This window comes from Opisthocomus hoazin, chromosome 5, assembly GCF_030867145.1.
Source record: "Opisthocomus hoazin isolate bOpiHoa1 chromosome 5, bOpiHoa1.hap1, whole genome shotgun sequence".
Classification (NCBI taxonomy): Eukaryota; Metazoa; Chordata; class Aves; order Opisthocomiformes; family Opisthocomidae; genus Opisthocomus; species Opisthocomus hoazin.
In genome coordinates this window covers 78398963-78469807 of record NC_134418.1, presented here as the reverse complement: position 1 = coordinate 78469807, position 70845 = coordinate 78398963, and the positions used below count along the sequence as shown (strand labels likewise).

The window sequence follows — 70845 nt, the reverse complement described above, 5'->3', positions numbered from 1 at the left end:
CAGCAGGAGCCCAGCTCAGACCTACAAAAACTAGTTTTATGGGGTCACTGGGGCACCCAATGGGGACAGAGCGCTGCAGGGGAGCGGTGTTTGTCGGGGGTGCTCCCAGTGCTCGGCGGAGTGGGTGTGCAGAGGCCCCACAGCACTGCAGCGATGGCTTCCCGGGGCACCAGCCTTTGTTTGAGCGTCCCGTGGCACAGGCTAGAGCAGCGTAACCATGCCGAGGGACTAAAAATAGCAGCTAGCTATTCGGTGCCATGCTAAGCACCTGGTGGGTCGTACAAACAAAACAAGAAGAGGCAGCGCATGCAAATGTCTTGCACATCCTGGGGTGCATTAAGAGTGTGGCCAGCAGGTCGAGAGAGGTTCTCCTCCCCCTCTACTCTGCCCTGGTGAGGCCCCATCTGGAGTACTGTGTCCAGTTCTGGGCTCCCCAGTTCAAGAAAGATGAGGACCTACTGGAGAGAGTCCAGCAGAGGGCTACGAGGATGATGAGGGGACTGGAGCATCTCTCCTATGAGGAGAGGCTGAGGGAGCTGGGCTTGTTCAGCCTGAAGAAGAGAAGGCTGCGAGGGGACCTTATAAATGCTTATAAATATCTGAAGGGTGGGTGTCAGGAGGATGGGGCCAGACTCTTTTCAGTGGTGCCCAGTGACAGGACAAGGGGTAGCGGGCACAAACTGAAGCAGGGGAAGTTCCGTCTGAACATGAGGAAGAACTTCTTCCCTCTGAGGGTGACAGAGCCCTGGCACAGGCTGCCCAGAGAGGTTGTGGAGTCTCCTTCTCTGGAGATATTCAAGACCCGCCTGGACAAGGTCCTGTGCAGCCTGCTGTAGGTGACCCTGCTTCGGCAGGGGGGTTGGACTAGATGACCCACAGAGGTCCCTTCCAAACCCTACTATTCTGCGATTCTGTGATTCTGTGATCTGTACTTCCAACTGCGCGAAGAAAAAAGCCCATTGTGTGCAATGAACAAACCAGGTTTTGAGAGGTTTTTTTTTAAAAGCTCTTCCTTCACGCCGTCGTCTGGTTTTCACTGAAGAGCTTTTTCTTTCAAAGAGGAAGCAGGTGCCTCGAAAGGATTTGTTTTTGCAGCTGGGGGGGGGAAACTGGAGGGCGTGTTGCCTTAGCTCGGCCCTGCTTTGCCTGGTTCAGAAAGCCCCGCTGCCAGCCGAGCCGCTTGCCCCGAGCATCCCTCCAAAGCCCAGCCCGCGGGGACGTGGGATCCCTCACCTTCCCGGAGCGAGCTGGGGTGCAGGCACGCTCACGCGTGAGCACGCCCCTGCCTGCTGTCCACCCTGAGCTGGCGAGCAGCGACCTGGAGGGCAGCCAACTGCCTTTGCTTTCCCTATCTGATAAAAAGCAGAGGCAAAAGGCAAGCTGCCGAGGTGACGAAAGGGAGCTGAATGCAAGCATCGCTGTCAGTCAGGGGCTGTGCGCAGTGCTCGGTCGCTTTGGGAGTCTTGCAACCTTTAGCTACAAAGCCTAGAGATGAAAGGGAAGGGAAAGGGGGAGGAGAGAAAGGTGATGCCGACAGTTTCTCTTTCCTTCTCTCTGTCTGCAGACTTCTACCCTCCCTTTCCAACGTGCGTGACAGTGGCCACGGAGCTGAGAAGTTTCTGAGCAGCTCTAACTAGCCGGAGAGGCAGCTGGCATGGCTGCTTCTCCAGAAACCAAGCTGAAACCAAGATTTCTTTTTGTCTTCAAATTCACAGGCTTTTAGAAGAAATAAACACAGGTAATTGGTTTTAATGGGAGATTTAATTTATCTAATTACTTCACCAATACTTTGACCATTTTGTAGCAGCTGTGGGTGAAATGCTGTGTGGCTGTGCAAGGCTTACAAGCCAGGGGAGAGCCGAGCTCCGTGTGGCGCTGGGGATGGAGTCTCCATGCCCTGAGCGCGTCACTGATTTCTGCTTTGCCGTGCCGTGAATCCACAGTCTGTGAGCGTACGCTGAGACCTGAACTGATCGTTGGTTGTTTTTCTAGCAGCAGCGAGGCAATTTCCAAACTCAACAGAATCTGGTATAGGATACACACATCAGATGTCATCCCTGTTTTACCGGGACAGTGCTGAGAGAGCAGTCCAGCGCACAGCAGTCTCTGCTTCGCATTAAGCACTCAATCACCTGTTTTAAGCCTGGCTTACTTATCTAAGGGAGAAGCATGCGTTTTCTTTGTGCTTTAGGAGTGGGCAGCTGCACCCCACGAGGGTTGATCACTTCCCTTAAGCCCTGTGCAATGTAGAGTCATGCGAGTTCTGGAGCATCTTGCTTGCCCGTGCCGGTACAGCTCGCTGTGCGCGGAGAGGAGAAGCTCAAGCACACCAAAACGAGCGTCTGTTTTGGTCTGCAAAACCTGTGCGTTGCCCGCGCGCCCAGCAGAAAGCAATCAGCCCGCGATATTTCGGTGTCTAACCCGTGAAGCCTTTCCTCTTTGGCATCGCCTCCGCGGTGTGTTGGCTGCGGGTGGCAGCGGGTCCCGCTCCCCCCCAGATGCGTGGGGTTGCTCAAGGCAGGGGCTGCCGGGCACCGGCAGGGGAGGGGGCCACGTGCTCGGCCCCGCTAGACAGAAGGGAGAGAAGAAAAGAAACGGGAACTTCTCTTTGGAATCGTATCATCCCAAAACTGAGAGGAGAAGCGAAGTTTAAATAAAGGTGACTGTTTTTAGTAAAAGTTGTTAACCTTGCAGTGAGCAGTTCCCATGCTGCGGTCTGTGGACGAATGGCTGGATTTAGTGCAACAGTTTCAACTCCGTATCTCCAGTCACTAGTCATAGAACCACAGACTCATAGAATGGTTTGGGTTGGAAGGGACCTTAAAGACCATGTGGTTCCAACCCCCCTGCCATAAGCAAGGACACCTTCCACCAGACAAGGTTGCTCAAAGCCCCATCCAGCCTGGCCTTGAACACTGCCAGGGAGGGGCAGCCACAGCTTCTCTGGGCAACCTGTGCCAGGGCCTCACCACCCTCAGAGTAAAGAATTTCTTCCTTATATCTAATCTAAATAGACCCTTTTTCAGTTTAAAGCCATTACTCCTTGTCCTATCGCTACAGGCCCTTGTAAAAAGTCCCTCTCCAGCTTTCTTGTAGGCTCCTTCAGGTACTGGAAGGCTGCTGTAAGGTCTCCCTGGAGCCTTCTCTTCTCCAGGCTGAACAGCCCCAACTCTCTCAGCCTTTCCTCACAGCAGAGGGGTTCCAGCCCTCGGATCATTTCTGTGGCCTCCTCTGGCCCCGCTTCAACAGGTCCATGTCTGCCCCATGCTGAGGGCTCCAGAGCTGGATGCAGGACTCCCGAGGGGGTCTCACCAGAGCGGAGCAGAGGGGCAGAATCCCCTCCCTCGCCCTGCTGGCCACGCTGCTGGGGATGCAGCCCAGGGTACGGTTGGCCTGCTGGGCTGCGAGCACACATTGCTGGGTCATGTTGAGCTTCTCATCAACCAGTACTCGCATGTGCTTCTCCTCAAGGCTGTTCTCAATCTATTCCCTTCCCAGCCTGTATTTGTGCCTGGGGTTGCCCCGACCCATGTGTGGCACCTTACACTTGGCCTTGTGGAACCTCATGAGGTTTGCACAGGCCCACCTCTCAGGCCTGTCCAGGTCCCTCTGAATGGCATCCCTTCCTTCCAGCTTGTCACCACACAGCTTGGTGTCATCGGCAAACTTGCTGAGGGGGCACTCAATCCCACTGTCCACGTCGCCAACAAAGATGTTAAAACAGAGCCGGTCCCAATACCAATCCCTGAGGAAAGCCACTCGTCACTGGTCTCCACTTGGACATGGAGCCGTTGACCACAGCTCTTGGAGTGTGACCAGCCAGCCAATTCCTTATCTGCTGAGTGGTCCACCCATCAAACCCATGTCTCTCCAATTTAGAGACAAGGATGTCGTACAGGACGGTGTCAAATGCTTTGCTCAAGTCCAGGTAGAAGATGTCAGTTGCTCTTGTCTTATCCACCAACACTGCAACGCCATCGTAGAAGGCCACAAAATTTATCAGGCACAATTTGCCCTTAGTGAAGCCGTGTTGGCTGTCACCAATCACCTCCTTATTTTCCACATGCCTTAGCATAGTTTCCAGGAGGATCTGCTCCATGATCTTGCCAGGCACAGAGGTGAGACCGACTGGCCTGTAGTTCCCCAGGTCTTGCTTTTTACCCTTTTTAAAAATGGAGGTTTAAACATTTAAAAATATTTCCCAATTTCCAGTCAGCGGGAACTTCACTGGCCTGCTTAATCTGTATTAAATAGCAGCCGGCATTACATGAAACATTGCTTTGGTATCTCCCATGTGCAGGGAAATCTCAGACTACCTCTGGAGTGAAATTTAGCCAAAGAAAACTGCTTCAGCCTCAGTTTCTGAGTTATTAGTAAAGTGTTACGTGAGAGAAGGTGCAGCTTCATACATCCACTGTGGGTAGCATGATAAGTTACATACTTCTCTTAGCCTGAAAAGAAATAGCACTTTGACTATTTTTCTACATCTGCATTAGAGGTCAGAAAAAGAACTGATACCAAAAGAGAAAGAAAGAAAAGAGGGAAAAGAATAAATGCCGAAGTCATGGTTGTGAAATCACGCTTTGCAACTGAAATTTCCCAGGTAAACACCTGATGCAATAGCAGTGTGGGCCTGATTTTCGTATGAATACTTCATATGGTTTTCATTCATGAAGGCTGATAGCAGCACGGTGGGAACTGGCACCCAGCAAGGCTTTCAGAAGTGGGTGGGTGGTAGAGACCAAGTGGCAAGCCAAGGAAGTTTTTACCGTCAACTGTAGTGCAAATCTGGCCTGAAATCCTTATTAAATCTCTAGGAAGAGAATCTGCTAGCAGGTACCTGTGGCCTTGCAGGTATTACCTGGTACTCGACGACTCTGCTCTGATGGGAAAAGGGCCCGGAGGTTTCCTCTGGTTTCATCACTGCGTCTCCCAGGTATGGTCAAAGGCAGCTTTGACCAAAAGAGGAAACCCTGTTTGCATACTGCACAAGGGGAAAAATGAGATAAACCCAAGTGTTGTTCTGTAATGCACATGACTAATCCATAAAAGCATGCACTGAGTTACAATTTCTTTAGGAAAATAAATGAAAACTATGACAAGCTCCCCCGCAGCTTCCATAAGGTAAAACATCAGTGTGATCCAGAGGTCAGAAAGCAGCGTCTCCTCTCGAAACACAGGACACAGCGTTTCTTGAAATATCAGTGAAAAGTATTGCGCTGGGAATTTGATAAGCTTCCCATCCTCAGGATGATGGCTGCAGCTGTCGCTCTGGGAATACGACAACATTTCATATTCCTTGGACAAAACTGGGCTAAGATGGAATTAACAGCTGGGAGCAGATTAATAAACTCCGAGTAAAACATATTATGGGACCGTAGCAATTGTCTATCAAAACCAAGCATGCTAAAACTTGGGAAAAATCAGACTCGCAGGTAAATTTAAATGGAGCTGTAAACACCTGAGCAGAGAGAGACGCGGGCAGCCAGGCGTGGTGGGGTGATGGTGCCTCTGCCAGCACGACGGCAGTCCTGCCCCCCTTCCTCTGCTCTGTGTTCGGGTGATGGCCCTGGGGCCTTGTTCTTCCACAGTTTTCCCTTTGTTTAAATGAAAGTGTATCTGAAAAAATAGTGCTGATTTATTTTCATCAGGAACAGCTATTAACCTGGAGCTCTTCCTTCTTAGCTGGTATGGACACTAGAGCATGTCCATCCAAATCCTCTAATTTATGGTTTGTTCTATATTAAGCACAGTCAGCTACAGCATCTTTACAGAGGAACTAAAACCACTGAAATCTTCTCTTCATTTATGTGGTCCAATGTAAAAAAAGAAACTGAAAAACAGCTCAAAGCTTTAAAATTAGCTACCCACTACCAAAAGAGGTATCAAGCCATAATATATAATTGCCAAGCTGCCTATTAAAAAAGAGTATCTATTAAACTAAAGCATTATATATGCCTTTCACCAAATTTCATCCCAGTCCACCAAATCACTTCAGCACATCCTCAGACTGATGGAAATTCTCATGCGTAGAGTATTAAATACATACTTCTGTGCTCGGTAGGATACTGGCTTATCAGAATAAGCACCACTACGGCGAGCGGACCGGTGCTGGTGGCACTGGTGTTAATGAGCGAACACTGCAGGACGCAGAGGCTGCTGGTTCAGACAAAGACATCACACGCTGTTCTTCCCCGGGGAAGGTTATAAGTTGAATTCCCTTACCAGACGCTGTATTTTGTCATACACCATTAAAGGTTCCTGTATGGCTTGTTCTAAAATTGGTGAGTTACCCGCTATGTACTGACAGAAGGATTGGAATAGATCCAAATCATACTAAACGAACTCATTAGCTGTATTTGCGTTATACTGAGTGTGTATGAGGTTCAATAAGGGCAAGTGCAGAGTTCTGCACCTGGGGAGGAACAACCCCGTGCACCAATACAGGCTGGGGAGGACCTGCTGGAGAGCAGCTCTGTGGAGAGGGACCTGGGTGTGTTGGTGGACGACAGGTTGACCGTGAGCCAGCAGTGTGCCCTGGCTGCCAAGAAGGCCAATGGCATCCTGGGGTGCATTAGGAGGAGTGTGGCCAGCAGGTCCAGGGAGGTTCTCCTTCCCCTCTACTCAGCCCTGGTGAGGCCTCATCTGGAGTACTGTGTCCAGTTCTGGGCTCCCCACTTCAAGAAAGATGAGGAGCTGCTGGAGAGAGGACAGCGGAGAGCTACGAGGATGATGAGGGGACTGGAGCATCTCTCCCACGAGGAGAGGCTGAGGGAGCTGGGCTTGTTCAGCCTGAAGAAGAGAAGGCTGCGAGGGGACCTTAGAAATGCCTCTAAATATCTCAAGGGTGGGTGTCAGGAGGACGGGGCCAAACTCTTTTCAGTGGTGCCCAGCGACAGGACAAGGGGCAACGGGCACAAACTGAAGCACAGGAAGTTCCGTCTGAACATGAGGAAGAACTTCTTCCCTCTGAGGGTGACGGAGCCCTGGAACAGGCTGCCCAGGGAGGCTGTGGAGTCTCCTTCTCTGGAGATATTCAAGACCCGCCTGGACAAGGTCCTGTGCAGCCTGCTGTAGGTGATGCTGCTTCAGCGGGGGGGTTGGACCAGATGACCCGCAGAGGTCCCTTCCAACCCCGAACATTCTGTGATTATGTGATTCTGTGATTCTGTGTGGTAAATGGGTGGAAAAAAATACAGGATTTGCCACATCATACACCTCTGGAAACTTCATCGTTAGGAGGACTAATTGACCTTGTTGAAGATGAAATTCTTTCCAGGACCCTAACTGGAATCGCACTTGCTCCTGGTCAGATGTTTCTGTCCGACTGGACAACCGGTCCATTTGCAACACAAACGCGGCTTGGGTGGCCGGTGATACCGGCATGGGGCTGTCACTGACCGCTGCAGCCCCGGCTTTACCTCCCCGTATGGTATATAACGCTATATGCAGCTACTTTGCAGAGTGAGATGCGAGATTGCAGAGCGTGCTTGCCTTTTCAATGAATTCTCTGATCACTATGACAATTATTTCTTTAAATCGGACAAGGTCGGGGACCCCACGTCCTGCTGTGTTTCAGAGCACGGCACGACCTGGCGCTGAGTTGCCAAACTCTTTCTGTAACGAAAGCAGTGGTGGAGGGGAAATACCGTGCGGGAGGGGGAAATCTGACTTTGGAGGCTGCTGTTAGGGATGAGTGCGACTGCTTGCCCGGGGGTGATGGGTTTTACAAGAAGCATTTAAGAAAACCCCAAATCAATAGGTTGTACTGTGGTACTCCAGCCTCCGTCATCAATGTCTTCCCGCAGAAATAATTTGTGATGCCTTGAACTCAGAGCCGTGGTTCAGTTTTCAGAGGGTAAGGCTGATAGTCAGGCGTTGGAACAGGCTGCCCAGGGAGGTGGTGGAGTCCCCATACTTGGAGGTGTTCAAAAAACGTGTAGATATGGCACTTCAGGATATAGTTTAGTAGGAATGGTGGTGTTGGGTGGATGGATGGACTCGATGATCTTAGAGGTCTTTTCCAACCTATGATTCTATGATACCCCTTGCAGAGTGCAGCTTTCTGAGCATGAGCAGGTAGCCGCAGATGGCCGTGTCTCCTTAAGTGTCACCACGGTGCCATGGCACAGCAAAGCACATGGCAGAAATCAAAATAAAGTTCTTCACCCAGCTGTAGAAATGACAGGCTGAGGCTAGGCAAGAGTAACTCGCAATCTTTCTTTCATCCCTTCCTGGCGAGGAGCAGCTTCCTTTCTCACACAGTCCAACCCTCATTCACCCCATCTGCTTAAAGAGAAACTAAAACAAAAAAAAACCCAACAAAACAGGCAAACCCTAAACGTAAACAAAAAAAAAAAGGGAAGATACTGATGCAACACAGCTGAAGACACTGGTTTAGCCACCGTTGCTAGATTGCTCAGGAAATCTTGCTGGCCAAAACACAGCTCCGTGTGCTGTTAGAGCTCTTCGCTCTGTGGCGTCAGGCCATGAAGACATCAAGGCTCTTCTGCTTCATGTAGCTGAAGCCACCTTGGAAAGAGGGTGGCTCCTGGTGGAAACAGGCTGCAGAAGCCACCAAGGCCACTAAGTTAGACCTGTCGCTCCCAACCCCTGCTCCCTAGGCAAAGGCCAGGGCGGAGAGGAGGGCTGCTGCTGGCTGCTCCATGGCCAGCCATAGCTCCCTTTCCTCGCTCAAAGTTTCTGGCTGTCCACTGTCATTTCTCCATAGCCTTTCTCTCCATTTCTCTCCAAAAAATGTAGCCAGGACCAGAGTAGATGTATGTTCCTGGTGATCGGTCCCCTACGTCCTCCTGTGTTTTTCTAGTGGTCTTCACACCCGTTGTAAGCTTGGAGAAGACCTTGCCTGACCCCCTCTCTTAACTTTCCAAGCATGCTGCCACTTCATCTTTTTATAAATTTATCAAGCTTCATATTAAAAGCTGCTGTATCACCTCTTCATATTACAAAGCAGCTATATCCCTTCGGCATTCATGGGAAGAGAGACCCCAGATCTCTTGTGTTTGGCATTTTCTGATGTCCAGACCCCTCTTACGGTGGGTTAGCTGACATGCCTTGTTCTTTGACATAAATGGCTCTCTCCTCCCAGTATTTACTCTCGGCTGCAGTTACCAACAGCAATCCCACCTTCCTCACACCTAAGAAGCCGGGACCACCATCCATCCCCCCAGCTCCAGTTCTGCCTGATGACTGAGGAACCACCTCTCCCCTGCACCGCAGGGATTCCTTGAGACCCAAGACTGTAAATAGACCTATTTTGAGGTTGGAGCTTCATGTCGTTTTTAGGTCAGACTGAAAAATGCTTCTAGCAGCAATAAAAAAACCCCCACCCTCCTTTCACTTCAGCTGAGGTTTAAAAGAGACCTCATCCAAGTTGTTCTTGTAAAAAACAGCTTCTCGCTCCCTCTCTCGAGTGGTTTCACGGGGTTTTTACATCTCCTTCTGACCTGCAGGGTTTTTTCCCCTGCGTATACGCAGCGCCCGCAGTCCCCGGAGCAGGTAAGCAGCGTGGGTGAATGGCTGTCGGGCTTCGCTTCAGCTCACTTCTTAGAAAGTACAAACCACACTGAAAAGCTTGCTGAAAAGTCAATAAGAAAGCAAAAAGCCTGCTCCTGGGCAGGCCCTGAGAGCCTGGGTGTTATCGCTGTGCCATGAAGGCTCAGAGGCGATGGAGCTGCCTCCCTCCAGCCTCCTGTGACTTCTCCGTGAGCAATCAGCAAGCAACCACCATGCGGTTTAATTGCGTATTCTGTTATGCAGCAGACCTGGTTTAAAAATAAGATGCAAGAGCATTGCCCAGCAGGATGCGAACCAAGAAACTGTTTCTAACGAGGTGCTGCAGATATCTCGGAGGGTGCCAGTGAAGGCGCTGCCATGGGTTGGTTTCATCTATATGCTGGAACTGAAATTTATCTCTGACAAAAGGGTATAGAGAAGAAGAAATGCTGGGACCTGAGCTGCTGCGAGCTCCTTGACAAAGTGGATTTGGATGCAAAGCAGACGCACCACGGTCTGGACCAGAGGATGCAGAGATGGGTGGTGTGAGTGACGAGCAGAGACAGCCCCAGCAGCGACAGGGCCCCTTCCAGCAGTCCTCACGTAAGGTGTAAGGAAGGAACAGGTCTGGCCATCCTGAGGTCAGGGCATTTCACCCTCCCACCCCGGCCAACAAAATGTTTTTACCACTTCCAAGATTTCAGGCTGTGATGCTCGGCTTTTGCACAAAAGCGAGTTATCAGCCCATAGTCCAAGGACGCCTTGTGGTAAGCTGGTGGGCTGTGCTGTTCGCAGGCAGCTGGGAGTGTTAAGGTCACTCTCACAATGCCTGTCCTCAAGGGAAACTAATCTTCAAATACTTGTTTTCACCATAGGAGTGTGAGACTATGCAATGACCTGTTGATGCACACCCAAATGGGTATACAGCTGGAAAACCTGCCGTTCGAATCGGCCGTTGGCTTTCGGGTGGTTTAACGAGCTCAGCTCGCAGACACAGCCTGTTCTGTGTACCTACTGCATCCACCTGCACAGAAAGGTTTGCAGATGGTTTACGAGATGCTACGGTCCGCGCCCTGGCAGCTGCAAGATGTTCAGGTCGTTTATAGAGACAAGGAGAGAACGCGTTCAGCTCTGGCCCCCCCCCCACCTACATGCGAAGCTATATCTGGAACCAAGCGTCTGATGTTTGCACTGAACCTCATCGACCTCACTTCCACTTGCAGAGCTGAGGACAGGAGGAAACAAAAGCAGAAGACTGCAGGCCCCGAACACAACTGCAGGCATTCACTCCAGGCTTCTGCCAACGCCCTGCTCTGCAATATCGCGTTAACCTTTTCACTGCTATCCCGATCAATACTACTTTTTCATATGATCTTACCGGGGTGAAAAGGCACTTCATGGCAAGATCTACAGCTGTGCATCCAGAACAGACACACCAAAGTCTTTGTAATCTCCAAAGAGGTCAGCAGAAAAAAAGACAGAAAACCCCTTTGCCCTGCTGACGCATCCCACCAGCCCTTCTCGGGCTTGTCATCACTCGGCAATTTTTGGTGTTCAGGCACGCTGCTGACAGCACTGTGTGAGCTGCTTAAACAGGAGAATCTGCGCTCTGGATCGTGCCAGTGAATCATGACGAAACTTTTCTGGGGAAAGGTTTTCACCAAGGTTAGCCAACAGAGCTGTAAAAAGTGACCCACCTCCGAGAAAAATGCCACGTATCACACAGCAAAGGGTGGTCAGTCTTGGCTGAGCGAGGGAAAGGCGTAAGAATCAACACTGCCTTCTGAGGGAACGGGTAGCTGTAATTTGAGCTTTCATTTGCTAAAGGTAATGATGCAATGGTAAAACATAACGGTAAAAATCATTTACATGGACGTAACGGTAAAAAACATTTACTGCCCGGCCCTACAACACCAATGAAACCCAAGACGATCAGAAAAGCAAACTCTGGGGCGTCTGCTTGGCATGTGTTGGAGGGACTGCTCCAAGCTGCCGTCTGACGGGTCAGCCTCGCCCTGCCGCAAGGCGCAATGAAAGCTGACTCCGCGTTGTGAAGGTCGGCGTGGCCGAGGAGCTTCGTTTGCAGCTGAGAAGACTACCTGGCTGACTGAGGTAAGAGCAGAGATGTCTGCAGGGAGGCTTGTGTTTCAGCCTCGCAGAAAAGGTGCTGCAGGGATCAGGAGCCTGGTGACAGGCTGTGTCGCGCTGGGCGTGAAGAAGGTCCCTCGCCGCACAGTGGGAGATGTGACTAGGCAGAGGGCCTGGGGAGAATTATCTCTCTTGGATGAAAGGAAAACGTTATTTTCCCAGTTTCCAGGAAATAATGGTGAGTGGTGAGATCAGCTGGCTTGAGTTTTGTGAACATTGTATTATTAACAGCTGGGAAAAGAGCAAAATGTGATTGAAGACCCATCATAAGTGCAGCTTGCTCAGGATTTCATAAGGGGCACAGTCGCTCTTGGGACTCTGAAAACAAAATAAAGATCAGATGCAACAAACCAGGACCCCAGCTGAGTCCAGAGCAGCTGAAAGGTCCACTGGGATTTTCTGAGCCACAGAGGGTCTAAAGTTTTGCCACAGTGGGTTCTGAAAAGATGTGCAAGGCCTGGATTCTGGTAAGAAGAGAGGAGAGGAGAGGAGAGGAGAGGAGAGGAGAGGAGAGGAGAGGAGAGGAGAGGAGAGGAGAGGAGAGGAGAGGAGAGGAGAGGAGAGGAGAGGAGAGGAGAGGAGAGGAGAGGAGAGGAGAGGAGAGGAGAGGAGAGGAGAGGAGAGGAGAGGAGAGGAGAGGAGAGGAGAGGCCTAAAAGCTCACCCATGGACATCCTATGCACTTATTGTAAGTTAAAAGCAGAAGAAGAAAGGTGCAATGGCTAGAGGCACAAAGATCAATGCATTAATCTTGATGTTATTTGACTGCGGAGGCCTGAAACTTCAGATGCACAAGGCTCCTGTTTCTGTGTCATAGTGGATATTGCTATGAGCCATGAACATTTTGTTCACTTTGGCACTGAACAGATGGCAAGAAACGGGAAGGGATTCAAACAACAGCAGACATGATTTAAGAGACATTGGGAGAACTGGCTTGAGCAACAAGCAAGCAAATGTAGAACTAGGGATGAGAAATGTGCTAGAGCTATTTAGAGAGTACAAAGCCACCAAGAGAGGGGAACTATTTAGTTTTACAGAACAGAATATAAACAAAATGAATGTACCATGAGTAACCAAGGGCTCTTGAAAAGTAATACTAGCTGGTCTCGCTGCACTGATTGAAGTTACCAGTCCTTTTTTCTTGCACCCCTGGTACATCTGGGGCAGCAGCAAGGCAGGCAGTGCAGGCTCCCCTCCCCTGGCAGCCCACTGCAGGGTGGATCTCGGTCCTCACTGCTTCCAGGCTAAAAGTGCACATCAAACCGTGAGCTTGGGTGGCCGGTGCGGGTCTGCTGCTATTGCTGCTGCCCCAACATCCCCAGCAGTGTGTGGCAATGTCTGCAGTTATCCCAGCACAAATTTCTTGTTCATACGAGTAACCCCCAGCAGCAGCTTCTCTGCTGGGGACCTCAATAAATCCATATGGAGGTGATGTAACAGGAACAAGCACCTTGTTTGGGTGGCTGTCCCACACCAGAAACCCCCTTTTTGCTACAGCTGGCTCCAGTATGTACTATACACAACTTCAACTGCTCCTTAGGGCTGCCTGGCCAGCAGCTGGTGGGCATCGCTTCCCTCTTTGGCTGTTACCTGCAGCGTGCCGACAGACCGTGTGAGCCCCAACGACATCAGCTGGTCTCTCCCATGCCTTCACAAGCCCTGCGCACAGCAGGAGAGAGGCCCAGCAGGAAGGGTGGGCTGCCTCTGCACAGAAGCCCACTCCTCCTTGAGTTGCTGGGTGCTGGCTTTTGCTCATCACCTTCATGACTTCATAGAATCATAGAATCACAGGTTGGAAAAGACCTGTAAGATCATTTGAGTCCCACCATCCACCCAACACCATCGTTCCTACTAAACCATATCCTGAAGTGCCACATCTACACGTTGTTTGAACACCTCCAGGGACAGTGACTCCACCACCTCCTTGGGCAGCCTGTTCCAGTGCCTGACTTGCACGTGAGCAGAGAGCTGGCAGCGTGCCACGCATCCTTGCAGCCCCACTCCCTCCCTTCCTAACGCTCATCCCCATTTCCCAAGCAGACAGAAAGTTGCAGATTCCCAACTCTGAGCCCATGCGAAATATTTCGCCGCGTTCACACGGAGGCTTTTCTGTGGTGCATGGCTTGCTCATGCCCGGTGGCAGTTTGTGGGATGCTCAGACCTTCAAGGGAGTGGAGAGATGCCTGGCCCCCGGTGGGATGCCTGCCCACGCACCCATGCGCTCCCACACCCAGGCACTCCCGCACCAGTGCACCCACTCACCTGCACAGCCGTGCACCCCGGTACCCACGCACCCCTGCATCCCTGCACCCGGGAAGCGGAGCGGCCTCCCCTTTAGTGGCCATGGCAACTGTCGCTGTGTAATGAAGTGTTGCAGGATCCGGGCCAGGAGCAGAGCTTCGTAAATGAAAGAAACAAACAAAAAAAACCCACCCAAACCAGGGAAAGGCATGATGTCAAGCCACCGAAATCCAAGAACCCCTCCCGCCCGGCATCGCACGCAGTTCTCAACGCTGGTCCCCTGCAATCCCGCCTCGTCACGGCTGACCCTGCTCCCAGCAGCCGAAGAGTCGCCGCTCGCTCGGAGCAGCGCATGTGCTTGTCTGTGCTGCTTTTTTCTTTCTTCCTCGTGGTAAAGAACAAACTGTATCCGCTGCTCATCTAGTTGTGCTTGAAGGAAGCATCTTGGACAGTGAAACCCATATCATTAAGCAGCTAAGCTGACAGAACAGGCTACATACTGTGGGATGCCAGGGTGGAGTGGCTTAATCAGTTGTTATTTGGAGGCAGAATTGTTTGACTGAAAACCCCATCAATAAGAGACAGAGGTATTTTTAAAAGTGCCAGACCTCGAAGGTGTCCCTAGGTTTGCCTCCATGGGGGGCAAATTCCCCTCAGAAGCAGGAGGGCTGGGTGCAGGGGAGCCTGAGCCCTTTCCATGCCAGGTGCTCAGACCCAGGAACCGCATCCCCCCGCCACGCTGAGCCCTTGCCGGGCCGGGGATGTCCCAGGCAAGGGCTCTGGATGTACCCAGTGCCCTGCAGAGCTGCAGCTCGGCTGCGTTTTGGCTGGGAGATCTGCGCCTGCTTCTCGCTGCGCAGCAAGGCGCAAGGAAAGGCAGGGTCCGGACAGGGAAACGAAAACATTCATTTTTTAAAAATCGGAAGGTGGGAATGCAGGAACAGAGGTGTGGGAGCAAGCGCCCACTGCCAACCTTTAGTCTTTAATTCTCGGTTTCCAAGAGGGTATCTCGCCTCTGCAGCCATAAGTCCTTGCCAGGCTGGCTTGCTACACAGTGGGAGTTGGGGAGAAAGAGAGGGAAATGGAGAAGGAAGGCTCTTTTCTAAACACGGGAAGGGGAAATTGCCTCTGTCCCCAGCCAGAGTGGAAATAAGAGGAAACGCTATTTGTTCCCCAGGCAGTTTCTGTTGGCTTTGCAGAGTTTTCAGTCAACACAAGCCTTGGTTACCAGTGTTTGTGAGCTAAATGCTCTCGGGCAACAAGGCCACAAGCAGAAAACACGCTCACGGAGCTTTTAACGGTTTGCCAAAAGTACTCTGGTCAGCCCTGTTTTCCTGCCACTGGTTTCACTCCACCGTAAAATCGAAAGCGCCTGCTGTGCCACATCGCCTGAGCTCAGGACAGCCCACAGCTCGTAGCTGCTTCGAGGTAACGGTCATCACTGCTTGCTCTTTTAATAGCGGTAAAACCCTCAGAGCCATCGATCTTCCTCAGCAGGGTCTGCCAGGACAGCCTCAGCCTGCAAGAGGAGGGAGCGGGGACGCTGCTGGGAATGGTCCCCATGAGAGGCTAACCCCCTTCCAGCACATTCTGGGACAAGGGCAGGAACTTCAAGTGGGAGCTTTCACCCCGTAAAACGAGACTCCTTTCAGCTCATGTAAAAACATGTTTATTGTAAAAAGGACTTTGTGCAAAGACGGGAGAGCTTGCCCTCCCTTGTTCCCCTCGCTGTGGCAGTGCAAGAAGTCCCCTTCTTTCAGGGGTGAAGACCACCAGCGTAGCCGAAGGGTTTGCATGAAGCCAGCTCCTCCGTGGGTTTGCACGAACCCGTTTCCAGTTCAGATCAGAAGCACTCACGGGTTTGGGCTGACATCTAGTGTCGGCGTGGACGAGGCCGGAGAAACCAGCTGACTCATTTCTCCCAGCATGTCAGCGGTGACCTGCAACGAAGATGACATTTTGTTGGCTCAGTGCTTCTAATTTGGCTAGAGACCTGACCCATAAGCCCACGAGTATCTTTGTTCCATTAGCTACCAAAGAAAATAACAATGAGACACTCAAAAATATAAGTGAACAAGTTGTTTTAGGCCTGGAAATCACAAAACTAGCTCAAATTGCTTAGGTATGCTGTTATCTCCTCGTTTTGAAGCATCATGACAACTAGCGACTGGTCCTGAGTGGTAGTGGTTGTTTATGGGGAGGAAGACACTTGGTGGCATAGTCTTGAGCTGTAGGATGTGATTTCAAGGGACTTTTGCTGTCAAAAGCATTTGGTATGATGAGCTTCAGGAAACCGCACTGCTGCTGCCTTGATGTGTCATTATTTGCTTACCAGCCACATCTCATGTGGGCAAATCCTTTTCATCCTCCCTTAACTGTTGAAAGATCTTTTCACGAAAGCCAGTGCGCAACTTCAAGGCAGTTCACTGTCAAACTGTCTCACTCTTGAGACGCCTTCCTTGGAGACCTTCAGTGATGTTCAGAAGCCATTTGTGGACTCAGCCTCTCCACGGATGTGTGGAGCGTGATAGGGATGGGCAATGTTCATCTGGCACAAGGAGAAAGAGAAAAGCTGCTCATCTGGCTACTCAATACCTCTCAAAATTGTATATTCAAGGACAAACTGCAAAAAAAGGCAGCTCAACTGTGAAAATATTGCCTGAAAGATGCGTTGTGTGCTCGAGTTCACCCAAAAGCTCAAGTTTGCAAGGGCTGGAGGGGTGAGGGAACTCGTTCAAGGAAGAGACATTAACCAAGGATAATGAAATGCAGAAAGGGGCTCAGACAGTCCCTGAATTGTTGCAGGCTAGGGAAGGGTCTGGGAAAGGTATCATGAAGTGCTTGCTCTGTTTTGATGCTGCCCTGTAGGCATCTGGGTTTGGCTTCTGTCTGAGGGAGGATGCTGGGCTACAGATGACCCTGTGGTTTGGCCCAGAAGGGCTGTACTGATATCGCCCTCTGTTAGCATTAGCCGGTGTTGTTTTGTTTTAACTTAGGTCTGCTCCAACCCTTCCACATGGCACATGCAGAAAAAAGTACTTTTGCAAATTAGAGCATCAGCAGAAGACCCTAGAAAGTCAGTTTTGCCTGGCTTCCCATGTGCCCTTTGGGGGTCACCTTGCCCCCGTGTGCCTCATTTCTCCACGATGGTCCCAACAATGCCACCTTGACTCTCCCTGTTATTTGTCTCGCAGATGGAGGCTGTCAGCTTTCCTTACGGTTACACAACCTGCCTGGCACGGCTGGGTCAAGGTCCCAGTGGCAGCTTCACAGGAATGATGACCAGATCCCACCTTGGATCCCCCAAAACCTCTCTCTGCTCCTCACCCTGACTTTTTCCTGGGCGGGTTTTCTTCCAGTTGAAATGAGTGTTTTATGTGAAGTCGCAGAAGCGGACTTCAGGCTTACAAATAACTGAAGGAACAGGAAAATGTGTTCGTGCTCTACTTTGTCCTCGAAACTGGGAGGGAGTCTTGTGCAAGAGGGCTCCCTGAGTGCTGTTGGTCAGTCGGTGTTGTTTACGCAGGAGTCAGTTTTGCTGAAGGGGCCAGATGGAGTGAGGGAGCAGATCTTATCATCCTGACAGAGCGGCCACCCGGCCATTGAAGTTTAGAGCTCAGGAAGTTCCCTGCTACTCTTTAACCTTAAATACCTGGTCTTTCCTTTCAGATTCCCCATCAAATACGTGTTTCAGACAACAAGTGAATTCATACTTAAGCTCAGATGGTGCAAGGCACCTTGTCCAGCAAGAAACTATTTGCTCTGTACACACTCTTGAACTCCAGAAAGTACATGGACATACTTTATGTAACTTTGAACCATTTCAGGACAAAGTATTCCCTCATATTTTTTTAGCTATAGTATATTTTACTTCATGCAGTGTTCAAATATATACATATCTGCATTTATGGCCACTGTTTATATTTCATACAGTCTCTCCATTTTTCTCCATGACCACATTAATGACAGTATTCTTGCTGCCCTCGTGCCACATGCAATCCCTCTCCCCCTTATAAAACCAAAATTGCAGAGAGTTGATCTTGGCACGTAGGAATGGCCACTGCCACCCAACCGCTGAAGACAAAGCAGCTCTACATCAACCCCTGCAGTCACTGAAAGTGTCCATTAGTGACGGTCCTCTTCCAGGCTCAGCCCCGATGCTGAGGGGTAGGTTCCTACAATGGTGGATCCCCTGGGGAGAAAAAGGTCTGACGTATACATCGAGGGTAATATCAAGAGTTTGAGATTTCATAATCCTCTTCCATTATACCAAGGCCATCTTAGCACTCAAAGAATGAGAGCCAAAAGCCTTCTCCCTGGGGCAGCTGCTGCTGGAGGTGCTCACTGGGGCAAACTCTGCCTCTGCCGTGGCAAACTGTGGCAGAAGGGGCTATTCTGATAGCACACCTGAAGTATAAAATACGGTCTGTTGGCTCAAAAGAAGAAGACAAAAACCACTTCTCTGTTACAATATATGCTTATAGAGTGATTGTGATAAAACACTGCTGTTTTTGTATTTCATAAAACCCTATAATGCTTTTGTTTTGGGGAAAGGGATACTAATAGCTGCACAACACTCAACAGCTTTGGATGAGTAATGACGAGCTTCTGCCTATGGGCTATACAGAATGAAACTTGGTTCAGAAACTGCCGCTTCCCTTCTCATCTTCAGAAGAGCTTTCCCAAGCTCCTCTGTTCGGTATCCCACGGATGAAGCTGCTGAGCCCAGTGCCTGACTGCTGGGAGATGCTGACCTGCTCCCAGGGCGCTTTTGATGCTAGCCCGTTGGCTGGTGGCAGCAATGCTGTTGTAAGAGGGACCCCCTGCCCGGAGAGTTTCTACGGAAACTGTCCCATGCTGGGGTGTCAGCAGTCTTTCCCCTCCCCTTCCCCATCTTTGGCTTCAGATGTCCTCAATACGCTGTCACTAGGAAAGCATTCAATGGCTCGTGGAACATATCTTTAATTACTATTCATCCAGTGTCTTCTTGACAGATCCTCATGTCTTAGGTTTTAAAATAACACACTCATAATTCGTCTTTAAGAAATATTGGACCAATTTTCCACTTAGTGGTTACTCCTGTGGCATACTCCACCGTAGCTGGTGAAGACTGAATGAGTGGGGAGCTGCGCCCGACCCCACGGCACTCCCAAGGGACGTGCCCAGCAATACTGGTTCCCAAGCGAGAACAGAAATTGCAAATCACCTTCCCAGTCTGCCCTGAAGGCAGAGCTGTGAAGGATACTGGAGATGCTGGGCACTAGTGACCAGCTGGGGAAAAGTGCGGTGAGCGGCAAGGGGCAGCGAGAGCCACCGGCATGTCCGATGAGAGGAGATCACACCAGGGAGACCTGAGCCCGTGTCACCCACAGTGACGCTGACCCTTTTCCCCAGGGAAAATGCCGTGCACATAGCGTGGCGAGCGGCTGGGCACAGGTGGTGCTTCCACAGCAGAGCACTCTCTCCTGGGTTTGGGCCTGGGGACCACAGTACATCTCTGGTCCAGCCAGGGCAGAGGCATTAACATCTGGATGCAGTTTGGGATTCCCCATTAAAGCCCCTCATAAACCCCTTCCCGCAGGACTGGAAATATTCCCATTTGCCCTGAGGGTCTGCTGCCTCTGAGCTGGTGCAACTGTTTCCAGCATGTGGAGGAAACTGCAGCTGTGCAGGAGGAGAACAGAATAAGCCAAACTCCAAACAAGCAGAGCAAACAAGCTCTTAACCTTATTTCTTGGAAAAAAAAAATATACCAATTTTGAAATGTTTCTTGCACCTGCTAAATGCATTAGCAGCAGTGTTGTATCTCCAACTGGCAGTCGCAGTGAAGGAAAAATAGCTGCTTTGTGGTGATCTGGTGTGCTTGTGACAGCCATTCAGGAGATGATTTACTGCTCTTTGCTGGAAGCTGGACAGCCACACTCAGTGCTCACATGGCATGAGGTTCCTCTCTGTCATTTCCAAACTTCCTTGAAAGAGCTAAGTACTTTGCCATCTATTTTCTCTTTTATAAAACTATCAGAGCGGGGTTTTGCACGTGTTGGCCATGCCAAGGAAAATAAGTCCTTACTGGGAATTGGAGGCGGCGGGCCATCAGCCCTGGAGGTTATTACAGGGTGTTCCGTTCCAGCAGCTGACAGCGCCGTAGGAAATTTCAGAGGGTTTTTTTCACTGCCACGCAGTGGATTAGCACATCAGTGTAATGTCGGGAGGGAAAAAACAGAAAATGGGATCCACGTGCTTTTAAAACAGATGAAGTGGAGAGCTTTGCTGGCGTCCGCCTGCCCCAGGGGACTGGAGCTGGAGGAACAGCCCACGCTTTCCACTCTGGGGCCACCAGCTGCCTCTGCTCTGCCTATGTGGCCTCAGCCATGCTTTTCCGTGCCTCTTCATGGGGGTAGCCAGGGACGTGCCAAACGGGATGCGGTCCAGAGCCTGGTACCGCGGCCCTGCTCAGCCCTGGTCTGGGGTGAATAAGAAGAAATTTTTTCAAATAGATTTGGGCTCAAAAAAATGTTGGGGACCCACAGCTACTTCTGGCACGGTATCATCAGAGAAGACAGCGGTGGTCTCCAGCACTTGCAGGTGCAATGCGTGCTTCCCTGGAAACAAGGTGAAAATTAATTCAGGGAAGCATGGACTTCTCCATGGAGTGAAGCCTCTGGCTGCGAGGCCTGGGATCAGGTTTTATTTTTGGTCAGTCAGGCAGCAGAGATCTTGTCTCCAGAGCACGATAACCACCACTTTGCCATGCCTTTCAGTGGTGGTTGCTGAGAGAGAATGGCACGTCACCTGGTCAGGACGCATGCGCTGTTTTCATGCACGATTTGTTTTGGTGCCGGGTAGCCTGAGCAGTGGGAAGGGCATGTTTCCACCTGCCTCTCCCTGTGGGTGGTCAGCGTGATGCCTTCCAGCCCACCACCACTCCTCCCTGCCCCATGTCTGCCTCAAGTCCCCAGGTGTACCTATGGGGGACAGTATAGGAAAAGAAGACCCTGAATTGATTTGGGTTCATGACAACCTTCCTCCCCCCGCAATGGTGACTGATCAGGTAGCTGATGTTGGAGGAGACCCAGAAGAAATGCACCTCCTGAGCGTTCTTGAAGCCAGAAAGAAACCAAAGCACTGTGGGACCTGCTGGGAAGATGGTTGCCCGAGAAGGAGCAAGCCTTCCTACTGCTTATTTCCCTTCAGTTCAGGTGGCCAGAGCTTTGTTTAACGTCTTCTCAAAGAAAACCAGAGAGCTACCCAAAACTAACTGCATCCTTAGCTGCTCTGAGTCATCCCATCTGAAGGGAACAACTCAAGAGCAGCACACCGCAGTGGCTGACTGCTCAGGCTAGAGGAGCTGCAGTGTGCGAGGACAGCCATGCCTTACACACGCTCGCCCTTCGCTTGCCTGCAGCATACAGATGGGCTGGGCTGAGCCCAAGGAGAAGCTGTGCCACCAGAAGATCTGCAAACAGCAGCCCAGGCAGCATCCCCTCCGCTGGAAGCAGGAAGGTCTCTCCGCAGGCAGGAGATGGCCCCGGCAGCCCAGAGACATTCACCGAGCAAGGGGAAAAGCAGAGCACAGGCTCTCCAGGTTTCCAGTTTCCTCCGGCAGCACAAAAGGGAGATGAGATCTTTAGGTATTTCTAGGAAATGTGGGGTCAGTTGCAAACACACTGACTCGAGGATGTCCATACGAAGAGAAGAGCATTTTTACTTTGGCTAAAGCTGGAGCATTGAAGAGGAGCCTCCATACTGGGGACAGATTTCAGGGAAAATAAAGGTGTGATTTCAATCAAGCATACGATAAGCAAAGGAGGCAGGAGACCTGCATGGTTAAACAAGGAGCTTCTACCGGAAATCAGGTGGAAGAGAAAGGTCCATGGAATGTGGAAAGAGGGGCAGGCCACTTGGGAAGAGTACAGGAACGTGGTCAGAGCGTGCAGGGATGCGATGAGGAAGGCCAAGGCCCACCTGGAATTGAAGCTGGCAAGGGATGTCAAAAACAACAAGAAGGGCTTCTTCAACTACATCAGCAGCAAAAGGAAGGCTAGGGACAACGTGGGGCCGCTGCTGAATGAGGCGGGTGTCCTGGTGATGGAGGATGTGGAGAAGGCAGAGCTACTAAATGCCTTCTTTGCTTCAGTCTTCAGTGCTAAGGCAGGCCCTCAGGAATCCCAGGCCCCGGAGGTAAGAGAAGAAGCCTACAAAGAGCACGACTTTCCCTTGGTCGAGGAGGACTGTGTGAGGGACCGCTTAAGCGATCTGGACGTCCACAAATCCATGGGCCCCAATGGAATGCACCCGCGAGTGCTGAGGGAGCTGGTGGATGTCATTGCTGAGCCACTGGAGAAAGGCCAGTGTCACTCCAATCTTCAAAAAGGGCAAGAAGGAGGACCCAGGGAACTACAGGCCGGTCAGCCTCACCTCCATCCCGGGAAAGGTGATGGAGCAGCTTATCCTGGAGGCCATCATGAAGCAAGTGGAAGAAAAGAAGGTTATCAGGAGTAGTCAGCATGGATTCACCAAGGGGAAATCATGCCTGACCAATCTAATAGCTTTCTATGATGACATGACTGGCTGGGTAGATGAAGGGAGAGCCGTGGATGTTGTCTACCTCGACTTCAGCAAGGCTTTCGACACAGTCTCCCATGATATCCTCCTAGGGAAGCTGAGGAAGTGTGGGCTGGATGAGTGGTCGGTGAAGTGGATAGAGAACTGGCTGAATGGCAGAACTCAGAGGGTTGTCATCAGCGGCGCTGAGTCTGGTTGGAGGCTGGTAACTAGTGGTGTCCCTCAGGGGTCAGTACTGGGCCCAGTCTTGTTTAACTTACTCATCAACGACCTGGATGAAGAGTTAGAATGTACCCTCAGCAAGTTTGCTGATGACACCAAACTGGGAGGAGTGGTAGACACACCGGAAGGCTGTGCTGCCATTCAGCGTGACCTGGATAGGCTGGAAAGTTGGGCAGAGAGGAACCTGATGAGGTTCAACAAAGGCAAATGCAGGGTCGTGCACATGGGGAGGAACAACCCCATGCATCAGTACAGGCTTGGGGTGGACCTGCTGGAGAGCAGCTCTGTGGAGAGGGACCTGGGTGTCCTGGTGGACGACAGGTTGACCATGAGCCAGCAGTGTGCCCTGGCTGCCAATAAGGCCAATGGGATCCTGGGGTGCATCAAGAAGAGTGTGGGCAGCAGGTCCAGGGAGGTTCTCCTTCCCCTCTACACTGGCCTGGTGAGGCCTCATCTGGAGTACTCTGTCCAGTTCTGGGCTCCCCAGTTCAAGAAAGTTGAGGAGCTACTGGAGAGAGTCCAGTGGAGGGCTACAAGGATGGTGAGGGGACTGGAACATCTCTCCTACGAGGAAAGGCTGAGAGAACTGGGCTTGTTCAGCCTGAAGAAGAGAAGGCTGAGAGGGGACCTTATAAATGCTTATAAATATCTCAAGGGTGGGTGTCAGGAGGATGGGGCCAGACTCTTTTCGGTGGTGCCCAGTGACAGGACAAGGGGCAATGGGCACAAACTGAGGCACAGGAAGTTCCGTCTGAACATGAGGAAGAACTTCTTCCCTCTGAGGGTGATGGAGCCCTGGCACAGGCTGCCCAGGTAGGTTGTGGAGTCTCCTTCTCTGGAGATATTCAAGACCCGCCTGGACAAGGTCCTTTGCAGCCTGCTGTAGGTGACCCTGCTTTGGCAGGGGGGTTGGACTAGATGACCCACAGAGGTCCCTTCCAACCCCTACCATTCTGTGATTCTGTGATTCTGTGAAGCTTCTTGAACAGAGAGGAGCAGGGTGTCAAATGATGGGTTGTCTCCACTACTGGAACTGGAAGATGTGATTAGAAACCTCAGGACTGTGGCGGAGGAGCAGTGATCTAAAGCCACTAAGTTGAGGCAGCTCAGAAAGAGGATACGGACATGGCATGGTGAATTCAGAGCAGACTGAAGTCACTACACCACGTCCGCATCCCACTCAAGTCCTGGTGAAGTCTGCTCTGGGTTGCATTAAGTCAGAAACAGAGGGCAATTTATCTGAGAGACCAGAGAACTACCCAAATAGAAAAGCCAGGTCCCCCCAGGCCTGAGGGCTGTGCTAGCTTCTGTCCTCAGATAGAAGGTTCCTGCAGTCATGGAGACCAGCTCACGTCATAAGCAATATGTTAGGACTTCCTAACCTGAGCACTCAGCTAGTGAGAGAAAGTAATGCTGACTCTGATGGTCAGATACGACCTCACCCTCTTATAGGGAAGGACCTCAGCGATGGTGTCTGGACAGGGATGGGGCCTTACCTGTAAGAAAATCTGATGCAGATCCATCTTTGTCTGAGAAGTCGTATCTTGCTGATGGAGGAACACCCAAAGCTGGGAAACAGATATCATGTAAGTATTACACTGCTGAGAGCACAGGCTGGGTTGTAACACAGCTGTCTCTTCTCTGTGGGAGCAATTCTCCAGAGGTGACTCAGCAGACAGTGAGAGGAGAACCAGACACTCATCCTTGCTGCACAGTGGGCAGAGCCAAGACTTTCATCTGTGTCCTCCAGGTGAGGGCTTCAACCTCCAGCCTAGCCTCACTGATGAATGAGAGACGGTAACTAAAAGCCAGGACCGATGACATCAAAAATATGAAAGCCAAAATGAACAAAGTGCAGTGGCACGTGACAAAAGCAACGGCAGCTTGGAAGCTCTCTGTAACGCAGGACATGCTCGCTGCAGGCAGCCAGGCAGAGGCCAGCCGCTGGGGACTAATTATAAATATTGTCAGGTTAACTTCAATAACTACTGTCAGAATGAAGGCCGCCTTCTTCATGAGGTCATGCTGCGAGCCCAGCTCCCACAGTCCTTAAGCACTGATGTCAGAAGTTAAAGCTGAACTCTGTATAACCTCCGGGCTATAAAGGATGCCAAATACAAAATATTTGGGAGTTTTACAAAGACAGTTTTTGCTCGCCCTGGATAGTTGCTTTGTACCTGTACTAAGTTCAAGCCAATGTTGCAACTCTCTTCTGTACTGAGCGTAGAAGTGTACCAGAAAGCTCAAACACAGAATATTATTTTATTCTTGGAAAGTAGGCACATGGGTGCTCCTTCGCCAGATATTTAGCCTCTCAAATTACCCCTCGTTTAACAGGAAAATCTGAAATCCAAATATTTTGCTGAAATAGGCCTACATTTGGCTAGCACTAGGTGACTGTAAGATTGTGTAAGATTGTTAGACTTCAACCTCATGCTTTTATCTTTTAAGGCTGCTGCTCAAGCGAGACAATAAACTGGAAGAAACTGCTGTGCAAGGCACTGGTGGACATGCAGAATAGCCTCTTGTTCTCTTGGAGGAGCCACTGGCATATGAATGGATGTGTTGAGCTCAACGTCCTGAGGAACATGCTAGTGTCACGCCACAGCAGGATTAGTAACTCCTACTTTATTTAGCTGATTACAGTTTTTGGGTTTCATATGAAATAAATCAACTAATCTTGATCAACTTGCTTAGCTTGCCAAGTTTCCATCCCCACCTGAACCACTGTGTGTTGACCCCAGTTTCTCGCATAGCAGTAAAATCCTTCACCACCGTCCCCCACCATACAGGGATACCACCAGACAGCAGAGAGGAAGCAGAGAATGCAGTATCCAGTTACTTAGGACTATCTGGTTTTGCCATCTAGCAAACTTGACTAGGTGATTTCGACAGAGAAATGCATTGCTCAAGGTTTCCTCAACGAGGTAAAAACTCCTTCATTACAGGACACCGGCGTCCAGGCAAGCACAGTCTTGGACTAATTAAGTAACAAGATTGCAGGGACATGAGTTAGAAACGTTGGGGAGGTGCTGGAGGTGGAGATGGGTTGATGTCCAAGCAAAACTCCAATCTTACAGACGGAGGGAAGACTGGTTTCAGTCTGAGGCAACGATACCCTCTCCCCAAGCTGGACGGTCCTGTGCTCAGGCTGACACACCACGGGGTGAGGGAAGAGTTGGTCTTCTGATGCATGCAGCCATGAGGTGCCATCACCTGGTGCAGGCTTCCCAGTCTTTCCTGAGCTGAGCTCCTACGTATCTTCCAGTGGCAGAGGCTCACTGCGCAGTGAGTTTAAGCCCACTGGTGATCGGCTTGTTTCGCTTAATTGCCTTTCATGACCGCTAGGAAGGAATTCATAGACCTCCATGGGTCTGCAGGGTTCAGGTTAAAATTGTTATTCCAACCCACACTAGCTGTATGAAATGTGCTTTTTCCCTAGGGGCATCTTTGGGGGGTTTATTCCACGCGATGCTTGCAGCCTCCTCCCCACCTCAGCCCCGCAGATGTGCAGCCTCTTCTCCTGGGCAGCAGCAGCTGGTGGATACAGGGCATCGCCGACCGTGTTCAGTCCCGCTGACATGTCACTCACCGCTGCTGTCCCCCCAACCCTTTTCTTCTCTCCTCTGCTATAAATGCCCGCTGCAGCAGTTCGGAGAATTTGTGTGTTTCTGGAGGGGGGAGAATGAGCTGCAACTATCGCTCAAGGAAAACCATTAAGAGAAGATGCTCTTGGAGGCCTGGTTGGTAGTCATATAACAGCTGCGTTCAGAGAGGCACGAAGCACAACACTTTCAAGGTTCTCCTGCTGAATAAATACTCCTGTTCCTCAGCCTCTGTAAGAACATAAAATGCTAGGATGGCTGGAGTGCTGCTCTTTGTGCTTCCCAGCCCCGGGTGCACTTTTTTCCTGTGAATTTGTCTCACGTACAATTTTAGCAGTCACAGTCTTCAGGGACAAGGCGTTGCACACCTGGATGGCACTTTGGTGTGAAAAGCCACCTCTTTTGTTGGTTCCAAACCTGATTTAGTTTCATTCAGTGGAAGCACAGCCTGCTCCCCAAGGGGAACATTGTCAGGGAGCTTTCACAGGGAAGTGCAGTGCCGGTGATGATGCACCAAGTCTGTGCAGCTCCTTGCAAGGAAACTGGGACCCACTGAGGGGACTCCACTGGTTTGTTACGTTTCTTCATCTCCACTAGATTTTTCTCAAATAGAAATGTTATTAATACGACTCGTGACTGTTGCAGTGAAGGATGGAGTATGAAACCCAGAGCACTGCTCTCCAAATATCACAATTGCCTGGACTGAGACACTTCAAAGAACATTTAACCAGCCTGTGGCTGTCCATCAGGGCCACCACTGTCCCACTTCGATATACGCATTACCCAGCATGTGGACGCTTCCAGTAAGGCAAGTCTCACAGCAGCCAGGTAGGTTAGAGGAAAACTGTGCCTCAAGAAGCTGTGAGAGGTCATCGCTTATCTTCAGGAAAGCTGGAGCTTCTAGCTTTGAAGTGCTCTGTAGCTAACAAGTGTGTGACTTCATCATATACATCTGCACATGACTGACAGCAAGGGCAATCCATTTCCTATGTGTTGAATTCCTCATGACTGAGCTACTGCACACCAAAAGAACGCTGAAGTAGCTGACTTTATGTTAAATATCGTCTAGGAAGATCTGATGGAGCAGCAGATGCCTTGCCTAAAGTGTCCCTCCATGCTGAAGATTTGGTGAGAATGCACAGTGCAGGAGCAAAGACCCTGATATTAAACTTCTGCAGCTGATGACTTCTACCAAGGTAAGACCTTCTGTCAGCTCAGAAGGCAGATACAAGCATTGCCAGAGGTTTTCTGTGAAAGTCAGCGGCGGGGCTGGTACCACCTGTACTGTTTTCAGCTTGGGTTTGGTGGGGAGAGGAGGAAGGCGGGCCTCAGACCAGCAGTTCTGATCTTAAAACTTCAGACCAGCAAAAACCCTCCTCTTCGTCACAGAAACACAAGCAACTTATCATTCCCCTCAAGGCTTTTACGTCTGGAGGTGGCCATGTCTTCTTCTCTAATTAGAGAAACGAAACAGCCAAACAAGTAAGTCAGGCTCTGTTGGCCAAAGTGTTCAACTACTATTGCGTGGAAGGAAAACAGCAAATTAAGAGGAATTACAAACTGACAATGGGTTGTGTTACGCCTTCTTGCCTTTCTTCCAGAAGAGAGAGAAGGACAGATTTCCCCTTTAGATTCTGTAATTCACTGGGGAAAAGGGAAATCATGTTTTACTTCTAGCAGCTTTTGATCTTGCACATGCTTCTGGACCTGAGGGCACAGATAGAACAGTGCTGCTTGGGAGGCTGGTAATTCTGACAAGCCAGACTGAACCATCAGCATGAGCCTGGAGAATTTTGTTTTATTTCTGTTGTCATTCTTGTGACTCCTGGAGGACCAAAAAAATAAATTAAAAAAAAAAAAAAAAAGAATTCAAGGACACTGGAGGCAGTTTTCCAAGAGTGGGAACCTGCTTTTTGCTATTTTGCTAAGAGGATTTCCTGAGCCATCTAAGTGGTTGAGGATCTTGTGTCAAACAAAGTTTGGACTGGTGGGGTATCTCCTCGTGCACAAATTGTGCTGAGGGATTTTCATTCCTTTATGCATGCTTCTTCCTAAGCATGGTGACTAGTGAGGACCATTGTCTCTGGACACCAGCTCAGGCTCTGATAGCTTTTGTACGAGCATTTGTATCAAAATATTGTTGTGCTGGAGTCTCCAAGGCCATCTGGGGCTTTGTGCAGACAGGGTGCTTACAAATGAATGTGAACCAAAGCAAATCAACATTGCCTGGCAGGGATGAAATGTATTGCTAGGGTCTGTCTCTGCCAAGCTAGACTGCTTGGCTCCAGTCCCACTCTTCGGGGGGATTGTCTGTCAAAACACAACTTGGCATTGTACGGCGTCATGGTTACATGGCGCACTACTCCTTTAACCCCCCTCGGGCCTTACGCTCTTGTTATTTGTTGAGTGGAAACCTGTGAATCTCCAACTCTTAAAGCAGACCTCAGGCTCTGGTACCTTGCACCAACTGTCCCTTGTGCCACAGTGTTGGTTCAGGTAGAGCTTTCCCTTGGGAGCTGTCAACTGGCAGGTTGCAACCACCTTGAAAGGAAGACATTATTTCTCAATGCCATGAAATAATAAGAAGACATATCTCTGTACATCTCACGATGGAAGCATGGCTTCCTGGGCCAACCACCTCAAAATCGTAGTCATCCTTTCAAGGTGGGACTCTAACCTGGACACTTGTTTGACTTTCCTTGATCATCCCCTCCCTTCATGAGCATCAGCTGCTGATTCTGCTGAGCCCTGCTGGCAAGCCCAGAAGCCACCCATTAGAGGACGAGCCAAGACATCAGTGTGCATATCCTCATGGATTTGCCAAGATGTGGATAATCATATTGCCCTCCCCACTTCCGGACGTGTTTCTGAGTCCATGCAACAGAAGTATGGAGATAGCAAATTACCGCAGTGGCTTGGCCAACAGATGCCACTACAGGCAGCTCCAAGCCCATTACATACAGTTTTTGCTACAGTGGACATCCCCAGTAAGCACTGGTAGAAGTGCTGTCTCAGAGCACAGGTTCTGCTGGGTCACCTCCGATCCCGGAGGCCCCACGAGGGGCAGCAGGAGGGGGACACGTGTATTCCCTTCGGGAGGTGGCTGAAGAGGCAGACCCTCAGCTGAGCCCCCACCGAGCCTGGGGATGGCCAAGGAGAGCGGTGGCTTTCCGTCAGTATGAGACACGGCAAGTGCCATCCCGCGCTGCTGCCCGGGCTGTCACGTCGCCCGCCAGCCTGGGCTGTCACGTCACCCGCCAGCCCAGCTCACAGCTGCAGCCTTGTCCCCAGCAGGCACAGGCTGGGACGCCAACGAAATGCAGCTCGGCTGCCTGGGTCACGCAGCCTTGCAGGTCTTCCGTCACGCTGTGGAATTTGGGTGTTTTCCTTCGAGGTTCAGGCTAGAGCACACCAGTACTGCCCAGCTCTCCCGGGCGATGTCAGCTCCAGTGGCTGGGCTGGAGGTCTGGGACCTGTTATTGTCCCAGCAGACTGCGGGTCGCAGTCCATCTGTCCTTCTCCTGGGCACAGGGCTCTACGGATGGTCCCAGGGCTCAGCTGTCTCTGACCCGAGGTGCAGCACAGTTGGGTGACCCTGGGTTGGTTTTGCTGAGAAAACTGCTGCTGCACTGTGAGAAAATAGGTGAACTAATGCCAGGAAAGATAAGAAAAGACAAAACATAGACAGAAATAAAGTTGTCAAGACGACAACTGCTAGCGATGCAAGGCTCCAAAAGCAAATGCTGAAAGGGATAAGCACCTGAAGGACTGGTCTGGTCACTGTCTTCCTCTAAAGATCCCTCAGCTGGAGCTCAGAAGTGCTCTGAGTCCTTGGCTCAGGTGTAACTCTGATGCGAGGGTACGTCCCAGGCACTGGGCTCCAAGATAAGGGATGGAAAAAGGGGCACGTGAAAAAAAAAAAGGAAGGAAAAGAGTGGCTGGGCAAGTCATAGAGAGGGAGATGTCCGCAACGAGTACATTTGGTCCATTGGCAGGGGGAAACGGGAGGAATTTTACTGGGAAGGTGCCCAGCTCCCCCTCAGTCCTCTTCCACCTGCGTTGAACAACTTGGTCCTACAGAAAACCCCAGCACCTCTTCCCCTGGCAGGGCATCTTCTTCCCTGAGCTGGAAGACCTGTGGGAGATGGGCAGGGACAGCACCTCTCCAGCCATGTCCTGGGAGCGCTGACCTGCCAACAGCCACTCCTGCTCGCGGGCACTGGCAGCAAGTCCAAAGCCGTGCAGCAGGCAGGTCAGGACGCGAAGGGGTTTTGCACCGGTGTAAACAAGCGTCTGGGGCACGGGAGGCTGAAGGCCGTCTTGCTGAGCTTGCGTCAGCCCGCTGTTGGGCAAGAGGTGACCGGACACGCTGGATGGGCAACTGGGAGCTTTGTGAGGAGCAGACGGAGGTTCAGACATCCACATCAGGGTGGTGGCCAGCTATTGCACCCTTCCCCAGGTATAAACATCTGTGAGGCACGGGCTGGAAACCACCCCCCCCCCCAGGCTGTATTCTCCTCCTTGCACTGAGAAACTCAAAAGTCGCCCTTTCCCCGTCCCAGCTCTGCCCAGCAGGTAGCTCTTCCTCATGGGCAGCGTTTCACGGCTACTGCAGCGCTAGGAACTTCTCTTCTTTCGGAAAAACAAACATAATTCAAGAAAAGTGAGTTAATACGTAACTATAGCGTACAACAGATGCTGGCATCGCATTAGTGGTACAGTTAGGCTCCTGCGGATGGCAGGTGGCGACTCCTGACTAAAATGTGAACAATTTTTCATTTCTAATATGAAATTTGGCACCACCCAGCTCTTAATAATTTCAACAGGAAAGAAGTTTATGATTCGTGCTGTCTAATGCTGAAAAGTAGATTTTTCTGCTAGTGCACCAGGAGCTGGGTTAGTCGCAGGGCAGCATGGAGTGAGTGGAGAGGACAGGGTCCCTTGCGGGGACGCGGGTCCAGGCCGAGGTGAGCTCGCTTGGCCGGAGCTCTTGGGCACAGCTGTGCCGTCGAAACACCTCCCAAGCTGGGGAGATGCTTTGCTGAATCTCAGTCTTAGTTTCTACCACGAGTCACCGCCAGAAACATATGAAGAAAGTGTGCGTTCGCGTGGCTGGAGACGTAACTCTGTCTTTTCAAGAAAGCAGCCCAGCTCCATGAGACCCCTGCGAGCCACAGCCCTGGACATCGCGGGGCTCCATGTCCCCACTGGGAGCACCCCTGGGCTCCATGCCCCTGCCTGGGGAATCGTGGGGCTCCGTGTGCCCACCAGGACATCCTTGGGCTCCATGTCCCCGCCTGGGGCATCGCTGAGCTCCGTGTCCCCATTGAGGCATCCCTGGGCTCCGTGTCCCGTGCCCTTGCCGGGAGCATTGCTAAGCTCCGTGCCCTTGCTGGGAGCATCCCTGGGCTCCGTGTCCACACCTGGGGCATCCCTGGGCTCCGTGTCCCCACCAGAAGCACCCCTGGGCTCCATGCCCTTGCGGGGAGCATCCCTGAGCTCCGTGTCCCCCCTACCTGGGGCATCCCTGGGCTCCATGCCCTTGCGGGGAGCATCCCTGGGTTTCATGTCTCCACCAAGAGCACCCCTGGGCTCCGTGTCCTCACCGGGGTCATCGCTGGGCTCCATGCCCTTGCCGGGAGCACCCCTGGGCTCCGTGTCCCGACCAGGGCACCCCTGGGCTCCGTGTCCCCGCCCGGGGCATCCCTGGGCCCCGTGTCCCCACCAGGACACCCTGGGCTCCATGCCCTTGCCGGAAGCACCCCTGAGCTCGGTGTCCCCGCTCAGGGAACCCCTGGGCTCCGTGTCCCCACCAGCACACCCCGGGGCTTGGTGTCCCCGCCGGGAACACCCCTGGGCTCGGTGTCCCCGCCCGGGCCCCGCGGGCAGCGTCCCCTCCCTCGGGCGGGTCCTGACCGGCTCCACCGACTTTCGCGCCGCGTTTTCCCCATCGCTGCGAAGCGTTTGTTGTTGTTTTGTTTTGTTTTGTTTTGTTTTCCCCGCAGCAGAGAGACACCGAGCTCTTCCCCCGTCTGGCCGGCGGGAGGGCAGTTAATCATCTGCTTGCAATTAACCTGTGCCCTCCCACGCTCGCCGGGCAGCGCTGTAGCTTTAACGCGGGCGGTGGAAGCGGGAGGGGGGGGACGGCAGTGCCCGGCCCCGGAGCTGCCGCCGCCGCCGCCCCCTCGCTGCCCCCGGCCCCGGCAGCGCTGCCCGCCATGGGGAGCAGCAGCCTCCCCGCCGCCCTCCTCCTCCTCCTCGCCCTCCTCCTCGCCTCCCTCCCGCCGCTCCCCGCCGCCCCCCGCGCCCCCCGCAAGCTCCTGGTATTCCTGCTCGACGGCCTTCGCTTCGACTACCTCGACGACAGCGAGCTGGAGGGTCTGCCGGGCTTTCGGGACATCGTGAGCATGGGGGTGAAGGCGGATTACATGACCCCGGACTTCCCCAGCCTCTCCTACCCCAACTACTACACGCTGATGACGGGTGAGTACGTGCGTTTCTGCGCCGTGATGCTCCTCGGAGGTGCCAGCTCCCCGTGACTTTTGTTCCTTCGGGGATGATGTGAGAATAACCCAAGTCGTGCTTTTTAGCCGGGAGGTCCAAAGCACGGAGGCGTTGCGGCTCGGCGTTGCCTGTCTGAAACCTGCTCTGGGGCTTGGAAACGCCACTTGGAGCCGATTGCTGGAGTTCGCCTTCGCTCTCGCACGGTGCCGAGGGGTCCCTGCCTGCTGCCAGCGCTCCCCGGGCTCCCCGGCGGGAGCACTCCTGGGGGACTGCTCACCCAGAACGTGAAAATGAGCAGGAAAAGCACAGAAAATGAGCACGGAGCCTGCTCAGGGACTTTCCAGTTAATAAAAAGGCGTGCAAGCTGAGGGTGGCCAAGAGAAGAACGTTACTTTCAGGCAGCAGGTCTGTTCTGGCAAGTTCAGTGTTAAAATTTCATTTTGAACTTCACAGACTTTCTGCTTTCCCAGCTCCTTGTCTTAACGTTGCCCTAAGTCCCTATGTCTGTAAGATAATCTGAAATAGCCAAATAGAAAGATTAAAGATTTTTGCTTTTGCTCACCCACACTTTCCCTTTTTCTGACTGCCCAGGAGAGGCTTTCAGAAAATTGGGAGGATGGTCATAATTTTTATGATGCTGATTTCCTTTTAATCTAAGCGGGTCAACACATGCTCACAGTGACAGCAGGGAAGTGCACAGAGTACAGCTGAGCCCTTCGTGTCAGACAGATACCCTGGAAACAACGTTTAAGTAAAAAAAACCCAACCAACCAAACAAAAACAACAGAAAAGTTTTTCTGGGGTTTCCAATTGCATTTTTCTCCAGAGTTATTGGACAAACAAGACCTTCCAGCTAGGGAAGAGTGAGGAAAATCTGTCCTCTCTGACGTTATGCGATGTCTTCTGCTGTGCTCGGAAGGACACAGTGCCCGGCGGTCCATATACTGCTTGCTGGGGAAGCAAAGAGATGCCATTGTAAGACAAAAATCTGACATCAGTTGCGCCCAGCTTGTTTTGAAACCGCTTAACCCCTTCCTCCCTCTCTTGGGAGAGGAACGCCTGTCACTTGCTCGTCTCTGGACAGAGATAAAGTACAAAACTGTCACATGTTTTCGTGACTTGGTGTAAATCACAGAATCACAGAATGGTAGGGGTTGGCAGGGACCTCTCTGGGTCATCTGGTCCAACCCCACTGCTGAAGCAGGGACACCTACAGCAGGCTGCACAGGACCTTGTCCAGGCGGGTCTTGAATATCTCCAGAGAAGGAGACTCCACCACCTCCCTGGGCAGCCTGTGCCAGGGCTCCATCACCCTCAGAGGGAAGAAGTTCTTCCTCCTGTTCAGACGGAACTTCCTCTGCTTCAGTTTGTGCCCGTTGCCCCTTGTCCTGTCACTGGGCACCACCGAAAAGAGTCTGGCCCCATCCTCCTGACACCCACCCTTGAGATATTTATAAGCATTTATAAGGTCCCCTCTCAGCCTTCTCTTCTCCAGGCTGAACAAGCCCAGCTCAGCAGACGTTAAAACTGAAAATAGAGGTGTCACTCCGCTGTGGACCTTGTTCTTTAGGTGTACGTGGGCAAACCGGCTTAATGCTTTGTGTGTAAAAAGCCTTTGGATGAAGTTGTTAAAGAGATCAGGGAAAGCACCTGCTTGCTCTCCTTGCCCCATTTAATCATCCCTCCTGTTAAGTGTGTGCGCCTGGAGCGAAGTTTTGGAAACATGCTGTTATGTACTTGCAAAGAAGGAGTTTTGTTGTAGGTGGTGAAGCACCACTACTAGATGGTTCACGTTTTTAGGGTGCCAGAGTTTCCACGCTCTAGCTTGCAGCAATGAGACAATCTCAGAGACCCAACTCAACCCTTCTTGCAAGTCTCCTGGCCTTCGTGGTGAGGATCTCGGTGCAAACACAACTTAACTGCAGACAACGATTTGTGACGCACGAGTCACAGCAGTGTTAAATAGGTCAGGAGAGGGCCAAGTTCAGGTGACGAATGTGCCCAAAGGAAGATCCCAGACTGCGCTTGAGCCCTCGAGGTGTTAGCGGACCCCATGGCCGTGTCCTGGTGTGACAGCAGGGTGAATCCCACCACTGCACCGGTGGTACTCCCAACGCCGTGGCGCGGTCTCTACGGAAAGGAGATGTCACATTTTAGGTGACGGTGGGGTTAGGAGCGTGGGGCACGTGGCAGACGCAGCGTTAGCCGTGTCCAGTCTGCGCACGTTCGATTTGGGAAGCTGGGACAGCTTTCAGAAAAAAAGCAGCATGGCAGGGACGTGAGGATCACGCTGTAGTGACCTGCTTGGGGACAGGCAAGTGGCCCTGTGTGGGCACGGGAAAGCTTGCGTCGCATCTCACCCTTCGTGTATCTCTGCTGAGGGGGAGGCTGTAACTGGCTTTGCTTCTGTTTGCAGCTGGGACGTGCGGGACTTCATGTTGCCACAGTTTCTCCTGGGAAATCAGGGACTGCAAGGACAGGCGATTCGTTGTGTCTTGTACTGACCTGCAGCATCACGAGCTGTTAGGAAAGTCGTGTTTTAACCTCCAGATTGCCATATTTTAGCATTTGCGAGTGCAGTTTTGTAGTATATTGGCTTTTTTTCATCTAAATCAGCTTAAGAAGTATCTGGCCCCACCTGCACACTCCCACCCCTGTTCGTTAGATCTCGCCGCTTTTTCGGATGAACACTCCCATCCCTTCCTTATCTGCTCGTTCACAAGGTCTTGTGGCCCCACATCCATCCAGGTCTAGGGCGGTGTGTGCATGAAAACGCTGCAGCTGGGATGTATTTCTCTCTTGCCTCTATCCATGCGTGTGAGCAAGGCCTCTCCTTTCTGCCTACTGTCCTTCACCCAGCACCTGCACGAGCTCCATCACTCCGGAGGCGGGTGGTTGTTACGGGGGATGTTCTCCCTCATTTCAGTGGCTCTGCTCCTCGGACACCGTCACCATTGGGACAGGTCGGTCCCCTCAGATCTGAACTCGCCTCCTCGTCCTGCCCAGAGCTGCGGGTGGAGGTTCTGGAGGTCAGCAGCATCTGCCCCACCGCGCCTCAGTGCAGACAGGTGTTTGGACTCAGTGCAGCCCTGCCAGAAGGCAGCCTGCCTCTGCAACGGGCAGCGAGCAAGCAACAGCACGCAGCCCAGCCGCCTGATTATCTGCAGGGACCTTTTAGCCATTAGATTTTACTTTACTGATGTTTTCAAGAGGGCAGCCTAACTGAATTTAATGCTGACGAGAAATAGCAAGTTCACTGAGTTTTTCAAAGCTAGACCTGAATAGATGCAACCGTAACTGAGGATGGAGAGCCACGGATCTGCAGACAGCCGACTGCAGTACGCTGATGTGAAGCGTACAGCGTGTTGTTAAGGCTGGGTGCCAGGCGAAGCACAGACACGGTGGGAGGGATGGGAGCCAGCCTAGGTAAAGAAAACCAGTAAATTTTGGAAGGGAAGCGAGGGGAGGGAGGTGACTCGCCTGTGGTACACAGTGCTGCAGGGGGACGGCAGAGCTCTCTGCGGGTCCCCCGCCTACTTAAATCTGTTGCTGCTGTTAACCTGCAAGAAAATATTTGCTGGAGCTTCCCCGAGGGACACAGAAAGCCTCAGCCCAAAGCCCGGGGCCTGCCTAGAGGTCTTTTCCCTTCCGCCACATCTACAGCAATTATGAGAAAGAAAACCAGAGCGTAGAGACAAGATGAATGCTAATGGTTTGGCTTCCTATAAAGTCACCCAGTGATTCAGAGCTTGGGGGAACACTCCTGCCTCCCTGCAAGCCAGGGCTGGGCGTCATGACCCTCTGCCCCAGGGCATCCCCCCGCAGCCACCCCGGCTCCCTGCTGCACCCACCACGCGGTCCCGGGCCACGCGACCCTCCTCCAGCTCCCCTCGCTCCGCGGTGATGGCACCCGCTGTAAAGACGCCGGGCGTCACGGCTGCTGCCCAGCACCCTGCAGGGTGTCCCACCAGGGACAGGCTGGGGTGGTGCTCACAGCTCAACAGGAGGACAGAGGACCACCCTCAGTTAGCTGAAAGACAAATGCTGTTTCCTTGAGGACAGCCCCAAACACCGGCCAAGTTGCTGCTGAAGCAAGGGGACCTCGTTGACGTGCAACCAGAGAAGTTGTTTTGTTACAGAAATCCGGTGGTGGGCAAGGTAGCCCAAGGACGTACCAGCTTACAATCCCACGCTTTTTGAAAAGTAATCTTCTCTAACAACTTCATTCGTGCCATGTTTCTCAGTTTTGGCTTCCACAGTGGCAGAAAGACTGGTTCTTGGGTGGCTGGGTGGTTTTCTGAGCTGCGAGGCTGAATCCTGCCTGGTGCCCTAGCTCTCCATGTTCCAGTTAGGATATTGCAGTTGTTGATCCCAAAGGCATAGCATAAAATGGTAAATTAGGCAAAAGGAGTTGTTGCTGCTGACACATGTGTTTGACAGAGCTTTGGGGGGCTTGGCAAGGCAGGGAAGAAGGAGTCCAGACACGTAGGCCCCCTTAATGACACCATGTGCTGTTTGTTTTGCAAAGAGAGGAATTGCAACCACAAGCCACCTTGAGTTTTTATCCTGTGGGGAGCTTTTCACAGAATCACGGAACAGCAGGGGTTGGAAGGGACCTCTGTGGGTCATCCAGTCCAATCCCCCTGCCGAAGCAGGGTCACCTACAGCAGGCTGCACAGGACCTTGTCCAGGCAGGTCTGGAATATCTCCAGAGAAGGAGACTCCACAACCTACCTGGGCAGCCTGTTCCAGGGCTCCGTCACCCTCAGAGGGAAGAAGTTCTTCCTCATGTTCAGCTGGAACTTCCTCTGCTTCAGTTTGTGCCTGTTGCCCCTTGTCCTGTCGCTGGGCACCACTGAAAAGAGTCTGGCCCCATCCTCCTGACACCCACCCTTGAGGTATTTGTAAGCATTTATAAGGTCCCCTCGCAGCCTTCTCTTCTTCAGGCTGAAATTTATTGTTAATTTATTATATTTAGTTATTAATTATTAATATTATTAATTGATTATATTTAATTATTACCTTTCCCTGCTGTGGCCTGACTCTGAAGGGAGCTCTCAGGCTGGGCCAAGTGGAAAGTCTGAGGTCTCCCCCGTAACCACTGCAAGCACGAGTTACTGCTTCAGAGCCCTTCATGCCACCTCTCTTGAGAAAAGCTGCTCATGCTGAGGAGTTTGGGTCTCCCTTGCCTGCAACACTGCAGGCTTTGGGGGGCTGCTGGGCGACCTCCCACACTGTAGCCCTCTCTGAACCCCCCTCAGCTCAGGACACGCAGGGGCCCCTTGTTCTCCAGCCCCAGCCAGCATAAACACGGATGGACGGTATCGCATCGGAGCTGGAAACTCGGGGAGGATTTATTTTCCAAGATCCTAACAACAAATGAGGTCTTTTCTGGCAGGTCCTCTGCGAGGACGCGCCAGCCACCCAGTCAGCTGTGCGGTCCTGCGTCCAAGAGCCATATTTCTCTTGGCCTTGATGGGAAGCAGAGGGAGTCCCTGCTCGCAGAGGTGGGTGGGTGAGGAGCTGCTTGGAGAGGAGCCGGTGAGGGGCCTCCATGTCCCTCTTTGGACAAGACCTCGTCTTAAATGCTTGGCAGAGAGGCTGTGAGGTCCCATGAAGCTTGCAGGATGGAGGGGGGAGGTCGAACTGAGGATGTTTCAGGTCTCCTGAACCCCAAGGTGGGGCCCGTGGTCTTTGCGGGGCTGTCCCACACTTGCTGTAACTCAGCGACGGCGTGTTTGGGGCTTCTCTAACATACGGGGTGGTGCGTGGTGTTTTCCCAGCCGCTGCGGCTCAGCCCTGCGTGTGCCATCACCTTCTCCCTTGCATGGCGGGAGGGAGAGGGGCAACAGAGGTCCTAGGGATGGGTGACGGTCAAGGTCTGCTCTGCCAGACTGAAGATTTCACCCATCTCCTCTGCTTCTACCATCCTTCCCCCACCCTCAGCGTTGGTGTACTGGACTGCTGAGGGGCTTTGGTGGGTGATGTGGTCTGGTAAATAGCCAGTCTGCTTCTGTTTTCTCCTGAGCACAGCCAGTCTCGATGTACACGGCACCCTGTTTATTCCACGCTTTCTGGGAGCAAATGTCCTTTGGGCTCCCACCCCTGGAGACCTCTGGGGCCTGGATGATGAGCACACGCACTAGCACGTTGATCGTTTGCCATGAGAAGTCTCCTGGTTTACAGCACGGTGTCTCCGTCTCTGTCCACTCGGTACCTGGAGGAAGCCCCGTCAGGTGCTGGCTCTAGCAGATGCCTCTTTTCTGCTGCCCGGTTATCAGTATCCAGACCCCAGCCTGGCCCAGGAAAGGATGCTGACAGTTTCTGTTTAGCAGTTAAGCAAGTTTTTAACTATGTAACCAATACCTGCCTGTTGTCTGAGGCTTAAAAAATGGAGATAGGAGTACAACAGGGAAATTTATTATCAGTACACATGAACTGAAACTGTCTCCACTGTCCAAGCTGAGAAAAAAGCCAGAAGGACACAGAGAGCATGATGAGTGACAAGGGAATAGGATTTTTTCTTTTTGCTCCTCTTTTAATCACCACAGATGCCAGCAGCAGCAAAGATTTAGCAGATTCTGTTCATGACATGCAGTTTTTAAATCCATAGTCTCTTCTTTTTCCTGGATTCAGTAGCTTTCCATTTGTAAAATTGTGTGTTGGGTAGCAAAGGCACGAAGAAGTCTGCAGTCATACTCTCAACTGGCAGGGAAGGGGTACCATCCTCGCAGGGACAGGCTGGAGAAGGGAGTGGGAACCGGGAGGGTTTTTCATTTTCACATTCTTCATCTCGCTTTGTTTACTCACCGCCCGCAGGAAGGCTGCAAGGCCAAGTGCCAAAGTTTTTCGCTTTGACACATATGCAAGATGTTGTAGCGATCTGTGTTTGCTTTCTAGCAGTTAAAAAAATGGAAACACTTTGAAAGGGAAGAACGGAAAGTTTTCTCTAACACAAGTTCATATGCTACAAATTGAAGCACAGATTTTTTTTCCTTCTTACGAGCTACAACCTCACAGCTCACAAGTAGTATGCCTGCTACCAGCTGTTAGGAGCATTAAGTGGACATTCACATATCAAAGCAGGTCTTTGCCCAGAGCTGAAGTCACTGATGAACAGAAAACAGCCTGAGGCTCGTACCCTCTCTAATATCCTCAAGTTGTGTCAGGGGAGATTTAGATTTCTTTACTGAAAGAGTGGAACAGGCTGCCCAGGGAAGTGGTGGAGTCACCATCCCTGGAGGTGTTCAAAAAACGTATAGATATGGCACTTCAGGACATGGTTTAGTAGGCACGGTGGTGATGGGTTGACGGTTGGACTTTATGATCTTAGAGGTCTTTTCCAGCCTGAATGATTCTGTGATTCTAATGGTGCAGCAGCTTCGCACATCATTTTGTTCAGGCCCTCCATAGTGCTTGGAGCTGTAGTCCCCTCGAGCCGTACCCAGCTGAGGGTGGTCAGGGGTCCCAGCGTGGTCCCTCAGCCCACTGCTGCTGCTCTGATCAGGAGACCGGCCAACAGCTCAGAGCACCAGCACTCCAGGGCCACAAGACCTTCCTGCACAAGCAAGCGTCTGAAGCCGAAGATGGATGCTTTGGAAGCAATTTTTCTGCACCCCAGCCCTGGCCTCATTATGAAAACATTGAATTAAGAGTTTCACACTCTTAATTAATTAATCGCCTTCAGCAAAAAAAAGAAATAAAATAATGCTGTGTATAGCAAAGGTTTTTCTGTGCCTTTTGATGTGGTCCTACTTGGCTTGCAAATTCTTGCCTGACATAGGCTAAGGTGTTTCTGCTTTGGATCAGTCTGGTATTGGAGGTCATAAAAAAATGGGGAAAAATTTGCAAGCAAGCTCTTCTGGGAACATAAATTGTTCGTACACACCTTGGAGGTACAGTTTTTGCTTGGGGGCCTGTAGATGGCAAGGCCACTTTGCCCAGACCGGAGCGCTCCTGCTGATTTCTCCTGAGCCCTGGTCTTCTCCAGGCCACTGAAGGTTTAGCACATGGGTATTGTTTTTTCCCCTGAGGTCTTTCTTTCCAAAGCAGGGTAGATGAGACCCAGCACGGGAAGAGCAGAGCAGGGCACATCTCGAAGTGGGCAGAGCTGGGCCCTTCGGGATGCTCTGCTCGCAGCAGGCTGGGCTCAGTCTTTGGGAACAGTAACACCACGATATCCACTCTGGAGCAGGAATACGGTGCTGGTGGCTTCAAAGTCCTGCTCTCTTCTTCCTCACGGCAGGCAGCTTGAGCAGAGCACTTCCCAAGGCAGGTCATCTAGCAGGTCTCCAGGGCAGCTGGAAGTGGGATGAGGAGCTGATAAATGAGCAGGTCTGGGTCAGCATTTAGGTGACTCTTCAAGCAAGGGAATAGCAGAGGAAAGATACTGTGGAGAGGGAAGAAAGCAGAGAAAAGGAACTGCATGTCACGCTTGGGCTGTTAAAGCCTACCTTCCTTAGGTGTGTGCAGCTGTTTGCATGGAGTAACCTAACTCTTCCCAAGCCTATAGAGCCCCATGGCAGCCTGTGCTTGCACCTGCCCTCCTGGCGCTTGTCACTTCCCAAGAAGTGGGGACATCGTGATGGGACATGGGAGGAAAGGTCTCACCACAGCAGCAAAGCATGGATATACTATTACGTAGTACAGTACATTTAGCTAAATGCATGTACTGATGTTCCTCATCAGGTGAATACTGTGTGGGTACAGAAGATGGTACCTGTGCTGCGTTGGCTAATGTACACACCATGGGTTCTCTGATAAATCTGCGTTGCTCAGTGCAGGAACCGTTTAACTCTGTTTTGTTGTCCGATGCACCAGGTATAGCATTGCACATCTGCCACGTGCTGACTCTCTTACAAAAAAAAGAACACCGAGTGTCTCAGAAGAGCATTTTCTCTTGTAGATTTAGATGCAAGTGGTCCCTGTAGGAGTCAACGGTTGGACTTGATGATCTTAGAGGTTTTTTCCAACCTCAGTGATTCTATGATTCTGTATATCGTGCCTACTGGTGATCCTGTGTGCTGTCCCTGCAGGCAGTGAAAGACCACCAAAGGAAGAAGAGTTCATTCCTGTAGCAAATGCCGCAGGAGCACACGCTCTTGTGTCCAAATCTCACGTACAGTCAATGCAGAGTGCACAGCACCCAGTGTTACTGTGCTCTTGTTGTGGGTGGCCAAGTGGCTGCGTGTTTTGTTGTGGTTTTTTTTTTATTATTTCGTCTTTGTTTTACATAGAATAATGTGAATGCTGACAAAAGTGCCTGGAGACATGGGAATGTGCTTTAGACAAAGCCAACGCTGTAAGAAGTGTAGTGTCCGAGTAAGCTGTAGCACGCAGACTTGCAAATGCTTTTGCTGGCTCTATTCCAGAAGGATACAGCAGTTATCATATTCTGGGGAACTATACCCTCTTTGTTTTCCTCTGTTGCTTGGGGAAGGGGTGCTTTTTGCTACAGTTGCAGTGAGTTTAAGTAATGACATATGCATGCTGAAATTGCTTTTTGCCCTGTTTCTACCTTTGAAACTCTTAAGATAACATTTGATTACAGAGGAAAGCTCCAGTAATGGAGGCAATAATAAATGCAGTGTGTTATGGTGACTATCTAACACTGTGTTGCTATTTTGATAATCATCAAAAAGGAGATCACCAAAGGTCGTTTTCTCAGGATGGAGAAAAGAAGTTTCAGGGGATGTAAAGAACTGGGGTTGTACAGATGACCCAAAAGAAATTTTAGAAGTGATCTTAATTCTGTGTATGAGTGTCTCTGGGGGGCAAAAAGGCCAGCTGTTGCAGGGCTTTTTAATCTAGTGAGCAAGGCACAGAATAGCTATGGTTGAAGATTAACAAAACTCATAAAGAAAATTAGAGTCCAGGCATACTTTTTGAACAGTGTTTACTGATGGTAAATATTGAGATGAGCAACCCAAGGAAGAGATTGAGTAGTTGGTTATTGATGCCTTCCAAGAAGGTCCAGGGTCCTCCTGGGACACAGGCTTCGGGCAAGCAGACGTGAATGGCTCCAGGTGGCATTAAATGATCATGTCTTTTGGTCTGCCTGCTCATCTGATGTTCCCTTCTGGCACTGCAAACCAGGCAAGTCTGCAGTGAAAATTGAGGCCTGATATTCTCCTAGGCCTCTTTTGCAATATAAAAAAAGAGAGTTGGAGTCCGTAGAAGAATGAACTTGTCTGATGTGGAGATCAGAAGACTACTATCCTTGTATTAGTGCACACAGTTAATTGAACTTTATAGAATCATAGAATTGTTAAGGTTTGAAAAGACATCTAAGATCATCAAGTCCAACCGTCAACCCATCACCACTATGCCTGCTAAACCATGTCCTAAAATGCCACATCTACACATTTTTTGAACACCTCCAGTGATGGTGATTCCGCCACGTCCCTGGGCAGCCTGCTCCAATGCCTGATCACTCTTTCAGTAAAGAAATTTTTCCTAATATCCAATCTAAACCTCCCCTGGCACAACTCAAGTCCATAGCCTCTCGTCCTATCGCTAGTTACCTGGGAGAAGAGACCAACATCCACCTCACTACAACCTCCATTCAGGTAGCTGTAGAGAGCAATAAGGTCTCCCCTCAGCCTCGTCTTCTCCAGACTAAGCAACCCCAGTTCCCTCAGTCGCTCCTCACAAGACTTGTTCTCTAGACCCCTCACCAGGCTCGTTGCTCTTCTCTGGACACGTTGCAGCCCCTCAATGTCCTTCTAGTCATGAGCGGCCCAAAGCTGAACACAGTACGCCAGGTGCGGCGTCACCAGTGCCGAGTACAGGGGCATGAACTTCCCAAAAACGCTACAAAGAACAATCTCTGTTCTGTTATTTAAAGACGTGGGCACTCTGACAGCAGACCTTAAGTCCTACAGGGAGCTCACATCAGTAGCAGCTAGAGCTCATTGTTTCTATATGAAGACTACACTATACTTCATACAAAAACATGACCTACCAGCTTCAGCACCGACCTGCAGGTTTCCCAGGCTGGCACCCATCGCCTGCCCGCAGTTTAGCAGGTCGATACATGCCTAGGAGTACGTGGGCTTCAGGAAGCTGAAGAGATGGCGTTGTCCTCGCAGTAGGAAGGCTGCATTTTCAATCACTATAGAGGCTTCCTGCTAGCTCTTTTGAGACTTACAGCGAAGGAAGCTCTTGGCAGCCTGAGGAGGACAGATTACTGCCCATCCAGTCCACCAGTTCTGTAGTAAACCTGTTTGGTTTAGTATGGCGAATAGTGGCTGCCACAAATTGGGACTGCTTTTCTCTGCTGGGGAGGAGGAAATGTTTTGCATAATTGAAATACTTCTTAGTAGGGAAGGAGAGTTCAAAATCCATTTCAAGCTCACGTGGACCCAAAGTATGCAGAGTGCTCTGCTCAGAATTCTGAGGCCTTTTTAAAACAAGCCCACTGAGGTTATTTCACTTCTGATCACCACACTCAGTCTCACAATAATCAAAGCCTGTTATCTGGAGTCTTGCAATATCATGACTCACCAGCTAATGATGACAGTGTCTCGCACACGCATCAGTTGTTGCTTTATAAGATACGGAAATCGTGAACTCCCAGTACAATTTAAGCTTCAACATTTCTTTTCCCATTTTCATTAATTTGCCTGCAGATTAACTCTTAAACTACAGTGTCTTCTCCCTGACAATGTCAAGAAGTGGCAGACATCTCTCAGCTCTTATATGCTACTTTCCTGTAATATAAAGTTGTCCAAGGACTCCCCAAGGTGCAGTAAGAGGGCTGAAAATGTCTGATGAAATGATTGTTGTCCCCACAACCAGGAACAAAGTGTGTTCATATGAAGAAGAGAAAAAGACAATAAAGGAAAATGAAAGTAATATATAAAGGTTTGGGCCCAGTTTTGGCTTGTTTGCAGAAAACCAGTGGTGTCTATGGATGAAGGAGAGGGGAAACGTGAGTTTCCCAAACTCTGTTCTGTGTTTCCAGAGCATACTCTTGTCCTTTCCCGTTCACAGGCTGCTTCCCGCAGTCCTCTGGGCCTGTGCGCTGGCGGGTACCTTAAAATAGCCTCAGACTTGGCAGATGTTGTGTGCATAGAAGGAGCCAGACATCGGCCAAACATGTGGCGCCCGCCTGGGCTGCCACTGCTGTGGTCTGTGTGTGTGGACTGGGTAAAGCACGTTGAGCAGGCTACGGGGTGCAGGATTTGTTTCTTCTGGCCTCAGCTGTCTAAAAGTTGGCTGTCTCAAGCTAAGCTAATGATGTGGTCTTTCTCTACAATCAGTAGAGAGCAACATGCACCTCCAGAGAATAACTGCTCCCAGATACCTTAGGTGCCTATCTTGGGATGGCATGAATTGCTCTCTAGAGGTGCTGCCTCTTCTCCACTGACTGTGAAGGGAACACAGGTGGCTGACCTAAGCTTCAGCAACTAACTTTTATGTGGCTGAATTGGGGGATATAGACTGCTACGTGGAGGACCTCCATAAAAGGTAGCAGAGTCAAGAAGATCGTATGAGCAGTTGCAAGGTAAGAGGTCCCCGAGTTCAACCTGAGCTTTACAGCTGATTTGCTGCGTGATCCAGTGGTAGCAGTGGTGGTGCTGGCGGCATCCTTCTGCTGGAGAACACCAATCTGATTGTGCTTTTTTATTTTTCTCCACCCCTGAAGGTCGGCACTGTGAGGTCCATCAGATGATTGGAAACTACATGTGGGACCAAAAAACAAATGTATCTTTCGATATTGGTGTGAATAAAGAAAGCCTGCTGCCTCTCTGGTGGAATGGATCGGAGCCATTATGGGTCACAATGATGAAAGCGAAAAAGAACGTTTACATGTACTACTGGCCAGGTTAGTATGTCAAAAATTGCTACCATCTTAATGGTGCATCTTTACAAGTAAGAACTCCATACTCTGTAGGATGGCTTTTTAGTACACTGAAATACAGACAAGAATTATTAATGCTTTACTAATTACTCATAGAAATGAAATATCTTTTCTTAGGCCGTGACAATTTGCATGTGCTTAGAAAGGAAAAGACTGAAGTGTCACTGGAGGCAGCTTTCCACCAAACATTACTTTCAGGGAGGTGCTGGCTTGCAGAGCATCCCCTCCTCCACCAACTGCTCGTTCTGCTTGCCCACCTGTACCTTCTGCTGTGCCAAATGGTTGCTCCATGAATGGTTCATGGAGCAACACTGTAGACCATGTCACTGATCATAGTTAAACAGTAACCATCCTCCCCCAATGCTTGTTTGGTTTTAACCTGGAAGTTAGTGGCTGAGACCCGAAGACGATATACTCTGTGGGGACAGCAAAACCCAGCTGAAAGCAAAGCATCCTTTGGTGAGCTGGAGCGAGCACTCTTGTCCTCCTTCACTGTTAACTCAGCTGAGGTCCCAGTTGCTCTGACATTCATTTGGAGGGACTTGGCCTTTCCATTCCTGGTTTGTTGGGCACTGGACCACTGAAATCACTCGGGATGTATAATAACAAGTCTTTTTTAACAAATAGGAGTATACTTTTAGGCTGTCCATTTCGGGACCCACATGGAAATAGATGTTCCAGCTGTGCAGCCAGCAGGAAATCCCTTGAAAGGTACCCAGCTTCTCAACTTTTTCATCTTTTAACTGCTACCTAAGCAGTATGCAAATATCCTCATATGTGTAACTACAGGCTAGAGGACCACGTGTTAGAAGAGCTGTACTGAATACAGCCAGTGCCAGTGGGTCAGGCGGCGGCAGCTGACTCACGCTGTGGGCTCCCGGCCAGCTCGTCTTCTGCATCCCAACGCTCATGTGCCTGGTCACGATCTTCCCATGCAACGTGGCTGGTGGCGTCCCAGAAAAAAAGCCACAATTCTCAGGAAAGAGAAGAAAGAGCAAACCAAGATGAAAAACATTGAAAAGCCATCCAGAGCATTTCTACTCTGAAGAGCGAAAAGATATGGGAGTGACAATGTCGCCTTACAGACTCAAAGGCAGTCCAGTGGACTGGTATTGCAGACTGCGTGTAGAGGTTTGGATCATCCCTCAAAAAAAAGGCTCTCCTTATTGGAGGTCACCCAAGTGGCCTAACAGCAATTCAAATAGTAAGATATGGAAATTATACAAGAAGTTAGAAATTGTTCTAAAAATTTACAAAAAGGCCTGTTTCAATAGACAATTCATTTCTGACTACTAATGTAACTGCACTGAATAAATATAATTATGTACTGAGTAGATGTAACAGTCTACAGAGAGCTACTGAAATCCAGAAGAACAGTATCACTTTCCATTAAATGCCGTGGTCTTCACCCAGCTCCTTCCTGCTGCCCTTTGCACAGTGTGTGCCAGGGAGAAGACATACGAAGTGTAGATGTATATCTGTATACATATGTATACCCTGCACACTCATCTATCTGCTATTTCCAGTGGAAAACTGCAAGGAAGAGCAGAGCCTCCCTTTTCCCAGCACTTACGCTGCCAAGTGTCTGCATTGACTCTCCTGTGACAGCGGGGGAATTTCTGCCGTACTGGTACCAGTGGGACTTTTTGCATGGATCTCGTATTTTAGATGTGGACCGTGACGTGTACATCTTCCTGTTATTAATTATGTATCTGTGACCAGCGACCTTTGGGAGAGCCATTGGTGCTTCAGTTCAGCAAACGCTTAAGCACATGCTTATTTTTTAAGGATGTCCACAGTCTGAAGGGACACGTCTGCCATACAGGGTCAGGCACAGGGCAGGAAGCAGGGTCAAACACGGAACTGTTGAACTAAAACACGGGGCAGCTGGGCTGCAGTAGGACTCCAGGTGCAACTGGAGTAAACAGAAGTCACTCCAAATGCAGTAGTATTTATTTATTACATTTTCCCCATATGATTTTGTGGAACTGTTTCCTAGTTCCATAGTAAGGATGTAATCCTTATTTCTAGATTTATTATTTTAAAGCTTTAATTCTTTAAAAGGCATTTGACTGGGGAGTGGTGCCAAACAAAATGGAAGAAAAAATAAGGGTTTAATAACCAAGGTGGGTGAAGGTCCCACAGATGTTTTCACTGAGTAGGATCTGCTATTAGTGATTAACTTTCCAGCCTGAGGATATACTGCTGCTTAGTAACAAATCTTGCAAATCTGGTAGAGATCCAAAGAGAAGAAGTTTGGGAAACTGTTAGTAGGGAAAACAACGTACAGCCAAACTCATCGCACTTTGTTCTGGAAGGTGCTATTTTTTCTCTAGCCAGTGGTGAAGAAAACGAGACTGATCAAACATAGCAGACACGCATTGCAAATGCCAGCGAGCCGATTCCCAGGGTTAACTTGCACCGCTGCCATTTCCTCCTCAGAGCCACTTCCAAGCTCTGCAAAGTCTGAACCCAAAATCTGACACTTCGTATTCTTCCCTGTGGTCCCCTTTCATGCGTGTTCAGTGCTTAAAGGAAGAAAATCCAGACCCCAGCAAACAGGGACACAGGGCAGGAGGAGTGTCAGATGTGAACACCCATCCATCACAGCTTTATCTGTGAGCCCAACATCAACACGGCGAAGACAACTCGTGGGCAGAATTCATCGGGGCTCCCAGCCACCACTTCTGCCGAAACGTAAGCACTTGGCTTGCAGGGACATTCTTCTGCTTTCTTCACGGCATTTATTAGGCAGTTTCTGCTCTTCGAGGCATTCCTGGGGGAAAAAGTCGTGTATCCTCTGACTGTTTGTGAAGTAAAACCCAACAGCTAACGCCGTGCGTGGGGTGAAAGGTGCATCCTCACGCCCAGGTTGCCTGTTTGAAGCACTGTGGCTCCAGCGGATGGAGGAGCTCCAGAGGAGAGCGAGAGCATCCAGGTGGTACCACCAAAGCCAAAGCTTTGTATTGCTCCTCACGCTCAGCCCGGTGGGTGACGTTACCCCAGACCCTCCAGCTCCTTCATTTTCCGGCAGCCTCTGCAACTGCTTCAGCTGAAGTGCAGCGACGTCTGTTCTCAACGCTGAAATGAGAGAAAGGGGGGGGGGAAAAAGACTCTAAACCCAACCTTTCATCCTTTAATCACAACATTTACCATACCGTGGAGCTAGTCTGGAAAGTTTTCAAGACCTTTTGTTATGACATGAAGTGTCTAACTGTTAAACCAATGTTTAGAAATGCAATTTAAAGCTGGCAGGGGTTCAGGTCTCCATGTCAGATAGATAAAGAGAAGCCTATATATCACTGCGAAAGAAGTCCTTACTCCTGCTCCAGAAGTTCAGGTTTTTAAGTAAAGGTTTAGTGTCATACAAAACTGCGCAGAAAGGTATCTAACATTACGTCGTAGCAAATATGGCTTATCTGTTTGTACTTTAACCAAGAGAAACTTAACATTCCCTTCGTCTGGTTCCAAGTGCTTTTAAATTGCCTTTCCCATAATACTTCCATGAGAAAATTTACCAGCTGTCGTTGCCTCTATCAAAATGAAAGTTAATTATTAAAAAGTTTTCATGGACAGTATTTTGGAATTGTAATAAGCCTTAACATCAAAAGTACAGTTTTGAGTTCTGTTCATCACAGAGGCCAGAAAAAAAAAAAAAGGAAGCTCTTGGTATCTAGGCAGCCTGAATTTTCGGTGTTACTGCCAATGAACTGCACACTTGCAGACCAATATTTAGTGGACAAAATTATTTCTAATTGTTGCTGCCTCTGTAATCTTTTATGTCCTGCTCATCACTTGACAATCTAGAAATCGCAATGACAGAAAGATCTGAGAAACTAAAATACCCAAGATCCCCAAGAGGTTAATGCTTCCAGTTATAATTAACTTGTGAGTAATTCTGAGGAATGATATCTGAGAAAATTATAATCTGATGTCAGTATCTGAAGAGGAAAAAAGAGGCAAAATCATCTTGTTAGTCATTCACTGTGAGCAATCATCCACTTGAACTAAAATACTAGGCGTTTCCAAATGCATCCTGAGCTGCTTGCCTGGATTTGGAGCCAATCTTTTCCCAGGCTCAAGTGACAGAGGAGAAGTTGGCTCTGAAGTTCCAGTTCTGTGCTGAAGAAGTAGCAAAGCCCACAGAGGATATCCGAGGCAGCTGAAAGCCTGTGCTTTGCTGCTGGTAGCACCCAGGATGTCGTGCAAAAGACTGGAGCTGCACATCCTCAGGGGACAAGGGCTCCTGCTTCCTGGAGATGGCTTCAGGTCATTCATGGAATATCTTTTTTTGATGATTTGGTTAGGTAGCAGCTGTGGCCTGTCTCTGTTGCACACCAGAATTTCCTGAAAGTGCCATGTACAGTTGCATAGAAGTTTTGCTGTGGGACGATATGGAGAGTCAGTTCTTGTCAAGCAATCTGCAGGCTGTTCATCGAGGTTGCAGATTGCTTTGGTGGTGGAGAGTTAAACACTGAAGTGTCTCCATGGAGAAAGGGGAGGATTAAGACATAGAAGTTTGAGGCCACAGGGGAAGAATGAAAAGTGAGCACCATCACACACTCCCACAACTTTCATAAAACCAAATATTAGATAGAGGTTCAAAATGATGTAAATATGTTTTTACAGAAAAGTAAACAGGTTGACTACATTTTCTGTTTATTATTGCAAATAATTCATTCTTACAAACAATTAGTCATAATAGATGGGGTCCCTTCATAGAATCGTAGAATCATTAAGGTTGGAAAAGACCTCTAAGATCATGAAGTCCAACTGTCAGCCCATCACCACCATGCCTGCTAAGCCATGTCCCAAAGTGTCACATCTATATGGTTTTTGAACACCTCCAGGGATGGTGACTCCACCGTTTCCCTGGGCAGCCTGTTCCAATGTCTGACCACTCTTTCGGTAAAGACATTTTTCCTAATATCCATTCTAAACCTCCCCTGATGCAATCTGAGGCCCTTGAAACACATAAAGAATGTGGAGACCTGGGAGCCACTGCCATGGGACACTGGGTGAAGAGACTGAATCTGTCGTGTGCTAGGGCTCTTTAACTTTTGGAAAGGGTAAACTCTATCTCATTTATCTGGCTTTCTGCAAGTCACTGAAGATTTTTTTAAATTTACTAAGCTTAAATATTTAAGTTTTTCTAACCGTTCATGGTACTCCTGAGAATTCATGATCAGAAGTCTCTTAGCCATCTTAGCCTGGAAGTGGTGTGCTTTTCCCTGTGTCCCAGTATGGCATCTCAGCGACGTGAGCTCACGTGGGCTGAGATACAAGACACTGACAAAGTCTCTTTACTGAATGTCCCAGTAAGAAAACCACTGTAAATTATCTCTCCTTGCTCCAGTGCCCTCTCTGTACTTACACCTCCCGTGCAACCTTCTTCCCCTCAGGCAACCAGTCAACTTCTGACAGTCCTTAATGCCTATTCCTTTCATCCCAGAGGAGAAGGAAAGTGCCCCAAATGTAGGCAGATTCAGGCTATGGCTTAGAGTTGCCTTTTTTGACCTGACTGTATTGCTGTATACAGAGGCCATTTTGCAAAATATATCCTTTTTTTTTTTTTCTTGTGCCCCAGGAATACACCAGAAAATGCCTAACTGTGATGGGAGGACTCTGGGGCTCTTGAAAGATAGTTTGCATGAATCCAGTGTTTCTGAAAGCACATCTCATTTAAATATTAATGTTATTCAGCAGCACAGTAACCAGAGAGCAAAAGGGCAAAAAACCCACAAAAACATGTTTTTGTGTGTTCAGGGCCATGTTCTCCTGTAGGATTTGTTGCCATAAATCTCTGGGCCACAAAACAGACTGTATTTTGCAAGGAAGGCTGCAAGTTACCAAGAGAGTTAATTGGTTTATACTGTTTTAATAAGACCTCATGGGAAACAGATTTAATAGTGGAGTGCCAGTATCACATAATAAAACACGGTTTATAGAGGATATTACGACGTAAGATACAGTGTGTCTGACTGGAAAGTATTTGCTGAACTTTCAGGGAACAATATCTACGTCTATTGTGTTGGAAGCCTGGAAATGGGGCTATGTGGCCATAGCAGTTAAAAAGAAAACAAGCTAGCGATTTAGGTGGAAACTGTCCGCCACGAGGGAATCAAGAGTTTTATTGTGGGAAGGTCACACAGAGACCTTTCTTTTAGAGAGGGAAATAAGAGGATCCGATGTACAGTTTGCTCCAAGCACTCATCAAACCAGCCTCTCTGCCCTTTTCCCTTCCCAACCACAAGGTTTTCCTGCAGGGAAGGTGTAAGGTAAGTAATGTCACCGGGCATTTACAAACCTGAACTTGGACCCCAAGGTGTGGGGTCTGTGATCAGGGTGAAACAGCGAATCTCACCACGTTTTTCGCTCGTAGGTTGCGAGGTCGAAATCCTCGGGGTCAGACCAAGTTATTGCCGCGAATACTTCAGTGTCCCGACAGACAAAAACTTTGCGGATGCCATCAGCGATGCTCTCGAGTCTTTGCGGTACGTCACTGAACTTCTGCAGCGTGGGGTTTCCTCTCTCCAGGATGAGTATTTGGGTTTACTGTCAGCTTTCCTGTAGGGAGATCGTCAGGATTCGCTCCCACGGAGGAAGATGAAGGCCGAGACTGCTTTGTAGCACTGTCATAGAAACATCACCATTACAGAAATTGACCCTTACGTTAAGATCAGAGGGAAAGATGTGCTCCTCTTTTCATGTGTAGGTTACAACACAGAGGAGACATCCTGACTTACTATTTTTAATTTGCCATTTCAAACAACTTCAAGATCAGTCTGTGAGTATCTGTTCAGTGAACTGCAAGAGCAGACTTTGAAATACTTAGATACGGAGAGCTCCTGGGAATTTGGAAATTCTGAAATTCAGCTCCGGCCACTTATTTAGAAGACCAATGTTTTGGCTCCCACTGCATGTTAGAACATCTCAGGCACAATGATTTTGGAGCGGGCATTCACTTTGTGCAGATGTGGGAATTAGAATAGAATAGAATAGAATAGAATAGAATAGAATAGAATAGAATAGAATAGAATAGAATAGAATAGTTCAGTTGGAAGGGACCTACAATGATCATCTAGTCCAGCTGATGGGAATCATGGGAATATATCTCTCAACCAGCTCCTAGGAAAAAAGTGTGCTCCACTCCCTGCTTTCTAGTTCCACCATCTCTCATCCAAACGTTAACAAAGGACAATTCCATGTACCTTGTAAAAGCAGGGAAGACTGCACCACCACATGCAGAGATAATGCCTTACCCTAGCTATAACTAATCTTCCTCTTTTAAAACCTTGTTTGTTCCATAATTTATCCAATCCAAGGATGCACTTCTAATTTGCTTCTTGCAAACTGCCATAGTGATTTGAATCTGAAGAGTTTCATATTCAGATGCTGGGTGCTGCTTGTCCCTGAAATGAAGGCTCCAAAACGATGAGTGTGCTGCCGGAGATGTAGCTCCCAGTTGCACACTGGGTCCTGCTGCGCAGGTACTCACAAATCACTCTGTCGTTTACGGGATAGGGCTTAGAGAGAAGCTGTCTCCAAACATGTGAGACATTTGATCCCAAAATGATTTAGCTTATATTTTAAGAAAGTTAGCTGCATGTGACATGAGGAGTTTGTATGTGCCATAGGAGGCTTTCTGGAGCTTCTGCAACACTTTTATTTCAGTGAATAAAGAAAGGAATGGAAAACTGAACACCAGCTCTGACTTCTGGTGGAAACCCAGAATTACCATGGGAAGCTTTTTGGTCGGGTATCATTTGGGGGTGGGTCAGAATATGCTTGAAGCTGCCTGTCTGGTTTCTACGAAGCAAGGTGCATAAGGCTGCTCAGGATGGATTGCAGCTTTATAACTGTGAGCAAGATTAAAAACAAGGCACAAACTGTTAAAAGCTCCAGCCCTTCAAGCTGCTCTTTTGGGTAGCTGGAGCCCATTGAAAAAGTTTCAATAGCTAATTCACCCTGAGTCACAAGGCTGCTTGCTGCTGCCGTTGGTGGAAAAGAAGCGAAGGGCAGGGACACAAGAATATTGGTGGGGCAGCTCACAAAAGGTGAAAGCTGATGATCTCAAGAAAAGAGCAGATCCTTGCCACCATGATGTCTGCCGTAAACACCCACTACAGCCTGCTGAAGAGCCCAACAGATCGTGCTGGAGCTGTCAGAGGTCCCGTCCCTGGTGTCCATTTACACACCATCCCCTCTTGAATTTCTGCCTGGGTTCCTTTCCTTCAAACCAAGTGCCCTGTCTGCAGCAAGGTGGGAAAGAGGAAAAAAGAACAACCATTGATAAAATTAATGATCAGTTGTAGGTGTAAATACTGCAGGGAGTTACAGTAAGGAAGGAGGGTAGAGAATGAACAGAGAAAAAAATAGGCAAGTTTCCCTTCTCCTTTCTCACAGTTGTTTTTCCCATCGTTCATCCTCTGTTTAGTCCTTTCAAATTTAGTACACAATTTTCAGTGCTGCTAGGCCAGTCCATAAGAAGTAAAACCTCTGAAATGCCTTTATTGTAGGCATATTCATTTAGCAGGAGTTAGCATCGCTGGGTAGAAGAGTCTTGAACTGCGTTTTATTGCCATCTGCGTCTTCTGCAAGAGCTTCTGACTCTTGATGCTGTTCAAAGGCTGGCAAATCCAGTGTGTTTGCTTTCCACACCCCAGCTAATTGGAAAAGCCCATTAGGGTGAGGCTGGTGCTGGCTTTCTGTGGGAAAACAGCCTGTGGCAAGAGCAGTCTGTCCCCCGGAGCAGTGCCTTGCTCAGTTACCCTAATGGCAGGTGTTGGTAGCTAAGGAACTCCACTTGCGCTCCCAGCATTAGCAAACCTTACAAGGACTTCAGGGGAGAGAAAGCCCTTTGTTGTGGCATGGTGGCCTATGGGTTAGCTTGAGTTTGGGCACCAGAACGTCCTGACCCATCTTACCTTCGCTAGGGTTGAAAGGAGTTTTATCAATGCCCTCTTCAAGGGCGGGAGGACCTGACTCATCTAGGAGACACTGAGCTCCTCTTGCAACCAAAGGAAACCATCCTTCAGGAGTGTTCTCCGGTCCCTTCAAACAGGTGCTTTGAGACCATTATTTAGACCAAAAATTCTCAAAACTAAGTCCAGCACCCATTTTTGGCAAGTAAAACTAAAACCTCCCTTATGTCTTTTCCATGGCTATCATTTAGGGGCTGTTGTAATCCACCTGCCTTCCCGGACAGGTGTCACGAAGTTTGCGTGGTACTTGCAAAGTATGTTGGTAAAATATAAAACCCCTTTGGTATTGCCATCGATGTCGTCCAGCTTTCTTCAGCGAGCTTTTCTTAGCCATTTCTTTTGCAAGTTACTGGTGATGGGAGAAGACAGGACTAACACACAGTCAGAAAGAGAGATTACTTCTGCCGTGCAAGCCATGATCAGAGATGCAAGCCATGATCAGAGATGCCTAGTTTTCTTAGGAACACAGGCAAGAAATGGAAACAAAGACAAGCTCAGTCTTACAAGTGTTGGATGCGCTGTACCCAGTCCTGCAAACTCCTAAGCACACTGCATAACCGGGGCTTGTCCCCTGGAAGTCATGTGCCAAGTTGAACATTTATCTTTACAGCACTGAGCCCTCACTGAGAAATCTCACCACAGCCTAAATAAGACCATTTGTTTTTTGCAGTACATCTCTTTCATAGCTCTCATCTTTATCGAAATGATCATTTAGTTACAGGTGAGAAGACACAAAGCAGTCCAAGTAGCTAATTAATCCAGATTCTGCAGGAGAAAAAACCTGTTTCAATAGGTTCAACGAGTGTGTAAGGAACATAGAAATTACAGGGTTAAATTTTAGAAATGAAGTTATGCATAATATGGATGGAAAGTAATGCTTAAAATGAACTGGGTGGAGGAAGGGCTGCTTCATTTGAATGGTTTTAAAATCATGAAGAGTGAGAAAGAACACTGTTCTGCAGGGCCAGCGGTGGAGAAATTCCCACCATGGCAGAGACCTTCAGCTTCCTGCAGGACTGCTCCTCTGAGGCCTTCAGCAAGCTTACAAATGCAAATAGCAGACCCTAATTCATTCATTCAGTCTCTCACCTCTGATTTTTTTCCTCTTCTGTCTCCCTCATTACACCAGACTACTTGAATGTCTTTAATCAGAGGAGCTGGACCTGTCAGGACATCACACAAAGTCTTTTTGTAGGGATCTTGATCTGGATGAGGGCATGTATTATGGGTGGCACACCCTGTCATAGTCATATATTAAGTACGGTAGAAAAAGACTGGGTTTGAACTTCATGAGCATAGATTCGCGATTTTATCCACATGACTGCTTTCAGGAAGCTTTACAGTGAACTGCAAAGTGGTCATGAAAATGTAATTAAGCACTGATGTATGTGCAATCCCCACTAATTAGGCTGAGGGCATTCAGGGCAGAAACGTGTGATCAGCTAAACTTGTGCAACACCGAGATTACCTTAGTTTCCCTTTGGTCATATTCCTGAATAAAACTCCCATCTAAAATCTCACCCCAATTCATACCACTCAGGATGTTGCAAGGTCATGGAAGAGCCTGTCCTGAGCTGACCTCGGTAGCTTGGAAGACCTCACACAGGAGAAAGCCAGAAGTGCCAAACTTTAATTAAAGCACATTTAACTGGTAATTCCCACAATCCTTTTAATAAGGGCATTCAGCACAGAAATTAGTATTTGTTCTGGATCTTTCTTTGTCATTAAAGGAAAAGCTGCCTTCCTAATTTGAAGAGGTAGTAGGGGGCTGCCAGGACAGCCGGTGCTTGCACATGGCATTCTCTACCTGGCACCTCTGATGGGAGTCTCAAGCAAAGTCAGGAGACTCTGGGCATGAATAACGAGCCCGTCTGTGCCACAGCAGGTAGGAAAGCACAGGCTGGAAGCAGAAAATGGGGTTTTGTGGCATTATGTGCCGGTGAGGACAATAGCACCGGCAGCCAGGAGGTCCCCATGTGCATCGGCCTCTTATTGCTTCCCCCTCCCTCCCACCTCCAGCAATGGCAGTGCTGAGATGGCCGCAGTGTACTACGAGCGCATCGATGTGGAAGGCCACCACTACGGCCCTTCCTCCCAGCAGCGGAAGAGCGCTCTGCAGGAGGTGGACAAAGCCTTGAGCAACATGATCGCGCTCATCAAGGTGAGTGGCATCCGAAAACCCAGCTCCTGGGTGCGTTTGGAAAAGGCTTCTAAAACTGTATTTTGTGGGACTGCCAAGAGCCTATTGAATGCCTGTTAATTGGATGCGTTGGCTGTAAACTTTTATGTCCTGAGAAGCAGAGGCTACCGAGATCACATGGTAATCAAGGCAGCATTCCCCTGATTTTTATTTGCGTCGGTGGCGTTATAATCCTCCTAGTGGATTATTGTACCGATAGCCCCAGGAAGCCATAAACCAATATACGTGTTTGCTCTGTTTATAACTGGTGTTGCTGGCTGGGATTTATAGTAGGCGAACGAATCAAAACCGCTCGCTTCCTAAGGTTTGTGGAATCAGACAATTAACTTTTATAGTGGTCTTTATGGCACCACTCAGAACTCTGTACTTTAAACTTTGTTTTAAAAAACATTATCTAAATGATTTTGCAGTGAGAAAAGGAGGAGCTTCTGGCTAAATGTCAATTCTATGAATATTTCTGGCAACGATAAATTCACATTAGAGTTTTTCATGTGTTTCAGTGAGGAGAGGAAAATGTATTTCCAGTTTCACTAAATTATAAAAGCTCTAATGCTAAGTGATGGTGTTTGGGAGGAGAAGAGGGAAACACCCCCGCCACAACTGGTAACATGTCAAAGTTGCTCTTCCCCAGCCATCTTTGCCTACAGATGAAGAACAGTGGGATAAAATCCTGTCTAAGACCAACTGGGACAACTGGTTTGTGGGACTGGGGTGTAGCATCTGGTTATTTAGCAGAAGGGTGGATTGATTTTGGCAAACCTCTCTTTGGCACTAACCTCAGACTCTTCCAGGGCAGCAAGTGGACGTCCACCATTATGGGTGGTGGCAAAGCACACCAGAGGGCATTTGTGGCTGTGCTCCTTCTGGCCAACTTCCACTAAATGAGTGGATGTTTAGTGGGTTTTAAAAATTATCGGTAGGCACAGACAGTGCAAAACACTTACCTGGCCGCAACGGCTGTCATGTGCTCGCTTTACAGAGCAAGGGCCTTCAGCATGACCTCAACGTCCTCCTGTTCTCCGATCACGGGATGACAGACATCTCTTGGGCGGACAAAGTGATTGAGCTGAAAAACTACATCAATATGAGTGATACCATACAAATGAAGGACCGAGGTCCTGTTGTGAGCCTCTGGCCAGCTCCAGAGAAGCAAGAGGAGGTAAGTACAGTTTATTTGTATTTATGTGGTCTTGTGTTTCCTTGTTTTTTATGACAATTGTGTCTTTTGTTTGCTCATAACATCCAAATTCCGCTCTCAGGGATGTGTGTAAAAATCAGCCTGAGGGTCTTACCAGGAGTCACACTTGGATCTTGTGACACTCTGGTGATGTTGAAGGAAAAGTCACACTAGGCAAATTAAAAAGCATGATCCTTCACCTTTATTTGCCACAGATAAGTGCTTTCAAACCCCACCACTATGTGCTTCTGATAAATAGTTAAAAGATTTTAGCTCAAAATCCATTTTGAGGATTTTTTATATAGAGATAAAAGTCAATTTATTGACACTCTAGCTGGGATTTTCAAATGATCTGGAGGAGGTCAGGCATTTCTACTCCAGTAAACTCCCACAGAGTTTGAGGAATTAACTCTGTTAGACCAGAAGTACGAAAAATACATTTCTTACAATGTTCTCCTTTGAAGAATTTTGATGAATAAGCATGTTGGAGTGAATCAACCATAAAAGCCCAAGGCTAGAACTGCAGGATTTTGAGTGACAAAGTAAAACAATACAGAAAAAAACTTGGAAACCACTTGAAAAGAATGAAAATGCAGCATCTGTAACTAATAGACTGGTACATTATAGTTTACCCAGAAACCAATGCTTGAGAAGTCCTTATTGCTGTCTTCAGAATATAGATGAGTGGATGTACAAAATTGGCAGTCCATGCTCCACATGAATAATTTTATTTTCTATATTATGTTTTAGCAAGTTCCAGTATATTGTAGCTTGTGCAATTTTATTAAAGAGAATATTTGCTAATTTTTGCACCCCAACAGGCTCTCCAGGAATTGTATAGCTGTGATATTGTGAATATTTCAAATTAGTGCTGGAACTGAAAGCTGTCGTAGAGGCACCCACAAGCCTATCACTCGAAGTTCCTGCAGGGGATCACAGTGTTTATATATGCTCTTCTCGGCCTTAACTCAGAGATCACTATTTTTGTAGGCCAGACCTTCACACAAGGGCAAGTGTGAGCTGCAACTTCACATAGACATGGGGTTTCATCCGACAAAGCTCTTAAGCACACTATTCTCTCTCATTAAACAACCTAAGATCCCTAAGGAGAATAAAGCACAATGCCTCACGGCATGGTTTTGTTTTCTTCCTTCATTTCTTTTTAGGACTTCTTACTGGAGTGCTGCTTTTTTAAGCAAAACAAAGTCAATTTTCTTTCCCAATAGCCAGGTTCCTCTGTCCTTCATGCACATTAAAGAGCCACGTTTAGCAATTAGATTGTGTCAGAACATGGTGGTATCACATGCATGAGCTGTCCCATTCTGAAGCACCACAAGTACTCGTGAAACATCGGGCCCACTCTCTAGTCCAGGTCATGGTGAGAGGGCCAGGCTGAGCCCACCCTGGTGCCCCCCTTACGGCCACTGCTTATCAGTATACACACATCACACGTGCAGGGGGGACTTTGCTAAAAGGCTAGTGGAGGACCTTTCATTCTTGTTGCATTCTTTGCTATTTATTCCTGAAGGTTATTTATATTTAAGCAAAAGAGTGATAGAAGCTCTGGGGACTCCAATAACCGCCTTCTCTGTGGCATATGAACATCTTCTTTAGGCATTGAAAATAGTTTTCTGAATAATTTGGAGTTTAACCACATTTGTGTGATGATATTCCAGATGGTATGATTAATATTAATAAACCACTTGTAAGGCGTTGTGCAGCCTCAGAGCTGGAGACATTGGCTGATTAATCTCACAGCATCCTTATGAAGCAGAGCACTAAGCGCCATCAATCCCTTTGGTAGGGATTGACCGGCTAAGTGTAAGAAACACAGAGATGTGACATTAATTGTTCATTCAAGAGAACAAAGAGGGAGCTAGTGGCAGAGGCCGAAGGCAATATCAAGGCAATATCCCTTGACCGTGTCTGTACCCAGGCCTTTGAGCAGCCTCCATCTCTTGGAGATGTGATGATTGGGTGTCTGCTGCTCTGTCTCTGTGGGCTGATATACTCACATGCGCACATTTGTGAGTCCATGGATTATAAATCACAGAATCATAGAATCATAGAATGGTTCGGGTTGGAAGGGACCTTAAAGATCATCTCGTTCCAACCCCCCTGCCATGATCAGGGACAGCTTCCACCAGACCAGGCTGCTCAGAGCTCCATCCAACCTGGCCTTGAACACTGCCAGGGAGGGGGCAGCCACAGCTTCTCTGGGCAACCTGTTCCAGTGTTTCGCTGCCCTCATGGTGAAGAATTTCTTCCTAGTATCTAATCTAAATCTGCCCTCTTCTAGTTTACAGCCATTCCCCTTGTCCTATCACTACACACCTTGGTGAAAAATCCCTCTCCATCCTTCCTGTAGGCCCCATCAGGTACCGGAAGGCTGCTAGAAGGTCACCCTGGAGCCTTCTCTTCTGCAGGCTGAACAGCCCCAACTCCCTCAGCCTGTCCTTGCAGGAGAGGTGCTCCAGCCCTCTTATCACCTTTGTGGCCCTTCTCTGGACCCACACCAACACATCCATGTCCTTCTTATGTTGGGGGCTCCAGAGCTGGACGCAGTACTCCAGGTGGGGGTCTCACCAGAGTGGAGTAAAGGGGCAGATGCCTTAATTCATGCATTCCTATGTGTTTATGATCAGGTTTTCAGAATCTCCTAAACCCCATCAGCAGGTTTTGTGCAGCCATCATCTCTGGGCTGGTACAGCCCCGGTTTGGGCGTGCCGATGATTAGCCATTAAAGGGGGTTAGCTGTTCGACAGGTACGCTCCTTGCAGCCAAATGGTGTCCCAACATTTGTTTTCTTTGCAGATATATCAGAAACTGAGAGCTGTGGAACACATGCACGTTTATAACAAAGAGGATATTCCAGACAGGTTTTTCTACAAAAAAGGAAAATTTGTGTCTCCTCTAACTCTCGTGGCCGAGGAAGGATGGTTCATAGTAGAGGTAAAGTACGGAAGTAAAATACTTATTCATGAATGTGAAAAGGTGCAATATATGAAAACAATAAGAAAAATATGCAGTTTTATGCTAAGCATTGAGTTAAAGTATTACGTCATTTGCTTGGGCTGACTACAATGCCAACATCAAATACTGTGGTGTGCTTAAAAGAGCCTCAAGGCATGGCAGCTATGCTGAAGGTAGACAAAGTTAAATAAGCTGGTTCTTTTTCTGTGTTGTCATAAAGCAGGAGGAGTTCTTGTATTATCTCATGCCAGTTCTGCTGCTTTTCTCCTCTTCCCCCTGCCCATCTATCTTCGTCTCAGACACAAGAAGAGCGTTTCTTTCCATTTTCTTTCCATTCCAAGACCTTCCTGTCCTTCCATTCAGCAGTACTTTGGGGCAATTTTTCCTTCTGCCTGGCTTCCCACCCACCAGACTCTGCCCTAAACATGCCCTGTTTCTCCCAGGCCCTCCAGTCTCAAAAGAGTCGGACTGGGGTTTTACTCCTCAGAGACACCCAGTGCACACACTGCAAACCTGAGAGCTTGTTGAACTAAGAACCGATTAGACTTGCACATGAAGAGAATTTTCATACCAACTTATTTTGTTACTATAAAATAATTTTTTTTTTTTGTACTTAAGTATTGCTTCTGAGGATCTCCACATTACAGCTATTAACTGCACCCCAGCACGGCTCGGAGGGTGAGGCAGCTTACACAGCTTGTAAGTGGGTAAAGTGAGGAGCAGTATTAAGTGATTTGCCCAAGGCCATACACTGAGGCAGTGATCTGGTGACAGAGCCAAGGAGTCCTGGTTTTTTGTAGTGTCCCAGCACTATTGTCAGGTCACGTCTCCTCCCAGGTTCCTGTAACTCAGCTGAGCATCTGCTTCCATCACCTTCAGAGATACCAGGCTTTGCTCAAGGCAGCCCACACTCACTAGCCAACCTGACTTTAGGGTAATCATTTCTACAGCTGCATAAAAATGCCTTTCTAAAAGAAAAAGTTGCTTTTGAGTACAGATGGGTGAGCACCAAGTTTCTGGTTAAAAAAAATATAAGAAAGCCAGAGTTAAGATTTGGACTCATAATGTAGGAATCGGAAATATTTTTGCTGAAGTTATTCTAAAAAATTACAACTAAACTCTTTTGTACAGAAGTTCAACACAGAACATTTTTACATATTCTGAAAAAAAAAAAAAAAGGACTTTAAAAAAAAAATCACTGAAACTCTGACAAACCTTAATAACAGTGCAGCAAACACTGCTGCTGTGGTAATTATTTCTGTCTCTCTGCCCATTCCTTCCCATTGTTTCTGATTTTCTAGAATGTCCTCTCATTAATGCTGTCAGATTTTCCTTCTCCATGGTACATTTTCATTATCTGTGAATGGGATGTGAAAATGAAAGTTTCCTGTCATATTTTTAAAGCAATAATTGAGCCTTCTATTCTACTCCTTGCCCAAACCACTGAAGAGAGGATGTTCGGCTCTTCCCTATCGTGCTCGTGGGGTGTTTTAACCCTCTGCTGGCTAGTGGATAGCTGTAAGCTGTTTGAAAAAGGAGGGGGATTTTTGATTTTTTTCTTTATTTGAGAGAGACAAAAGGGATGTATGTGGAAAGCTGGGGGTCTTTCCCCAGCAAGGAGCGTAAGAGCGAAAGGCCGTTTGCATTTCGGTTAAAGCAGGATGAGGAGGGATTTCACGCACCTCGGCTGTATCGACGCTGGTCTGCTGACATTGTCTGGTTCCCTCACCCTGTACCCATCCCAGCGCACTTTCCCAACTTCTCAGGAACAATTTCTGTCCTGCTTCTAACCATGGACGTGCAGGGAAGAGTCCGTCGTCAGCAACCCCAGGCGTGCCTGCTTCAGTCGTTACTGAGCAGCAGCGCTAGCCCGAGCTTAGGCTGAGCCTGAAAATTAACGGCTCAGTCGTGAAAGAAATAGGTTTCCTGACCCAGCTGGCCGCAGCAATGATGGAAATGGCTGTGCCTTTGCACCTCTAGCTGCGAATAAATATGTGCTGGGTGTTTGGCGGGCAATGGAAGGGCACGCTGCCGCCTGCGTTTGACATTGCTGGGGAAGCAGCTGAGCCCACGACGTGACTGGGGAGAGCTTTCGCCTCGGCAGTGTCATGATAGCACCAAAGAAGCACTGCAAATTAGATGTGACTTGGCTCGTCTGGAGCTGATGCTGACAAGTGCTGTAGAGGTTGTCTAACGGTGAGCAGCCCATTGAGGATTCGTTCCCAGGAGCCGCAGTAAGCCGAGCTGGAGCATAAGGACGTGCTGTGGTAGGAAGAGGGGAAGGAGTCTGTTTTCACGGAATCATAGACTCATTAAGGTTGGAAAAGACCTCTAAGATCATGAAATCCAACCATCAACCCAACACCACCAGTCCTCCTTGGCTTGCTCTGAGTGCTGTCAGTGAAATAGATGGGGACAAGGAAAGGGACTTAAATTTGTCAGCGAAAATTGTGTAATTCCCTGGTACATCTTCTGGCTGTTACATATGAAGAAATGCAAGGGATACTCTGGGGGTTCCCCTGGAAAGCACTCAGAGGAGCTACACCTCACAGCCATAATCATGGCCGTCCTCAGTGCTCCTGCACATGGTCAGTTTTCTTCTTGGGCAGAGGAGGAAAACAAAACCAGACAAAAGAAATGTTTGTAAAAGGAAAAGGTTTCTCGGTTGATCTGCTTCACCATCTGCAAGGGTTGCAGCACCACTCACCCGGGGTGGGAATGTGAGAGACTTTGTCGAGGCATCTTCTATGCTCCTGTGACAGAGCGTGAAACCCAGACCCAGCCGCTTTAGGCAACTGTTGCTCCTTCTCTATAACCATTGGAGAAATTAATGCCAGGGGTCTAATGAACTGTCAGCTGGTGGTCTTCGTCTAAGTGCAATTCCTGCCATAGTTTTGGGGCTATCTGGAGTGTCACATTGGCTGCCATCCCTAGGGAGCAGGGGACAAGAGGAACTCATGGAGAGGGCTGGTCCAGAATTCTGAGCAGCCGCTGGGGACCACTGCTCCCGAGCAGGCCAGGATATGGCACTACGGTAGGTGGTCTGGTAAGAGCTCTTAATAAGGAGCAGGAGAAAGTGAGGAAGGAATTTGAAAGTATGACTTAAGTGCAGTATGGGCAAGGAAAAACAAGAATTATGATGATGAATTATTAAAGCGTGGACACGGAGCAGGGAGAGAAAACTGAGAGTAGTCTATGTCAGGGCAAATCATAGAATCATTAAGGTTGGAAAAGACTTCTAAGATCATCAAGTCCAACCATCCACCCAACACCACCATGCCTGCTAAACCATATCCCAGAGTGCCACATCTACACGTTGTTTGAACACCTCCAGGGATGGGGACTCCTCCACCTTCCTGGGCAGCCTGCTCCAATGCCTGACCATTCTTTCAGTAAAGAAATTTTTCCGAATATCCAATCTAAACCTCCCTCGGCACAACTTCAAGCTATTTCCTCTCATCCTATTGCTTTAATACTAAAACAAGCAGGCAAAAGAAATAATAATAATTAGACAGTATATAGCAGGCGTGATATTTGTATTTTTTAGGCTGACTAGTCAAACGGACCTAAATTGTCTTCTTTTCTGGTGCCAATGGGATGTCGGGCAGAAGAAAACCCGATCAAATCCACGAGAGTGCAGGAGAGGGTCACCCCTTTGCTCACACGTGTCACATATGGCTGTGATACTGTGTGCTTGCAGCAGAAATTTAGATGGGTGAGAGGCAGAAGGTTGTCCTCCCCGCTCAGCCAGGAGATGGCTGCACACGGAGCCAGTGGAACTGGAGTTCTCCCCTCATGGTGATGAACCCCAGTGCAGCGGAGAACATGGTTGCAGGTTGGAGCGGGTCCAGAGGAGGCCACAAAGATGGTCCGAGGGCTGGAACACCTCTCCTATGAGGAAAGGCTGAGAGAGCTGGGCTTGTTCAGCCTAGAGAAGAGCTGGCTGTGGAGAGACCTTATAGCAGCCTTCCAGTACCTGAAGGGGCCTTTAGGACAGATGGGGAAAATATTTTGGGCAGGGCCTGTTGTGACAGGACAAGGAGTAATGGCTTTAAACTAAGGGAAGGCAGATTTAGACTGGATCTAAGGAAGAAATTTTTTACAGTGAGGGTGGTGAAACCCTGGCCCAGGTTGCCCAGGGAGGCAGTTGATGCCCCATCCCTGGAAACATTCACGGCCAGGTTGGACGGGGCTCTGAGCACCCTGGTCCAGTTGATGTCCCTGCTCACTGCAGGGGGGTTGGACTAGATGACCTCTGAATGTCCCTTCCAACCCAAACCACGCTATGATTCTATGATTCTATGATGCGTGGCCTGATGGGGTGGTACAGCAGCCAGGCACTAACCGTACTCTGCTGTTGTCACCCAGAGCAGGGACAAGCTGCCCTTCTGGGAGAACGGGACGGGGAGGAAGGAAGCCTGGCAGAATGGCTGGCACGGCTACGACAATGAGCTCATGGACATGAGAGCCTTCTTCATCGCATACGGGCCAGGTACGATGCCACCACCCCTGGTGTCGCGGTCCCCTCGCGGCCCCACGGCCCCTGCCCCAGCGTCCCTGCAGCCCTGGCGTGCCCACCCTGATGTGGCACTCTGCGGCGCCCTAAAATTACGAATGAATGGCAGGATTTCCTCACCACGGCTGGATGCTGGGAAGGTTTCTCACTCTGTATCTGTTTTATGGCTGGAGAAACAGAGCAGAGAGACATGAAGGGAGTTGGTCAGCCCCTCTCCAACGTCCCAGCACAGTAACTCTATCCTTTTTGCCCTATTTTCCAAGGCTGGCCCAAATGTTTAATTCTGTTTGGAACACGTGAATTCTCCTTTCGTTGGTGGAGTCGGACTCGCTAGCGCAGAGCTCGTTCTCTGGGAAGGCTGCAGCAGACCTCTCCCACCCGTCCGACAGGCAGACGCAGAAGCCCCGATTTCCACCTCATCAGCGGAAAGTAGCTCCCGTACTTAATAATTTAATTGATTTTCCTTTTTCAGTTTTTAGAATAAAAAAAGGCTGGAAGTAAAACCAATGAATTAGAGCATTTAAAACATTTTTGCTGAGCTGTGCTGCCCGTGTTTCGGGGGCCGAGCCCCGAGCCGTGCGACGCCGACTCCTCTCTGTTTCCCCGCAGATTTCCGACCCAGCTTCCGCGCGCCGCCCATCAGATCCGTGGACGTTTACAATGTCATGTGCAGCCTGGCGGGCGTCCAGCCGCTGCCCAACAACGGCTCCTGGTCCAGGGTGGAGTGCATGCTCCGGAACGCGGCCCCCTCGGCACCGCGCCGCAGCTGCGCCCTGGCCCTGGCTCTGCTCCCCCTGCTCGCCAAGCACCTCGCCTTGCTGTGATCCTTCTCCGTCGGCCTCAACAGCAACTCCAGCCTTCTCTGTTTTTGTTTAAGTTCTTCATTTGAATAATAACTTCATTAATAGAGTGCTGCCCCCCTGCCCCCTCATCGTGCTCCACCAGGCGCGACTCTGACCCGTCCTGCTCTTACAGCGGTTGTGACACGAAGCCAGGTTTTGTGCTGCTCTAAACGCAGCCAGGGAAGTCGGTGTTGCTGCTCTGGGCTTACAGCCCTGGTAACGAAAGCAGAACCCCAGCCAGCTTCATCCGCACAATCTTCTGGTGGGCGCAGGTGGAGATCTCCGAGCATCAAACACACCTTACCCCAGCATCTGTCGCTGAGAGGCTAACCCCGGCTCCCGGTGCCGAGAAGCTCAGGGGTGGACATAGACCTCTGCACATTTGTGTTCTTTCTGGTTTACTCTTTCACCTTCAGTAGAGCCCCACCGTCTCCTCACGGTGCCAGCCAAGCCTGGTCTATGCCAACACGTGCTTCAAAGAGCCAGGCTCTTTGCCGAGCGATTGTAATGCCGGGAGAGGTGGATCGGCAGGAGAGCAGTGAGAGCATCCTACTTCTCCCAGCTTTTCCTTCTTCGTTTTCCCCAAAGTGAACCCTTTCACGGGCTTTCCTCATGGCGGGGAGGGCTGGGAAAGGGGAGAGCAGTAGAAATCCTCCGTTTCAGAACCAGGAGGAAAGTGAAAAGGCATCTGGACTCACAGGGGTCAGGAGAAAGTAGGATGAGGAAGCCTGGCACTGAACAGCCTCTCTGCTTTTCCTGGTGATGATGATAGCATCTGCTCAGGCACAGGGTTTTTGTACCCAACTGCATGCCTGAAGGTTTCTCAACACTTACTGGTTTTCTACCAGCTCTTGCTCTCTGCACATCTGCCTGGTGAGCAGCATATTCCCTTAGAGAGGTCTACACGGTCTCCGCTCCCACCCTCTCAGGTGATCCTAGCTAATATTTCCACCACAGGCTACCAAGCCCAAAGAAAGTTGTAACAGTGAAGTTAAGTCACAGGAGAGGTTGGAGCTGTTGTCGGAGGTAACGCCTCTGAAGGTTAAGCCAAATTGATGATGTAACCCCGAAAACATCAACATGGCAGATCCATTAAATCCTTCAAAAACCTGATTTTGCCCTACTCATTCACTCCAGCGCAGCCACAGATCCACCTCGGGACGATGCTTAACACAGGGCTGGCGGCAAAGCCACCACCACGGTCTGTTAGCTCAGAAGATTCACTTCACGTAATCGTTAAACCATCTGGTTGTCCCAGTCCTCGGTGCTACGCACCGGGATGGATGGATGGATGGATGGATGGATGGATGGATGGATGGATGGATGCCTGCATGCCACGGTGGGTCATTAGAGAGGTGCTCTTTTTACATCGTTAAATTTCTACTGTGAAATAAGCTCGTCTAGGACAGGGCGGTAAGGGTCTGATCCTCCAAAGTGTCCTTTCCTCTTCGGGAGGCTGTGGCCGCCGGCAGCGCCTTCAGGAGTGCTCAGCGCTTTTTCTGATATACCTCTGAACCGGGAGCTTTCTGTGACAAACTGCCTTTGGAAGGATTTGTGTCCTTCCCCATGCGAAACAAACTTCTAGGACTTCTTCTTCCTATGGATCCAGAGTCACGCACGATCCGGGTGTGTGTGGTACAGTGAGTTTAAGGGTGAATCATTACACTGTGGAAAAAAAAATATAAATAAACACCAAATTAAACTTGACAAAAGACTTCTGTAATAGCTGTAAAGATTTATGTAATGTGTTTTTAAAGCTCAAGTGAACCATCAAATCAATTGGGAAAAAAAAGGGAGAAAATCAGTCTTTGTTATGAGACTGTTCAGTATAAAAGGCAATTTAGTGCCTTCGAAGCGTTTGCCGTAGCTGTGAAACAAGCACCTATTGTTCGGAGTTCCCTGTTGCTCCTTAATGGACCAGGCTCAATGAATTCACTGGAGCACATTTTTAAAGCGAAAAAATGATCAGTACACCAGATAACCAAATGACTAAATTACCCAAGTTTTGCTGGAAAATCAACAGGATAGACACGGTGAGTGCCTGCTGAGCCCTGTGCAGCCTGCCATTGAACTCTTACAGCCAACCCAAGGTCCTTCTACAGGAGTAAAGATTCTAAAAGCATAAGGGTGATACTTGATTATAAAAGCAGAAACTGGAAATAACAACTCGGGTCCACTGAGTTGCTCACGACACGTGAAGCCAACGTCGATCCCTGGGAGCACTTTGTGTAACTCGTTCTTGTCAGTGTCCACAGGCGAACGCTGCAGAACAAATCTTTCAATGCCAGCATGATTTGTTGGAGCTTAATGCCAGCATTGCGTTTACAGCAATACACCTCACAAGATACTTGAGCTGTAAAAGGGAAATGTGGCAGCAGACCGACAAGCAGCTGATTAGCTCCAGGAGAACTGCAGCTGATGATGTTTCGAGAAGTGCACCTTTCTTCCTCGGAAATGTGGCACCTCCGAATCAGTTCCCATTCTCATTCAAAAACCACGTGTCTGGGCTCTAGCCTGTTTTTCTGTATGCTACGCAACGGAGGTGGCTGTGTTTTAAAACCTATTTCTGAATGATGTTTTTGTGCGATGGCTGCTTGTGAATGAGTGAATAATTCTAAGAATGCTGTTAGAAAAAAAATACGCATCTTTTTGTAAATACTGTAAGATTTTGGAAAAAAAACACCCCACCTCTGTAACACCTTGCCTTTCTTGTTTGATTGCTGCATCAAAGTGTGATAAACAGTGTCTGAAGCTTGTGCTGATTAATCATCAGAAAGATGAATGATAACATTCTTTAGAAATGGCAAAGTTGTCAGCATGTAAATTAGGGATGTTAAATACATCACACGAGATACTGTAGCTTGTATACGCAGTCCTTTTTTCCAGACCTATTTCAGCATTTAACCTTTTGAACACCCATCCAGGGCCATGTAATTCACACTAGCAAACGGACATGACAAACCATTTGGCTCCTCTAAGGAGAGAGGTGCGCCTCGGACGCTCTCCGCAGACCCGCTTCTCCAAGCCCCCCTTGCTACCGTCACATCAGCTGCTTGCACAGAAGCCAGGCGCATCGTCATGGGTGCCAGGGTTCAGCGCGGTTTGGGCTTTGCGGAGCCCTTCTGGGAAAAACCCACTTCCAAGCACGGTGCGGTGCAAATGGCAGCAATTTCCCACCTAAATAAGCCACACCATTTTCATCCATGAGCTTGGTGGCCATGTAAACGGCGTGACCGGCCAGGACTCGATGGATGAGCCCTCCAGCATCCCTCGGGATGCAGCCCGCGTTGCCCGCACAGGCTGCGGCCCCACGGAGACGCTTCCCCATTGGCCCAGGTGCTGACCAGAGCCCTCTGCAAGCACCAGGACTTACCATAGAACCACAGAATCACTAAGGTTGGAAAAGACTTCTAAGATCATCAAGTCCAACCATCACCCCAACACCACCATGCCTGCTAAACCATATCCCGAAGTGCCACATCTACAAGTTTTTTGAACACCTCCAGGGATGGGGACTCCACCATGTCTGTTCCAATGTCTGACCACTCTTTCAGTAATGAAATTTTCCCTAATATCCAATCTAAACCTCCCTTGATGCAACTTGAGGCCATTGCCTCTCATCCTATCACTAGTTACCTGGGAGAAGAGACCAACACCCACCTCACTACAACCTCCTTTCAGGCAGTTGTAGAGAGCAACAAGGTCCTCCCTCAGCTTCCTCCTCTCCAGACTGAACAACCCCAGTTCCCTCAGCTGCTCCTCACAAGACTTGTTCTCCAGACCCCTCACCAGCCTTGTTGCCCTTCTCTGGACACGCTCCAGCCCCTCAATGTCCTTCTTGTAGTGAGGGGCAGGATTCGAGGTGCGGCCCCACCAGTGCCAAATACAGGGGCACGATCCCCTCCCTACTCCTGCTGGCCACACCATTCCTGATCCAAGCCAGGATGCCATTGGCCTTCTTGGCCACCTGGGCACACTGCTGGCTCGTGTTCACAACCGAGGGGCGAATTCAGAGATTTGGTGGCGCTGGCCACCTTCCTCGTCTTCCAGCTGCTCAGCAGAAGTCAAAGCATCTGGCGGCCGCTGAACCCCAGAGCTGAGGGGAGACGCGGGCCGAGTGAGCTCCGGGCATGGGGCAGCGGAAGGTGTTGGAAGGGCTCGGTGTAATGTCTCCCTGCAGGGCTGGGGCACAGAGGGCAGGAGGCTGCAAATCCCACGGGAATGTTTGAAAAAAACATGGCCTAATGAAGGGAAAAGTTTGAAACCCTCCATTTTAGCGTAACCAGTCTTTAATAGCTGTTTCGAAAGATAACTTTCACCTACACAGAAAAATGGTTTTTGTGCCGGTGTTGAAGCGCATTTAAGTTAAAGGAAGGGTGTGGTGGAGTGCTCAACAATAAGAACGTTTCAGAATTACAGCTGAGTGGACACCGCCATTCTCGAGCTTTGTACAGCTGTTTCTGGCTGCATAGCTTATTCTGCCAAAAT

At 49.4% G+C, this 70845-nt stretch overlaps 1 protein-coding gene across 1 annotated transcript; it reads left to right on the top strand.

Moving 5' to 3' along the window:
- The first annotated feature begins 32416 nt into the window (after positions 1 to 32416).
- Positions 32417 to 69199, top strand: ENPP6 (ectonucleotide pyrophosphatase/phosphodiesterase 6). The gene is made up of 8 exons (XM_009933438.2): positions 32417 to 32779; positions 45450 to 45629; positions 52048 to 52159; positions 56669 to 56810; positions 57829 to 58008; positions 60841 to 60978; positions 65368 to 65491; positions 66125 to 69199. Exons 1-8 carry the CDS (start codon positions 32515 to 32517, stop codon positions 66337 to 66339), a joined length of 1356 nt encoding a protein of 451 aa, XP_009931740.2. The 5' UTR covers positions 32417 to 32514; the 3' UTR covers positions 66340 to 69199.
- Positions 69200 to 70845: the final 1646 nt, after the last annotated feature.

Excerpts from the sequence above, each read along its gene's own strand:
- ENPP6 (XM_009933438.2), top strand. The coding sequence starts at position 32,515 with ATGGGGAGCAGCAGCCTCCCCGCCGCCCTCCTCCTCCTCCTCGCCCTC. Across the intron at positions 32,780-45,449 it reads CTACTACACGCTGATGACGG|GTCGGCACTGTGAGGTCCAT; the intron begins GTGAGTACGTGC and ends CCACCCCTGAAG. Across the intron at positions 45,630-52,047 it reads TTACATGTACTACTGGCCAG|GTTGCGAGGTCGAAATCCTC; the intron begins GTTAGTATGTCA and ends TTTCGCTCGTAG.